At 33.1% G+C, this 72089-nt stretch overlaps 5 protein-coding genes and 1 pseudogene across 6 annotated transcripts in view; 4 read left to right on the top strand and 2 right to left on the bottom strand.

Annotated features, from left to right (window-relative positions):
* Positions 1-8594, top strand: part of LOC109804851 (helicase-like transcription factor CHR28) — a 9347-nt gene extending 753 nt beyond the window's left edge. The window contains exons 2-12 of one of the 2 annotated variants that reach the window (XM_020366733.3): positions 1028-1109; positions 1294-1725; positions 1823-2931; positions 3033-3104; positions 3846-3923; positions 4017-4896; positions 5610-5740; positions 5933-6154; positions 6555-7181; positions 7292-7501; positions 8154-8594. In XM_020366733.3, the coding sequence (XP_020222322.2) occupies positions 1028-1109; positions 1294-1725; positions 1823-2931; positions 3033-3104; positions 3846-3923; positions 4017-4896; positions 5610-5740; positions 5933-6154; positions 6555-7181; positions 7292-7501; positions 8154-8258 (3948 nt within the window). In that variant the 3' untranslated portion in view covers positions 8259-8594. The remainder of the gene's footprint in view (positions 1-1027; positions 1110-1293; positions 1726-1822; positions 2932-3032; positions 3105-3845; positions 3924-4016; positions 4897-5609; positions 5741-5932; positions 6155-6554; positions 7182-7291; positions 7502-8153) is intronic. The other variant, XM_020366734.3, reaches the window with a different exon arrangement.
* A 153-nt stretch (positions 8595-8747) lies between these two features.
* On the top strand, positions 8748-10644 carry LOC109804852 (alpha/beta-Hydrolases superfamily protein). The gene has a single exon (XM_020366735.3). The coding sequence runs from the start codon at positions 9397-9399 to the stop codon at positions 10363-10365; it is 969 nt and encodes a 322-aa protein (XP_020222324.2). The 5' UTR covers positions 8748-9396; the 3' UTR covers positions 10366-10644.
* A 33268-nt stretch (positions 10645-43912) lies between these two features.
* On the top strand, positions 43913-48129 carry SCPL31 (serine carboxypeptidase-like 31). The gene is made up of 10 exons (XM_020367375.3): positions 43913-44287; positions 44716-44823; positions 45151-45246; positions 45392-45484; positions 45575-45657; positions 45958-46245; positions 47187-47317; positions 47405-47500; positions 47619-47724; positions 47838-48129. The coding sequence occupies exons 1-10, from the start codon at positions 43984-43986 to the stop codon at positions 47982-47984; spliced, it is 1452 nt and encodes a 483-aa protein (XP_020222964.1). The 5' UTR covers positions 43913-43983; the 3' UTR covers positions 47985-48129.
* Positions 48130-51927: 3798 nt separating this feature from the next.
* LOC145955112 (serine/threonine-protein phosphatase 7 long form homolog) lies at positions 51928-53308 on the bottom strand. The gene is made up of 5 exons (XM_083069816.1): positions 53240-53308; positions 52682-53162; positions 52447-52627; positions 52271-52361; positions 51928-52191 (listed from the first exon to the last, which is right to left on the bottom strand). Exons 1-5 carry the CDS (start codon positions 53306-53308, stop codon positions 51928-51930), a joined length of 1086 nt encoding a protein of 361 aa, XP_082925942.1.
* A 388-nt stretch (positions 53309-53696) lies between these two features.
* On the top strand, positions 53697-57362 carry LOC145955111 (uncharacterized; annotated as a pseudogene).
* A 5248-nt stretch (positions 57363-62610) lies between these two features.
* Positions 62611-69566, bottom strand: LOC109805237 ((E,E)-geranyllinalool synthase). Its single transcript, XM_020367252.3, has 12 exons — positions 69189-69566; positions 68901-69093; positions 68568-68788; positions 68257-68380; positions 66770-66888; positions 65889-66112; positions 64719-64837; positions 64537-64635; positions 64222-64440; positions 63627-63759; positions 63283-63528; positions 62611-63188 (listed from the first exon to the last, which is right to left on the bottom strand). Exons 1-12 carry the CDS (start codon positions 69496-69498, stop codon positions 62874-62876), a joined length of 2322 nt encoding a protein of 773 aa, XP_020222841.1. The 5' UTR covers positions 69499-69566; the 3' UTR covers positions 62611-62873.
* Positions 69567-72089: the final 2523 nt, after the last annotated feature.

Raw genomic sequence — 72089 nt, 5'->3', positions numbered from 1 at the left:
TAATTATTTATTCTCTAGATTCTCAAATTAAGAAATTGTTCGCAAGGTTATTAAAAGGGTAAATTTGTAGTTGGACTCAAATGGAAGAAATAGGATCCAGACGTCTATTTCAGTGAAGCATGTGGTCGAGTCTGACCTTGGAAGAAATGAGAGAACCTCCCTTTTTTCTATTTTTTTTTGTACAAAAAAAAAGAAGGTCAATTCATGCAGGGAGTGTGTTTAGTGTTTACTATAGTAGGTAGCTTTGGAGTGATTTTTCAGTAAAAGTGTTAGCACAAGTTATTTGTTTGGTTTTTGAAGTTCATTGTTAATATAATTACTATTCTTCTGTAAGTCATGCTATTGCTCACTGGACAATGGGAAATGTTAGTGGGTGTCAATATTGTGTCACTAGATTCGACTAAAAGTGTGAAGGGTCCTGATTACGCCCCATCCCAAAAATCATTTTTGATGCTTTAAATATGAAAACCAAATCCAATTAATTACTGTTGTTACTGAAAATGTGTAACTTATCCTAGACTCGGGTCATGTATAAGCTATTCTGTTATGCTCACCATTTTGGATATCAGGATATATTTCTTCATTGTTGTGCTGTTAGGAAGAAAAAATATTGTAATCTTTTTACACCTTTCATTTTTTAAGTTGCTTACTGAAAGGATGAAGGATATTTGGTTTTACAATTGTTTTGGTCTGCTGTCAATTTTATATTTTTTCATATTGACTAGTGGGATTGTGTTTTTTAATACCGATAGGGGCTTGGTGTTCTGCTTGGAGTTTGGAAAGCTGTATCGTTGGTCACTTTATGTTATTCATACAAAAATAATTGGGTCTTTTTTTGTCTTTATAAATGTTGATTATGTTTATTTGAAAACAAAATTGAAAGGACCATTTATTTAAATGCAATCCTGTTTGCTCTTTTTAGCACTTTTACATTCAGTGTCATTTTCTGCTTTGATGTTACTCATTTTTTCAATTGCCCTGACTTTGTATTCTTGATATTATCCTTATTCTTATTTTCTTGTCATAGCAGAATAGTCATGAGGATTCTTCTTCAAAAAATGTTTCACCTAGTGAATTAGGCATTCATGACACTTTTCAGATAGAAAAAGGTATGTTAAGTTTGTGGTTTATTCCGGTAATATTACTTTTTATGCTTGTTAATTGCAATTGGTCTGTCAATGGCGAGAAATAAACATCTTGATTCTTGAGTTAATGCTGAGTCATCCATGTAATATGTAATTGCTGATATTAATGTCTTGCTTTGGATTGATTCCTTTGCTTATTATTCGTTAGGGTCTCAAGTGTTGGAAGAACCACATTTGTCTAGGTTGGACTTTGTGGATTCAGTCGCAAGCTGTTCTCCATTCTGCTCGGATGTGTCAGATTCTGTGGCCAGAGGTTCAGTTGGTTTATCTGATTCTGCAGCAAATTCTATGCTTGACTGTGAACCTGAAAGCCAGGGACCTCAATCTCAGGCTAACTCTTCCCCAAATGCTTTTCGCGGTAATTTGAGCGACTCATTCTCTCCAGGTGAAAGTGATGAGATTTTCCACAAAGAAAGGACTGGAGTTTCTGAACATGAGATTCCTGGTTATGTGGAAACAAGTTTTCCTGTGGCACAGTCAAACAATACATTAATTCGCGGAGATAATTTGAATCTGAGTATGTGGAAGGGTGAAAATGAGAGCCACTTCAAGCAAGTGGGAGAGGATATTGAATCTGAACGTATGTGAAATCTTCATTGGGTTATCATTGTGTATACTCATTTTTTCATTGTATATCTGAAACTTGGCAAAAATATGATTCTATTTTCTACTTGCAGATGCTTCACTCAGTTCTATTGTTGACAATGATGATGTGAATATTGAAGATCATGTTGAAGACATTATTAGAGGAGTTTATGGGCAACAGGAAAATGACTCTTGTACATCTTTTGAAGCATCATTCGTGGATGCTGATAGAGCTTTGCATGTCTCAACTTCAACTGATTCTACTATTGGTCAAGGTTCTCATGTTTCCAGTGATTTTATTGACTACCATGCATCTTCAAATTATTACCAGGGAACAGATGATGGACCCTTTGTTGCTGACTCATCTCTTGGTTTTTTGCCTAATGGTATTTGTTCTCAATTGTGGCCAAATGATGAAGAAATGACGAATAACATCAAGGTTGAAAATGTGGAATTAAATGCTGATGTTGCTTGTATGAGTAATGGCGTACCCTCAATTCCTACTGGGTTGATGTCCTTTCAAGATAGTCAAATTATGTTAGCTGATAGTGGTTATCCATCATTTCATTCTGGTAATGGTATTTTTGATGACATGTCATCATTGCCTCAGTTTGATTGTGATTCATACATGACATATGGAGATCATTACCAAAACAATTTTCACAACAAGGATGCTGAGTTCAATATAGGCCAAGAGGTGAAACAAAAACCTGGTATTTTTTCTCCTGTAAGGTATCAGGCTTACAAATGTTTTAAGAATGAGGATAATTATGCAGTTATAACATCTGAGTTATCCAATCAATATCAAGATAGCTCTGGTGGAATGGCTAGTTTTCAAGGAAACAAGGACAATTTGAATTTAAAAGCTGCAGATATATCTTGGCCGCATACCCAAGCACTAATGACCAATGAGAAGCAGTTTGGTTGTGTTCAGAGAGGAGGGGGGCAAACTTTTCAACAAAAACTTATTGATTCTCATCTTTCAAAAGGAAGAACTGGGAATTTCAATGTTGCAGAAGATCTTGATGTTTGCATTATTGAAGATATCAGTCATCCTGCTCCAATGAGTCAATCTGCAGACATTGGGAAATCCCTTAATATATATCAATCTTCTAGATATGTTGATTCCCAGTCTTACATAGATGGAAGCACAAGGCTAAAGGCATGTGATGAGCGAAATATATTACGAGTTGCGTTGCAGGTTGGCTTCTTTATTTTATGGTTTTTATCCTTGGTAGCTGTTGGCAGATGTAGGAATATTCCTCTCCCATTGTGCATAACTCTTTTTGTGGTTCATTGTAGGATCTATCTCAGCCAAAGTCAGAAATTAGCCCACCAGAAGGATTGTTGGCAATTCCTCTTTTAAGACATCAGGTTACTTGTCCAATGTTTTAATTTCTTTCATCTGGTATTTCCTATCAAAATACTATGGTTTTGGTCTCTAGTGTAGCAGCTTTCAAACTAAAACAAAGTTGGATGGGTCTTGATTGAGAAAAAACAAAAAACCAGAAAACTGGTATGATTTATTTGATGAATGAAAAAATTAATAATATGGTTTAGGTCTCTGGTGTAGCAGCTTCGAGACTGAAACAAAGTTGGATCAGGGTCTTGTTTAAGATAAAAAATAGAAAACTTGTATGATTTATTCAATGAAGGAATGAATCATATCAAATAATTATGCTGTCACACATTTGCACTTGAGCACACTCTCCTTGTGTTTAAAAATGTGAAATTTCAAAGGCGCCATTATCCTAAAGTTCATTTCATGTATTTTGATTCAATTCCTTGAAAATTGTCTCAATAATTATTTCCTCTGGCCATAAAGAAATTCAATTTTTCTCAGGGGTAAGATTGTTGAGAAAAGAAAATCATCATCATCATCATATAAATATATATATATATGTGTGTGTGTGTGTGTGTGTATTGTTTGGAAATTATGCCTGGTTGGATTATATGGGACCAGAACTATGGTGTACCCTTGAGGTGTCTAATTCTTACTGCTGACCGAATCCTTTGTAAATTCAACCCCATTTTTCCTGAGATGTTCTGATAACTTGCTTTCTCATTATATTTGGGATACCCAACTTTTCAACTAATTGTAGTTGTCCTGGTCAGAGAATTGCTTTGTCATGGATGGTTCAAAAGGAAACATCAAGTTTATATTGCTCAGGAGGAATTCTTGCTGATGATCAGGTTAGTTGTCTGCAGTGTTAATGTGAGATTATGACTAGTTGATAAGATGTGATTTTTTCATGCCTTAGTGAGTTAAAATCTATTCACTCATAGGGACTTGGAAAAACAGTTTCAACTATTGCATTAATATTAAAGGAAAGACCTCAATTACTTGATGGGTGCACCAATGCCCAGAGAAGTGAATTGGAAGCTCTGAATCTGGATGAGGATGATGTGCTTCCTCAGAATGGTAGAGTAAAGGAAGAATCTAATATGTGTGAGGATAACTCAAGTAGATCTCCAATCAAGAGCATGAATTTGTTGATGCAAGCAAAGGGAAGGCCATCTGCTGGGACCCTTATTGTTTGCCCCACTAGTGTCCTGCGTCAATGGGCTGAGGAGTTGCGTAGTAAGGTAACTAGTCAGGCAAATCTCTCTGTGCTAGTATACCATGGAAGCAATCGGACAAAAGACCCTTATGAGGTGGCTAAGTATGATGTTGTCCTAACAACTTATTCCATTGTCAGCATGGAGGTCCCTAAGCAGCCTCTAGCTGACAAAGATGATGAGGAAAAGGGAGTTTCTGAAGATCATGCTGTACCAAGTAGGAAAAGAAAAAGCCCTTCTAATTCTAGTGAAAGTGGCAAGAAGAGATCGGAAGGAACAACTCCTAAGGCTGTTGCTGGGCCTCTTGCACAGGTGGCATGGTTTAGGGTTGTCCTGGATGAGGCCCAGAGTATAAAAAATCACAAAACTCAAGTTGCAAGGGCCTGTTGGGGTCTTCGTGCTAAGCGAAGATGGTGTCTGTCAGGGACTCCCATCCAGAATGCAATTGATGATCTTTACAGTTACTTCAGATTTCTAAGATATGACCCTTATTCTGTCTATACATCATTCTGTTCTACAATTAAGACCCCAATTAGCAGAAATCCAGCAAAAGGGTATAGAAAGCTACAAGCTGTCTTGAAGACGATAATGTTACGCCGGACCAAAGGTTAGATTTGGTTGTATGAATTTCACATCGTCAAATTAGTATGCTATAATTATTAGCTATTTTCTTAGTTTTTCGTCAGTCATAGATTATAATTCATTTGACTTTCCAATATGGTTATCACTTGAATATTGTATTCCGTGCTTTATTACTTTGGTAGAATTTTAGGCATTGGATTGATAGATTTTTTTCATTTTTCTTTCTTATAAGCTATTGCATTGTTTGTGGGTTCATTCAGCTAAGCAATCATTAGTTGTATTAATTTGTCTTAGAATGTGGAGTTAGGCCTAATTCAACTCTACAAAATGGGTTTATAAGGTAAGGGTTGCCCCCCTCTTCCCACTTATATATCTTATGTTTGCCTTATTTTTAGATGATGTGCGATTTGGATTTTTTTTAATATACCTCTTCACGCTGAAAAATAGTGGATTGCCAGGGAGTTGGGTTTTTCCCAATGCATCCCCTCACACCCAACATTATTGGGATATGTGTATGAATGGTAAGTAACCCATTATAGTAGATTTAAGATAGTTTTAATGCCATATTAGAATGTAGGTTTAAATTTAACTCAACCTTATAAAACTAGTTTGTAAGATGAGGGTTGTCTTGCAGTTATTTACTCTTTGTTTGCCTTATCTCTAGACGATGTGAGACTTGAGTTTTTACCAATAATTAAAATTTTTTTTTTGTAACTATGTGATGATCATTTTTTGTAGGTACACTGCTTGATGGGGAGCCTATTATTTCCTTGCCGCCTAAATATATAGAACTGAAAAAGGTGGATTTCTCAATGGAGGAACGTGATTTCTATTCTAGACTAGAGGCTGATTCGCGTGCACAGTTTCAGGTATGGTCTGTCTCTAGAAAGGAATCTTATGTGACTTCTATAATATTCTCTTTGTAATGTGATTGTACCTATTTGTCCAACCAAAATCAAGTAGGAGCATTTGATAACGGTATTGTTCACGGAAGTATATTTTCTTGGTAAGTCATATTTGAAGTCCATTATTGACATGTGCATGATGTCATGTTATGTCAGGAATATGCTGATGCTGGAACTGTCAAGCAAAATTATGTCAACATTTTGCTGATGCTTCTGCGCCTTAGACAAGCTTGTGATCACCCTTTACTTGTCAAGCGTTACAATTCCAACTCTTTATGGAGTTCTTCTGTTCAGATGGCGAAGGAGCTTCCCCAGGAAAAACAAATCTTTCTTCTGAAATGTTTAGAGGCTTCCTTGGCCCTTTGTGGCATTTGTAATGTATGTATTGACCATCCTTTAGTGTTACTGTTTATAAATTTGGATTTGTGTGACCGCATGTGTGTGTTCATGGTTATTTGTTTGCTTGAACATAAATTGGTTAGTTGCAATTGTATAATTGTTCTTAGGGTCATACGTTGTGCTTGGATGGGGTTAGAGTAGCTGAAAAATTAAGAGTGGAGAAAAAATGAATGGAGATGGAAAATGTTTTGTTTACTCTGTTTCCCTTGCAGAAAATTGGAAAGGATGATTGAGAAATATTTTTATTCTCCTTACTTACTTGAGGGTAAAGGACTAGTATTATAAGCGCTGTTTTGTCCTTATTGACTATATTTATTGGCAAAGTATGTTGTCCCTGACACTTCTGCTCTACCTTTCCTATCATTTGTTTTCTGGACAGGATCCTCCTGAAGATGCTGTTGTTTCAGTTTGTGGCCATGTTTTCTGTAACCAATGCATCTGTGAACATCTTACTATTGATGACAAACAGTGCCCTGCTACAAATTGCAATAGTCGACTGAGCACATCTCGGGTATTCTCAAAAGCCACACTTAACAGTTGTCTTTCTGACCAGGGCTGTGATATTTCTCCCAGTTGCTCTGGTTCTGAAGTAGAAGAATGTGAGCCTTGGTCTCAAAGACAGCCATATGATTCTTCAAAAATAAAGGCCGCGCTTGAGGTTTTGAAGTCATTGTGTAAGCCGCAGAGCTGTGCATCAAAAAGTATTTCTGAGCATAATACTTTGAGGGAAGATAATGAGTGTCCTGGGAACCACTCCAATAATAACAATGGGAAATCCTTCAAAGATTCTCACGAGAGTCAAAGTTTTTCTGAGAATAGAAGCTCTAATGATTTAGTTACTGTTGTAGGGGGGGAGAAAGCCATAGTGTTTTCTCAGTGGACGAGAATGCTTGATCTGCTTGAAGCGTGTCTTAAGAATTCTTCGATTAAGTATAGAAGGCTTGATGGAACAATGTCAGTTGTTGCAAGAGATAAAGCTGTAAAAGATTTTAACACTCTTCCCGAGGTTTGTAAATTTACGAATCTCTTAATATCATGATTATATATTTGGTTTCCATGCCATAAAATTGGCAGCGAGATAGATTGAATGATAAAGCTCGACTTTTTGGCTTGTAGGTATCAGTTATTATTATGTCTTTGAAGGCTGCCAGTCTTGGACTAAACTTGGTGGTAGCTTGTCATGTTCTTATGCTAGATTTATGGTGGAATCCTACAACTGAAGACCAAGCAATAGATAGAGCACATCGAATTGGGCAAACTCGTCCTGTGACTGTTTTGCGGTTAACTGTGAGAGATACCGTTGAAGATCGTATACTAGCCCTTCAGGTAAATTTTGTGTGCCATATAAAGTTGGTTTTAATCATTTTAGATTGTTTTCTAGGATATGTGATTTATATTGTTCTAGTTAGCACCTAAGTACATAATGATGTCTAAAGCCAGTTTAGTACCTAATATTTGGAAGTGTATCTATGTGGTAGCTTTCTTAACCTAGAATGATTTGTTGGGGGCGAAGTTGGTGATTTCAATAATGTTCCTGGAAGGACATTAGAATGCTTCAGAACAGTCTGACATCTGCTCTTTTATATTTTTTTTTTTGGTAAATGAGTTTTACACTTTTATATGAATACTAGTGTATCATAATCAGTTCTCGCGTGAAGACTAGTTTTTTGTGTTGAAGAGCTTAAAATATATTATTTCTACGTAAAGAATTGTGAGCTGAATAATGTATGTGGTCTTTTGCATAACAACGATTCTTAGATGGAGCCACTCTATCAGGGCATAGCTTTCGAGTTATGTGAGGTGCTATCTGGCAACTGTTTTGCTCAAGTGTTTTGATTTACCAGCCTTAAGATGCTTTGTTCGCGAGCACACTCTTTCTGCTAAAAAAATCATTGCACGACTTATAGAAGAGTGTCAATCAAAAAGTGTAAAATGCAGTGGTTGCTTATGCGTGAAAATCTTTGCCTTGTTTTTGCAGCAAAAGAAAAGAATGATGGTTGCATCTGCATTTGGGGAGGATGGAACTGGTGATCGTCAGAGTCGCCTCACTGTGGATGACTTAAAATATCTGTTCATGATGTGATTAAGACGTACATATTTACAGCTATATTATACATTTTTTGGCTTGATGATTTTTTCCCTGGGGGCAGGAGTCATCTTTGGTTTCTTTCCGGTGACTGCTGAAGAAACAGAATAGGGGCATTTTCTAACAAAAGATTGGAAGTAGTAAACAAGGCTTTATCAAATGTTTATATGGTTAGAATGAGATGTTTCATTCTTTGACATGGAAATTTTAGTTTAATCTCACATCTTTTTATAGGATGTAGAGAGCATATATAGCAACATAGGAATATTTTATAGACTTTTATTTTTACTGTAAATAATATATAAATTTTTGCTATACCGTTTTTCTCTTTTATTGCTCCGTTTCGTGTCCATTTTTTCAATGCAATGTTACAGGTGAAAATCGATATATCGTTGTTACCGTTATGCGTGTATGGTTCGAGAGCGGGTTGTTCCAAGGTTCGGCCTGTTAAGTTGTAATATCCATGCTTGATTCAAATGTACTTGAATAATTGTTCAATTTTTTTTTAGTACAATACATCTCCTTGATCCATGTATAATAATGTAATTTTTTTTTATTTGCTTCATGTATTATCACCTTTAATTGCTTGTTTATCGTGAATGGGTTTTGAGTTATACCGAATAGTTTTGTCCATTTGTTTTTACTTGTTACAGAAGTTCTGGATAATATAATTAACGTACAGTGTATGCCACTTGCTTGCAACAATCTCTATCGACCAAACCTTGAAAAATATTTGCTTGCAACTTGATATTTTAAAAGGCAAAATGAAGGTTCAGTTTTTTCCTTTTGAAAAATACTAGCACATTTCTTTCACTCCATATTCTTTTATTCTCATATTTTAGGGCAAATAAAAATATGCCAAACTAGTAAGTTCCTTTTTTTAATATTTATTTCTTATGTAAATTATTTTAAAATTTGAAAATATTTTTTAAAGAAGCTAGTGAGAGAAGTAGTTGATGGATCCATGATGGGGCAGCTGAGGAATTAGAGTGGATCAAAAGCCGAGTCCAGTTGTTAAAAGCAAAAGTCAAAATAGGAAAGGGTGAGGCACATAAGATGAGTGGCTGAAAGCAACAAAGTTTAACCGCAGAAGGCAAAACCAGTATCCAGAAAGGGTTGGTTGAACATATGATAAATGGAAAAAGAAGAGGAAGAAAAGATTCTCCAATCGTACCCCCACTACTGGGGGTTCACACCGGAAGAAGCGTACTACAAGCAGCAAGGAATCACATCCAGTAGCTCCCCTTTCAGAACCCAGGGAGGCCTGACGCTCTTCACGCGCTCATGGGTCCCAGGCCCAGGCAGCCCTCGACGCGCCCTGCTCTTCATGCTCCACGGCTACGGCAACGACATCTCCTGGACCTTCCAGTCCAGCCCAATCTTCCTGGCCCAAAAGGGGTTCGCCTGCTTCGCCCTCGACCTCCAGGGCCACGGCCGCTCCACCGGCCTCAAGGCCTACGTCCCCAACGTGGACCTCGCCGCACGCGATTGCCTCTCCTTCTTCACCTCCGTCAAACAAAACCCCCTCTTCCACGCCCTCCCCTCCTTCCTCTGGGGCGAGTCCATGGGCGGCGCCATCGCCCTCCTCATCCACTTCCTCCAACCCCAAGCCTTCCACGGCGCCGTTTTGCTCGCCCCCATGTGCAAAATCTCCGACAACGTCAGGCCCAAGTGGCCCATCCCCCAGATCCTCACTTTCCTCGCCAGATTCTTCCCCACCCTCCCCATCGTCCCCACCCCCGATCTCCTCTACAAGTCCGTCAAAGTCGACTACAAGAAGGTTATCGCCGACATGAACCCCTTCCGCTACAGGGGCAGGCCCAGGTTGGGAACCGTCGTCGAGCTTCTCAGGGTCACTGATTTCCTCAATCGGAGCCTCCGCGATGTCACTCTTCCCTTTATTGTCTTACATGGCAGCGCCGATGTTGTCACCGATCCCAACGTCAGCAGGGAGCTCCACCGCGAGGCTAGGAGCCACGACAAGACCATCAAGGTGTACGATGGGATGATGCATTCCCTGCTCTTCGGAGAAACCGATCACAACGTTGACATCGTTAGGAACGATGTTCTGTCATGGCTCCTCGCTAGGTGCCCTCACTCGTGATATTCGAGGATTCTTATTGTGCGTGTGAATGTGATGATGCGTTTCGTTAATAACAGGGCTCCTATGCTATGTGACCTATCCTTTCTACTATGTATACGCTCAGTTTCTTTGTTATTCACAAAACATGAGGTCGTTTTTTATGTGCCCAGTTCGTGTCACCGCCACATGTTTTGACGCAAAGCATATGTTCTTCAATCACAGCCTTTACACAATCTCATGTTTCTCCCATTCTTGTAAACAAATTACTGTTGCTTAATGCATATGCCAGTTATTGGAGAAGTGCTGTTCATACAAATATTTTATTAGTTAAAAGTTATAGAAGTTTGTAAATTTTACTTTTAATTCAATAATTTTCACTCTTAGTTTTTAATAAATGAAAACATGTTACATGAGGAATATAATGATATGATATATAAAGAGAAAAATTAAAGATAACAATATAAAAGATTTTAGATTTTGTTTGTATCGTTTTTTTTTCTATAAGTGATTGATATTTATTTTATTAATTAAAAATTTATTTATATAATAAATATTAAAATATAATAATTAGTAGATATGAATTTGACGAAAGAATTAAAACTTTATATTTTTAAAATTAGAGACATTAAATGTCTTTATTTAAAATATAGGGACCAAAATTGCGAATTGATAAAGATGAAAAGATTAAAAGTGTAATTTATTCTATAATTTAAATAAATAAATTTGTTTGCAATAAAAAAGTTGACATTTGGAAGCTTTTAATTATGTAGCTTTTATTAATTATATAATTTTTTTATTATGTTAGTGATAACTTTTACTTTGTATGTGTGAGAATATTTTTTTATGTTCAAATTGAGTAATTGAAGTTATTTTCATCATTTTAAATATGTAATTTATGAAAATTAATTATATTTTATTATTTATTTTTGTTCCAATATAAAATCTAAGATAGTTTCATCTTGAGCATAAAAGTGAGATTATTAATAAAAATTTAATTTTCTTGACATTATATAGTAGTATGATTATATCATTTTTTCTTATTAGTTCAAATGTGTTCTTTATCTTTAATATATTTATCTTATTTTGTTCAAGATCACTTATCATGGTATGACTATTTGAAGATTCATGCAATGAATTTGAAGATGAAATATGTCAAGTTGTTTAAATTTAATGTATTGATATACAAAGTGTTGTTAGTTGAATAACTAGGGAGTGATGTTGTATTCTGTTGTTTATAATGAAAGGTTATTAATATGATCCTATAATGGTTAATCAAGGAAGAAACTGAAGATAATTTTTGGATTATTTTTAAAAATCTTAGAGTGTTAAGAAAAGAGGCTTAACCATTTAGTCAACTTGTAGAATATCTTTTCAACACCATGGTGCATGTAATATTCTTGAATTGATTTTGTGCTTTAGTCAACTTAATAGGATTTAATTTTGTCAGAAAAATAGAGACAAAAAATTGGTCGCTAAATTTTAGCTGAGCGACCAAATAGTAACTAGGAAAAAATTTCTCTCGGTTATTTTAGTTGCACAACCAACTTGCAATCGAGTGAGCTTAGCTCTCAATTTTTTCAGTTCATTCTTGTTGAGCAACCAGATTGCATTTGAACGAGAATTTCTCTTTGAGTCTATTTTAGCTAAGCGAGTATTTGACAGTTGAGCGAAAATGACAAACCTACAATTATAGTTTAGATTTGTTTTGCATGCCAAATCTTTTTTTTTGTGTGTGGGTATTTTAGTGAGTTGCAATGTGTCTAATACACTTCTTAAGTGGGTTAACTATAAATAAGTTTTGCCACTCATTTGTAAACACCTTTGGAAGTCATTAAATGAGATTTTTTTATCTTTGTAGAGAATTCTTCTCTTGGTTTTTATCAAAAATCTTGGTTTTTATCAAAAGGATAAACCTTTGGTGAATCTTTATTGACTTATTGATCCATTCGAATTGTGGCTTCCAACCATTTCTTTTCTATTCCACGTGCTTCAAATTTTGTGCGCAATACGAATTATCTAATTGTATAGAATGATGAATCAAATGTAAAAAATGATCGGTATTCTTCTTTTTGTCGATCGGATCATATCAATTATGTTGTAGAATACTTATATGAAGTTGAGATGGTTTGTGTTGAGAAGATGCATGATGCATGTTGTTAAGTTGAACTGCGTTGAGAATATGCATGTTGCATGTTGTATGATATTGGGTTGTGCTGTATAGCTATGTTATTGAGTTGTTTTGCATAACTATGTTGTTGAGCTGTGTTGTATAGCCATTGTGCTGTATAACTATATTGTTAAGTTGTGTTGTTGAGTTGTGTTGTATTGTGAACTTAAGTCTAGAGGAAATGTGTTATTTTAAAAGATGAGATATCCTATTGTATGAATATGTGTTGTGGTGTTCTAAGACCCCAAATGTTAAAGTGGTGTGTTGTGTCTCTTCTAAGTCCTTACTTGATATTGTATGGTGGACAGGTTGAACCATACTTGTTAAGAAGTGATCAAACTTAGTAAGGTATGAAATTGAATGGTAAAATCCTTAATTGATTGTTAGAAAGGTGCATAATATTTGGAGGGTATTTGATGGATTAATTTCATATAGGCTTAATTGATGCATACTAATGTCATGGTAGGTTCACATCCAAGTTGTTATACTCTTGACAATGGTATTGGACTTGCCTAATCTAAGTGGCAACATCCGAGAAATGAATAAAGTTGTTGAATAGGCTTTGATATGCCACCTGTTGTATTGACTTGGCATTGATATGCTAGACATTGCTGACTTGATCTTCTTTTAGGGATCAGACATTGTGATTCAATGAGATTAAACTACTTAAACTGTTCACCTATGTTGTAAGAGATCTCTTAGTTGAAATGTGCAATGACGCATCAAGATGTTGTGTTGATAAGATGTTGTGTTTTTAAGCTACTATGCTATATGTTTATAAGTTGTTTTAGTGTTAAGCTTCTATGTTGTCTTGATAAGTTGTTGTTCTGTAAAGTTATTGCGTTGTTAAGTTGTTATGCTATATGTTAATAAGTTGTTGTGACGCTAAGTTGTTATGTTGTGTTGATAAGTTGTTGTGTGGTTAAGTTGTTATGTTATGTGCTAATAAGATGTATAATGTGTTGTTCTGTTATCTATTATTAAAGTTGTTGAAGATTGTATGCATCGTTAGATACTGGAGAGTTGTATAGTAAAGTTGATTAGTTGTTAAGTTGCATATTGAGATACAAGTGATTGATATGAAATGATTGATTAGTTGTGTTGTCAAGTTAAGTTTTTGACTATGGTTGTATATAATTGAGATGAAGTTTTTTTTAGTTAACTTAATTGTTTCTATATTATGTTATTTTCTTTACATACAAATTTACTATTGCTTTTCCATGTTATTGGACTGCTTTGATCTAGGAGTGGAACAAGATTAAACTTGCAAGCAAAATGTTGTGCTATACTGGTGTTAGTGATGTTTGGTGTAGGCTGTTCTATACAACAACTATTGGTTGATTGACTACTTACAATTTTATATTTTGTAAATCCTAATATTTTGTGTATATATATATATATATATATATATATATATATATATATATAAGATTATGTTGTAATTCCACATAAGGATCTTTATATTTTTCAATTGTTTATTCCTATACATATATATTATTGCATGAATATTCAAGTATTGTTTGCATGATAAACATAAGTTAGTTTATATTTATGTTTTCCGCTACTTAGCCATTGAATTGTATTATGTATAGATTATCTAGTCAAGTAAAATTTTTAATATATTATCCAATCAAATAAATTATTTTTAATTTTTTTAATCAATACTCAATTTTATAATTAACATTATATATATATATTCAAATCTTAAATAACACTTTTATTAATTAAATTTATTTTAAAAAAATTATAAATTAAAAAGCTTTGAATGATTGCATATCTTCTCTCTCTATATATATTTATTTATTTTTTCTTTTCATTATCAACAAAATATAATTTTAAATACTTTTTCATGTTTATTTTTAGGGTTTATCTAAACATGAAAAAGTTTAAGGTTTATATACAAATAAAAAATTCTAATATGGCATATCTTCTATGGATGCCAAGCTGCAATGGACGTTTGGATATATTCAGGTTTGTGGCAAAAAATTCGCCAAACAGTGGAATGAGGAGAGGGTTTTATGTTAATCACTTTTGAACTCTTGGGCTACTTACTAGAACATGACATCATCTCTTTTGTCCTCATGTTATGGTGCATATGGAAACGCAAGAATGATAAAGTTTGCCATGATGAGTTAACGCACGAAAGAAATGCAATTCCATTTCAACGCCTCCTATCTCGTTCAATTGGGTGAAACCTCCAACAGGATCCTATACGTGTAATCTGGATGCTGCAATTTTCACGAATTCAGGCACCTTTGGTTTTGGATTGTGTATACGAGACTCCAATGGGTCTTTTATGGCAACAAAGACAGGTTGCCAATTAGGACTACCCCCACCACACTAAGTAGAAGCTGTTGCCCTCCTGGAAGTGCTTCAATGGTTGCTAACTCTCCCAAATGAATCGGTCTATGTTGAAACAGATTGCAAGCAGGTTGTTGACAACCTCAATCACTCCTTTATTCACCATTCGAAGTATGGTATCATTCTAGTACAATCTAGATATCTACTCACCTCACACGACAACCTCAAGGTTAGGTTTATTTGGAGACTGACCAATTGTGTCGCTTACTCCCTAGTCAGGGCGTTAAGATCTTTTGCTAGTCCCAACTCTTTTGATTTTATTCTTCCCTGTATTGATTCAATTATTATGAATGAAATGAGTTAAGTCCTTTCTCTTAAAAAAAAATCTAATATATATTATTAAAAATAATTTATTCATTTCGATAGTTAAAATGATTATTTATCAAATTAGAGAATTAGTAATTAGTAGTCATATAACTATTAAATAGCCACTAATTAAGTTTAATTAAACTAATTAAAGGCACTTAATTGCATTAAACTTAAATCATCCTGTTACTTTTAATTTGGACAAGTTGCTGATAAATTAGAATAGAAAATAATGTATTAAGGTATTTTTTAATTAAATATCCGGTCAAAAATCCTTTATTTTCTAAATTGTTTTGATTAATATTAAATATAAATTTTTTATTCAAATATTAATTAATTCTTTCGCCAATCAAAATTATTTTTACAAATTTATAAATTAAAAGTTTTGAATGCCAAAATATATAATATTCTCGTTATCAATAAACTAAAAATTTACGTGCTTTTTAAATATATGCTTTTCATATTTATATATATTTATAAATACTTGTAAATATATACATTTTTTTAAGTAATATATTATTAAATAAAGTGTATTCATTTTTATAATCAGAATAAATAAATTTTTTTACACCAATCAGAATAAATAATTAGTAACTTGCATATCTAACCCATAATTAATGGTTATTCAATTACTGATAAGAAGTTAATTATATTTAGTGTGCAATTTGCTCTGGGCTAGCTTTATCTTGCATTCATGAATTTCTATTTGATTATCTTGATAAATAGTTTTAATTTTCCGCAAACTACCGATTAGAATGCAAAAACATACCGGTTAACATTTCACGTGTTGAAAATTCTCAATTTGTTTCTTATACGTAAAAATTTATTGAATCAATCCCTACGCTTAATTATTAAATGTTAACAACTTAATTCTTGATATCTTTAATTTCATTCTCATTGTTAATTTAATCTTTATGCATATAACACATTTTCAATTTAGTCCTTACACATCTAATATACTTTTAGTTTAATCTTATTCATAGATTATCAAATTAATTGTGTTAATTATGTATAACCAAATTAAGAATGCATTATAACCACATTAGTAATATATGAAAGAGTTCATAATTTTAGAGACTAAATTAATAACGTTTACATGTGTAAAGACAAAGTTATATATCTAACTAAACATATATTAAAAATTCAAAATTTATTATTTAATTGAAGATCTTTTATTTGTTTAAAATAATTTAAATATCTTTTTAATCTTTATAATTTGAACCCCTATAAAGTTATTTCGATCATTATAATCTTTGAAACATTTCTTTATATGTTTTTTTTAGTGTTTGTCGATAAAGAAATTATGTTAAGTTAATATGTGACACATATTCACTGCAACCATTTTTTTTAATTATAGGGATAAAAATTCAAACTTTTAATGCAAAGGAATCAAAACTAAAATCAAATAAGTTATAGGACTAGAAATGTATTTAAACTCGTTATAAATTGCATAACAAGTACACTAGTGTGTAAATTAATTACTCGAGTAATTATTTAATTAATATATTATACGAAGATAGAAACTTTCATGGTGAGAAAAACTTTACGTGAAAATAAATGTTTACCTATTAATATTTAAATCCCATGACTAAATATATACATCACACAAACACAACGACGAATTATACAAAAACACATTATTTAAATCATAAAACTAATTACACATAAAATATAAATAAATAAATTATTATTTTAATAATTAATGTATTTTTTCATAAAATTATCAAGAAAATATATTTGTGTTCAACAAATTTACAATTTCTAAATTTATAAAATGATTCATTTTATCATTCACTATATTTTTATTTGTTTTTTTTTCTTTTTTACAAATTAGTATATATTGTTAGTATCAATTAGTTTTGTCTAATTTAGTCTATATTTAACAAAAGTCTAGTTTTTCTCGATTTGGATTGGGCTTAGTCATAAAGACATTTGAGTTTACATGTTCAGCCCATTTGTTTATTTTTTTAAAATAAAATAAACATTTATATATATTTTTTAATCCATAAAAATTTCAGTAATGACAATATGGTTTGAACTTAGGACTCTATACATCCTATACCAACTCACACCACTAACTTGACTCTAATATTTTTTTTTCCTTTTTCTTTTTATGCATTTATCTAAATTATTTTTCTTTTTTATTTTAAAGAAAGAAGTTTTTTTTTATAACTTTTTAAGAATTAAATCCTATCAACTTTTAAAAAATTATTTTCTAAATTAATATTTTAGAAATATTTATTTTATTTTATTTTAAATAAATTGTCATTCTCTCCTCACTCAATTTAATTATGAGAGTTGTTTGCATATCTTTTTATTTATAAATATCCCACCCTGTCTCTCTTTCTCTCTCTCTATCTATCTATTTATATATATATATATATATATATATATATATATATATTTATATTAAAATTAATTTTTAAAATCTTTTATTAGATACTTTCACAAGTTTAGGAATATAATTTAACATTCCAGAATTATTTTTGGTTGCGAGGGACACTCCAAAATTAGTTTTACATAAAAGGGAGAAGGATGTAAGTATAGTTTAAGAAAATATTTTTAAAAAAATGAAAAAAAAGAGAGATATGTATTCATAAAAGCACTACAAGTAACCTATACCAAAAATGAAAAGGACTACAAATATAGCAAAACTCCCTCCACTAACTATTGTTCATTTAATTTGGCCCATGTTTGCAAATATAAAAGGCCCAAAGTTTTTTCTGCTTTCAGTTTTGGGTTTTTAGTCTTCATCCATAATAAACAAGCAGGTGAATTCGTGAAAATAACCTAGCTAATAAAATTATGAGTTATGACATTCATGAAAAAGGGGGCGTATAGATGAAAAGAAGAGAGATAAAAAAGTTTTCAATGATACATCTAGTTAAGTTATTTGCTCCAACTAATTAAGATTTGGTATTAGCAATTGACTTTATCATTGCATGAGATAATGATAAATTAAAAAAAGAGAGAAAAAAAATGAGAAAACAAAATATATTACAAATTATGGGATAATTTTTTTTTTTTAATTATATTATTAATAAAAAAATACTTACTTACTTTATTAATGATTAATCTCTATTGAAAAATCTAATTAGCCATCCATAATAGAATCTCATTTCAATTTTTATTTTTTATTTTTATATATACATATGACTTAAATCCGAGATTTTATGTAAAGAAATCGAATCAAATCCTACTAGATTAAGGATTTGTGGATATATGGGATAATAATCAAAGAAACAGATAGAAAAATAAAATGAAAGTGAGATGTTTAACTTTCCTTTGTAGGCAGCAGCAGCACAAAGTTAGCTAGTTGGACTATCAAAAAGTAGCTAAGCCAATTAGACTGGCCTCAACCAATAACCTTTTAACGTAATGTAAATTAAACATTCAACGTAAAGCATAGTCCATTTAAATACTATTAGTAATTTCATTTTAACTTGTTTTCTTGTTTTCTGCTTTCCTATATTCCACTTCGCACGAATGGCATTTAAGACGGTTAATGCAGGGGAAAAGGTGATGGGTAAAAAGAGTTAAGGAACTGAAAAAAAAAAAGAGATTAATCATGAAGGTTGAAGAAAGAAAAAATATTTATAGGTAGTAGATATAATTGCACATCATGTGCAGACTCTAATTTCACAACCAAAAATGGCATTATAAAAGGAAAAGGAATGTTAAATTTATAAAGTATCACATCATAGAGCTTCTCACACTTGCTTAATTATCCATCTTCTCACAACAACATTGACTAATTAGGTTTATCCATTAAACCTATGAAAGCAATGATACCAGATAGTAAGCATGGATGACCCCATTCTGGTAAGGTTTTGAACTAATTTTGTTTTGTTTTGTTTTTTCAAACAACAATAGTATTAAAAAAAAAAAAAAAACCTTAAGCTGTATACTTATAACTCAACCCAATAACATCTTGAAGATTGTGCAAAACTTAAGGTCAAAATGATTAATGACTTTGTATCAATACCAAACCTGATGATGTTATTGGGTTGGAACCACGTCCCCCAATTTTGAATTTCTAGAATATGTCAATATATCAAATTTAGGTCAATATATAGCAGGATACTGCAGACTAATTGCAAAAATTTGAAGTGTCATGGAATAAGTACTCTTTCTTTTTAAGAGCATTTCCAATGAAAGTAATTTATTTGAGTTGCTTCATACATTAAAAAGTGTAAAAAGTAGTCTTTAGTATGTCACGTCAGTATTAAATAACTCATACATAAATTTACTCCAATGATAAATGTTCTCACCTGAAATTGATCTAGGGACGACTTCAGATGAGATTGGTCAGCTTCTTTTGCCTGGCACGTCGGTTGTTCTGAGATGGGGGTGGTACCTGCAAAAGAGACACTGATGCTTAAGTTAGTTTATGTAGGTGTATGGGTCTCATGTATATAGTGCATGTACCTTGGTGTGAATTAGAATTTTCCTCTCTTGGGCGAGGGTTAGGTCGTTTATGGCCCAATAAGTTGTGGGTTTGCTCGCCTGGTCGACTTTACTAGATGGTGATAAAACAAGTCTTTCAAGTGTTCTTCTCTGTTTGCAACTTTTATTCTCATTTGTAATCAATTGCATGTATATGGATAATTGGATCATATGCAGATGAGAGGTGTTATCTGATGTTCCAGTATCTGGTCAATGCAGATCCTAAGACACAGTTTGATCCTCATGTGCAAAATGTGTCTTTTCGTCTCTCAGATTGGTCTCACAAGTCACAACCACTAAGACATTAATATTACTTTTCAAATGACAAAGCATGTTGATTTTATATTTGCCTAAGGCACCACGCTATATGTTACTATGTTGCTTGGTACTTTGTTAGCTACTAGATACTTTTTTTCTTTGGCTGAGTCACACCTTGGTTTGGTTTGGAAAAGTCATTTATAATTAATCATGGTGGTGTCATGTACCAATACATATGTACTTGTCTCCCTTCTTGGTACCATTCCAATCAATGGAACATTTATCAAACACTCTATTTTTTATTTTATATTATAGATATGTTCTAATCATGTTATAAAAGTTGATAATTTAAAATTAATTTATATTCATAAAATTGATTTTTATCGATCAAATGTTTTTCTAACACTAATGCAAAATCAAATTTGATAAGAAGGATTTATTGTGCAAGCAAACACCTCTAACAAACCTAATATTTTTTTTTAAATAGAGTGTTCATCTTATTACAATTTTTGCTCTTTTCATGAAAAATATTTTTTTTCGTCCTTTTATTTTCTTTATGGATTATTACTATGCTCTCTTTCCTTCACAATATATTATACTGTATATGTTATCACTACATATTTATATTTTCTTTTCTTTATTAATAACAAACTTATATCTTATTATTTGATGATTTTATATTTTTTTTTGTAAAATTCAAACAAAATTTTCAAATAAAATTAGGTTAATTGTAATAATTATTTTCATTAGTCTTTTTAAAGTTTGATTTTGGCCTAAATTAAATGTTATGTGGACATTTGGGGGAGTCCACCTATATACATAGCCACATAGGCCACACTTTTAAATGTATTTTAATAAATAAATTATAAATTGGACATTTGAGTGTACTCCCTTGTTCTGGTCTACTATGAACCAGGACCACAAGCATCAACACATTCTAACACGTAAACCACTAACTTAGCTAGAAAGAGTAATAAACAATTTTGTCCTAAGATTATTTTTTATTTTTTATTTTTTTTTTATTTGGAACAATTGTGACATATGAGTAGAACAGAACTAAGGAGCCTGTCATATTTTTAAATATTTTATTTTTATAATACGCTAAGTATTAAAAAAATGTTTTTATCAAAAGAAAAATGTTATGTGCTGTGTCGTTTTTTAATATATCCTACGGACGATTAAGGTCCTCTAAGTACCTCCAAGCTTTTGGAGCCATTGATCTTGTGAGATACAAATTAGTTGTTGATATCGGGTTATGATTTCCCTAAAAGTCATGATGAAGAATTTGATTTTTTTTTTTCAGATTAAAGATGCTTTTAAACCCTTATTTTTATGGTGATTTTTTTAGTTTTTTTTATTATGGTTATTTGGACTTTTTTAACATCTTAAATATTTGTTGACGATTATAATTTTTGAATATTTTTTCGTCCATATAATCATGTGACATGCTTTTAATTTTTGGTTCAGTAAAGTTTGTTAAGTGATGAGGCGGCAATGTGTATATTGACATGTCAATCATATTTTCTTTTTTGATGAATACATATCAATCATGTGAGGTGATAAAATGTTATTTATGTCATTTTAAAAACACATTTTATAATTCTTAGAAATCTCTCGATTTTTAATTTTAGTTTTCTATAAATTTGAACTTAATTTTTTATCCTTAATTAATTTCTCAATTCTTTTAGATTTTTTTGAATCAATAGTTTCTTCTTTGTCTATTTTCATCTTTCTATATCATGATAACAAAATACCATAAATTATTATATTAATAATTAGGCTTACATATGATTTTAGTACCTCAAATTTAAGATAAATTTATTTTTATCCTTCAAATTTAAAATTGTTATTTTTAGTCCTTATAATTTTTAAAAATTTTGTTTTAATTTCTCAGTTCACCAATAACATATCTAAAAGTGATAAATTAAGATGGTTACACAATATTAATTAAATTTAATGTGATATTTTCATCCAATATGTAAATTTTATGTAATAATATTTGATAAATTTCTTTAAAAAATTTGAATATAAGAATTAAAATAAGATTTTTCAAAATTATAAAGACTAAAAATAATAATTTTAAATTTAAGGGATAAAAAACATTTATTCTAAATTTAAAGGACTAGAAACATATTTAAGCCTAGTCATTATGAGCAAGGATGTGAGTGAAATTTTGTGTGCTTGATTTAAATCCAAATTGAACGACAGAATATCCGATACAGGTTCAGTAACATCCTTAAGTAGTTAATTTATAAACTTTCAACATTTGGAGCTATATAATTCAACAAGTTTTTACTAATATGGGGGCTAATTTCTTAGACTCTTATAGTGTGTTTGGATGGGGAATTTAAATGGAGTAATTCATTTATTTGAAGAATTTCAAATTCTTTGAGGTGAAATACCTTGTTTGGATGGAGAATTTATAAAGAATTTGAAATTCAAGCATTTGTGAAATTCCTTGAAATAGTAGAATTTCAAATTCTCCCAAAAAAGTAAGAATTTGAAATTCCTCATATTTTTTTTCTTCATATTTCACTTATATATTTTATCTTATCTCATATCTCTTCATATTTTTAATTATTGAATATTTAAAAATATTTTTAAAATTATTAAATATTATCTAATATTAATTTTTAAAATTATTAAATATTTAAAAATTAGTTAATATTTAATTTTATAAAATTTAATTTAAGAATCTCAACATATAAATATATTTTTAAAATCAAATTTATCATGGTAGAATCAAATTATCATATTTAACCTATAAATTTAAAATTTGAGAAATTTAAATTGACTTATCCAAATAAAATATTTTAAGAATGATGGAAATTGAAATCAAAGTAATTCAAATACGAAGAATTTAAAATTCCTTAAATTTGTAAAATTCTTCATCCAAACACACCATTATGCTATGTTTGAATGAGGAATTTAAATGGAGTAATTCATTTATTTGAAGAATTTCAAATTCTTTGAGATGAAATACCTTATTTGGATGAGGAATTTATAAGGAATTTCAAATTCAAACATTTGTGAAATTCCTTGAAATAGTAGAATTTCAAATTCTCCAAAAAGAGTAAGAATTTAAAATTCCTCATATTTTTTTTCTTCTTATTTCACTTATATATTTTATCTTATCTCTTATCTCTTCATGTTTTTAATTATTGAATATTCAAAAATATTTTTAAAATTATTAAATATTATCTAATATTAATTTTTAAAATTATTAAATATTTATAAATTAGTTAATATTTATTTTTATAAAATTTAATTTAAAAATCTCAACATATAAATATATTTTTAAAATTAATTTTATCATGGTATCAAATTATCATATCTAACCTAATAATTTAAAATTTGAGAAATTTAAATTAACTTATCCCAACTAAATATTTTAAAAATAATAAAAATTAAAATCAAAATAATTCAAATACCAAAAATTTAAAATTCCTTTTGAATTTCTAAAATTCCTTATCAAATACATCATTAGGTTACTTTGACGTTGATGTAATTCAAGCATGATATTCTTTTTTTCCACTCACAATGTTCATTACACTGGTATAGTAAAATCTTTCTATAAAGGTTATTTTGGGTATTTTATGTCAGTTGTAAAATTGATGTTGTTCAGCCGATCGATGATAATAGGGGAAAGTTTCTATATAAGTTATTATATTTTTTTTTTAACGTTTAGAAAGTGAGTTTTATTTTATTTAATTTTAATTTTAAATTTGGTTTTTTGTTTTACAATCCAAAACCTGTAAACAATAAAAATAATTAATGATAGATGGTTTATCGTCAATGGCTGAAAACGAAAGTTAAACAAGACTTGAAGAATGAAAATGAAAGTTTAAATGATATGAAACGAAAACGAAAAATGAAACCAACAATGGTAAAATGATGTACCTGCTAGTGGCCAGGGTAAAACTTGGAGAACAAAGGATGGAGATCAGGGGCAATACAAAGCAAGCTTGATGAAATGATGAATAATAAAATGGGGAACGAAAATGAAGTAGAAATGAAATTGAAAATGAAAAGAAAAAATGACATGATTAGTGCATGTCATTGAAGGTCGTGGACATCATCTGAGGTTGTGAACGATGACACAAAACCATAAGAAAAACTTATCAGAGATGCCTGAAGCATTGTTGATGTTGCTAGATAAGGTTCGCAATAGGTTTGGACAAGGAGAAATGAGAGTATGGGAGAACCAAAATGGGGTTCTAAGAACGGTTTACAAAACCTTTCATACTAGTTATATATTAGATTGATGTGAAATGTACTCTTTTACATTGGTTAAATCTATAATTAATGTAAAAATTACGACATTTTACATTGGTTTTTTTTTTTTTTGATAATCACAATATATGTGTATATTTTCTAGCAATATTAAGTAATAACAAAACATGTCTTATGCTTCTATGTTTTGTTTTTACCTAAAATGAACAATAAAATTAAAATAAGTTATTTTATAAGTATTATGTTCTTTATTAGATATTTTTAATATTTTTTAGTATTTTTAGATACTAGAAGAACATGAGAAGAGAAAGCTTGATGAAAGAGGGAAAATTTAGAAGATGATAAGCGAAGCTTAAAAAAACACCCAAAGAACCTAATGTAGATTCATTTAAACAAGGTTATCTACTCGCTTAAGCGAGCATAATCAAAGGCTCCAAGGAAATTTTATGTAAACCTCACAATGAGCCATACTCTCCTTTAAGTAAGAGCAACCAAAGGTCATTAGAGGAAATCTTGAAGGCTTGCTTAACAAAGTCACCTTAGTCTCATAAACAAGTAAAACTTGATGACAAACCTATATTTGATGGGATATAAAAGGTCCAAAAACAAAAGTGTATCATAACTTAATGAGGAGAAATGTGGAGAAAAAGAAAATAATAGAAGAAGGGTTGAACAATGTATCAAAAATCCAATACTCTTTTATAGTAGTGAAGTAGTAACGCAAGCTTAAAAGAATGCAAACAAAGTAAATCAAAGTAGATAAGGTATTTTATACTAGTTCGTCTTAATTACTAAGACTATGTTTAGTTCTTGACTAACTTGATCAAGTTTCACTATCTTTCACAAAGATACAAACATTCTTTCAAAAAGTCACTTTTGACTCAATCTAAGTATTTTTTTATTTGTCTCTTCAAGTAAATTATCCAGGTATTATTTGAATAATAAAGTCTCTCCAAGCTTTAAGTTAAAACACATAGTTTTAAGTTGGGTAAAAATAATAGAAGTTTCATCATACTTATAAGACGTGATACAAATTTTTAAGTATATATATAAGAGATTTTACAAAGAATGAATAGAAATGGTTGTTGATTCTCTATGTTCTCTAAGACTAAAGCTTCTTTATATAAGTGATCTAGAAGATGATCGACACAAATCCTTGAGTAACACTCATTGATTTGCTCCATCCTACTTCTTCTTGCATGCATTAAGTACATTTTACTAAATGGTCACTTCGTATCTAATCAAGAGGCTATTAATTATCTTTATATTATTGAAAGGAAAGACACTCTTATGTGTTAGTTAAGAAGGTCTTTTGCAAACTTCGAGATATCTACTTGTTCTTGTTTTGATGCAAAGCAACTTTTTGTTTCTTTAAGTGTTGTGAGTGCCTAATAAGCTTGTATTTTTTTTTATTTGTTAAGGAATATCATGAAAACAAATGATAGAAACACCATATATATTAAATGTAACATTTAATGGATTCATTTTAGACAAATGAAATATTCAATCTATGAACTTGTCATGCAAATAGAGTATTAGATAATCTATGACTAAAACTAAGACAATTGTCTTTCGCACATGATCTTAAGACTTATTTTTGAAAACTTATTAGTCTGTCAACATTAAAACTTAATTTTGAAGGTTCTAAGATTGTCTTTTGACTTAATAAGGAAAAAATAGGTCTATCTCGAAGAAATCGGAGTGACAAAAAAGCCTTCAAGACAAAACCCTTAAGGACCTTTTTCATATCTTTTTAATTGTTAGATAAGCCATGAGCGACTAATTCAACTGTATTGGGATTGATATAGTTGATTCTTTTCCATGTAAACTTCCAAATTATTCAACAAAATATCTTATTTAAATTATTAGGTTATTATTTTTGTTAAAAAATATTTTATTAGGTGGGATTAGTTAGAAATATAGAGATCTAAGTTCGATTCTCTTGATAATCATATTTGTAACATTTTCTATCTTTATCAAAAACAAATATTTATATATATTTAAATCATATTATCGATTTCAAAATGGATTCAAAAAATAAAAAATTATTAAAAGAAAATCTTCAATCTAATTTGAATATATCATGAAACTCATTTAATTTACTAATAATTAACCATGAAAATTGAAAGAATTTAAGAGATTAATTATACTTAGTTAATTATTTAATTAATTGGAAATATGATTTTTATTTAATTATTTTAAATAACATTAATTATACACAAATTAATTTCAAATTTTATATAAGGAAGGAAGACCATATACATATTCCTCAATGTTCTTGTATTAGGATACACACTTTACTTTGTCCTTGTTGTAGCGGGTCTGGTCTTGGGTCTAGGTCTTCTCGTTCCTTTCCGAGTAGTCCGAAGTGAGGGGGTGAGTGCCTGCAAAGACACTCCAATGCTCAAGTAAGTGCTCGGCGTATTAAATGCGGTAGTTGAAAGTTAGTTACGTACCTCGTAGGGGGTCTATTTATAGTGTTTCTTGTTAGGCCGTGATTAAGGACCGGGCCCCGGGAAATTAGGGGACTAAACCAGCACATTACGTAAATTAATATCTACTTAATTGTCCTGACATAAATATCTAACTTGGCCGAGCACACCGACATGTTCAGCTCAGGTAGTGAGTGGTCGGTGTCCTCGGCGTTGTTGATCTAGTCGGTCGGGTCAGGTATTCAGGTACTCGGTCTGGTCGATTACCATCCGGTATACTCAATATATAGGTCAATGGTATATATTATCCCGTAATATTGTACATCTATCAATAATTAAAAAAATGTGATATAGTTTTTACTTCCTATACATCCTTTCATTTTTAATTTGTAAGTTATCATCATTCAATTTCTACTTAATTTGTAAGTGAGGGAATAACGAGATAATTGCTAGGGAAGTATTGCGAGGGAATAGCGAGATAATTGCTAGGGAAATATTGCGAGGGAATAACGAGAGAATTGTTAGGGAAATATTGCGAGGGAATAGCGAGAAAATTGCTAGGGAAATATTGCGAGGGAATAGCGAGACAATTGCTAGGTAAATATTGCGAGGGAATAGCGAGACAATTGCTAGGAAAATATTGCGAGGAAATAACGAGACAATTGCTAGGGAAATATTGCTAGGGAATAGAGAAGGGTCTGCGAGGGATATTCAGCGAGGGAATTGCAAGGCCTTAGCTAAGAAATGTAGCAAGGGAATAGAGAGGGGTTTGTGAGGGAACATTAGCGAGGGATTAGCTACAAATTAGAGAGGGATATTTTGCGACCCCTTAGCGAGGGAATAGCGGGGAAGCTTGACCGCAAATTAGCGAGAAAATAGTAAGCATCCTTAATATAATTAGCGAGGACCTTAGCGAGGGATTGGCGATGGATTTTGCGAGGGATTGGAGACGAATTAAATCCCTCGCTAATTAGCTACCTGTATTTAGCGAGGGAATGGTCTCTCGCAATTTCATCACTATTCCGTCGCAAATCTGATTAGCGAGAGATTAGAGAGGAAATAGCAAGGGAATAGTCCCTCGCTAATATGTAATTTTCTTGTAGTGTGTGGGGTCCAAGCATTTGAGTAGTGGAGTGGAGAAGCCACGTCTGTACAACTGATCAGCAATGACGACATATCTACTAGCTTGTGTTCTCATTCGCTTCACCTCTGTCGGGTCGTCCGACATGACCCCCTTGATTATGAATTCTTTGATTTTAAATCGCCAGTCTTGGGAGTCGGCATGGTTGGTGACGATGCTTCCCACCATCTCTGTTTCGACACTAGGGTGGTCGAGTTCTTGCTGAATGATAGTTCTCAATTGGCTTGGTTTCTTGGTTGCGGCCAACCTGGCCAACTGATCGGCTCGGATGTTATCCTCGCGAGGGATGTGCTCGACTAATACCTCCTGAAAGTTTGCCTTCATCTTCTAGTAGGCGTGGTAGTACTTCATCATGTTGTGGTCTTTCACTTGGAAATTACCACCCACTTGTTTGGCCACCACCTTGGAGTCGGTTAGGCACTTGATTCTCGATGCACCCATGTCCTCGACTAGCCTTAATCCGGCCAACAGGGCCTCGTATTCGGCTTGGTTGTTCGAAGCCTTGAACCGGAACCGCAAAGATTGTTCCAAAGTTATCCCCTTGGGTCCTTCTAGAATTACTCCTGCTCCGCTCCCTTGGAAATTTGAGGAGCCGTCCACATGGAGGGTTCACCAATGCTCTTCGAATTGGCAGCGTGGGTGGAGTTCATTCACGAAGTCAGCTAGGCATTGGGCTTTGATCGGTCCCCTTGGCTTGAAAACGTTGTCGAACTGAGATAGCTCAACTGACCAAGCCATCATTCTCCCGGCTAATTCGAGCTTGCCCAAGACCTTGGAAACTGGGCAGTCGGTGTGTACAACTACTCGGTGGCTTTGGACATAATGCCGAAGGCGTTGAGATGTATGTACTAAACCGAGTGCCACCTTTTCAATCAACTGGTTTCGGGTTTTAGAGTCCTGTAGTAGTCGGTTGACAAAATATATAGGGACATGGTTGCCTTGTCTTTCTTGTACCAGGACCGAACTGATCGCTTCTTCTGACACGACCAAGTAATATTCAAGCGGGCTCGAGGGTTTAGGCCTCGTCAGGATCGGTGGTGATGCCAAAGTTTCTTTTAGCGCTGTAAAGGCTTCTTCGCACGACCCGTTCCACGAAAAGGCCGAAGCCTTCCGTAAGAGCTTCGTCATCGGGCTAATTTTGTCGGCCAACCGAGGGAGGAATCGGGATAAGGCGACCAACCTTCCGGATAGTTGTTGCAACTCTTTGAGGTTGCTCGGACTCCGCATGTCTAAGACAGCCTTGCATTTGTCTTAGTTTGCCTTTATTCCCCTGGTTGATAGCATGAACCCTAGAAATTTTCCTCCCTTGACCCCGAAGGTGCACTTCTCAGGGTTGAGTCTCATGTTATGCTTGCGTAGTTCACCGAAGATTTCGGCTAGGTCTACTATGTGGTCGGCCATGGAATTGGACTTGACCACCATGTCATCCACGTAAATTTCAATGTTCCGCCCGATTTGTCCCTGAAACACCTTATCCATTAGCCTCTGGTAGGTCGCTCTGGCATTCTTCAGTCCGAAAGGCATGACTTTGTAACAAAAGTTGGCATTCTCGGTGATGAACGCCGTCTTTTCCTCATCGGCCGGGTTCATCTTTATCTGGTTGTAACCAGAGTAGGCATCAAGGAAGCTGAAGACGGAGTGCCCGGACGCACCGTTGACAAGTCGATCGATGCAGGGGAGTGGATAGGCGTCCTTGGGGCAGACTTTGTTGAGGTCGGTGTAGTCGGTGCACATTCTCCACTTTCCATTCGCCTTTTTGACCAAAACCACGTTGGCTAGCCAGGTTGTGTAGGTGACCTCTCTTATGAATTTGACTTGTAACAGTTTTTTCACCTCGGCATTCGCAACCTTTCTCTTCTCATCTCCCATTTTTCTCTTCTTTTGGGCAACCAGTCGGGCGTCTCGGCATACGACAAGCCGGTGGCAAATGAACTTTGGATCTATTCCTGGCATCTCTAATGCCGCCCATGCGAATAAGTCTTTGTTATCTTGAACCACTCGCTTCACCTGGTTTGAATCGGCTTCACTCAGTTGGGATCCCATGTGCGTGACCTGTTCGGGTGCTCGGCCAAGTTGAAAAGGAATGAGGTCCTCAGCTGGCTTAATTCGTTCTTCTTCGCCTAACCGAGGGTCGAGGTCAATGCCCTTCGTCATCTCTTGCCTGACCACATTCACACGTTTCGCCGTTGGGGGATCGGAAATGGGCCGTACTTTGAGGCTAGAAAGGTAGCACTCTCTTGTCGTCTTCTGGTCGGCGTGAACGATTATCACCTGTCCATCTTTCGACGGGAACTTCATGCATAGGTGGGGGGTTGAGACAATGGCCCCCAGTGCATTGATAGAAGGTCGGCCTAGCAGGATGTGGTACGACGTGTTCGCAGGCACCACAATGTATCGGATTTTGATCTCACGGGAAGACTTTTGGTCGAAGCCGAAGCGAGTGTATAGATCAATGCACCTTCTCGTCATCACTCTTTCACCTAAAAATCCTACTAGTGGTTCGTGATATGGTTCTAGGCTTTCCTCGGGGATCCCAAGTTGTACAAAGGTGTTCCAATACAAGATGTCGGCAGAGCTCCCCTGGTCGACCAAGGTTTTCTTCACAATGCAATTGTGCATTTCAACCGAAATCACCATGGGGTCGTCCTGAACGGGATCGACGCCTCAGAAATCTCGGTCGGAGAAAGTGATTGGTGGCATCTTCGGTGTCTTTGGCTGATTCACGCTATTTACAACTATGGTGTTTATCACTTTTCTTGGTCGGTCGTGGTCTTCCCTGGGATGTCGGGAGTGATCCCTCCTCTCGGCCGAACGGGATCGGTGGCATCGGTCTCTCGGCTATGGGGCCTCGCGAGAGTTATGGTCTCTCCCTCTTGCCTGGTGGTCCTGGAGGGTGATAAAACTCCTGAGGTGACCTTGCTTGATGAGGTACTTGAGTTTATCTTTCAGTGCCGAGCATTCTTCAGTCGAGTGCCCCCTGTTTCGGTGGAATCGGCACGTTTTGGCTTTGTCTGCTCTAGGGGGAGTGTTCGCCCTTTTCGGCACTATAAGGATCTCTAAAGCGAGGGCCTGCTCCATTACATTGGCTCTACTCACGTTGAGGGGGGTATACGCTGTGTAGCATGGTCCTCTCGGAGGACGAGTATTTGAGGGCTTGGCATTCGTCTTCCATGTCGGCTCTCGGCTAGATTCTTTTCAACTGTAACCCTCTTCGGCCCTAGCCTGATTTCTGGTCTCTGCCAGCTCCTCCATTTGCATGTATTTCTCGGCTCGGCGTCGGAGGTCATTCATATCACCAGGTGGCTTCTTGCACAAGCTATTCACAAAAGTCCCCGGCCTTAGGCCGGTGCTCAGTCGGTCTATCGCCACAGCCGGGTTGAGGTCACCGATTTCCATGGCGATCTTGTTGAATCGGTCCATGAAACTTCTCAAACTTTCTTTCTTCTCTTGACGAATCCCCGCTAAGGCTAACGAGGTCGTCTTGTACGGTTTGCTCGTCGCGAACTACAAAGTGAATTGGGACGAAAACTTGTTGAACGAGTCGATGGAAGAGCTCGGCAATCTCGTGAACCAGCTTAGAGCCCTTCCTTTCAGCGACGTGGGGAATATTCGGCACAAGGCAGAGTCGTCTTGAGTCGAGAGGGTTACTTGTGTCAGGAAAACATTCAAGTGCTCCTCGGGGTCGGTAGACCCATCATACTTCTCAATTGGCATGCTTTTCCAGTGGTCCATCAGGGTCGCCTCCATTATTCTTCGGGAGAAGGGATGTCTTAACGAGTGGGTGGTGGTGTCGGCCCTACCGCCGATCAAAGAGGTAACTGGTGTTCGGCTAACCTGATCTGTTGGAGCGTGATAAGCTGACTCTTTTAAGAGTGTGGGAGTGGACGACACGTACATCTGGTTCAAACTTTGGAGCTCGACATTTTGCCGACGTAATTCGGCCATTTCCTTGGCATCGGCTTCCCTTTGTCTACAAATAGCTGCCATTTCCTCGCGCAATGCTCGCAAGTCATCTTGGAGGTTGGGCTGGGCTGATCGGCGTTCGGCCAGACCTCTTGTAACACAGGCTCTGGTTGTGTTTGAGGCATTCCGTACGGGTATCGTTCTTGGCCGGTCATGACGGGATTGTTCTCGGGATTAGGGATCAGTTGAGTCGATGTTGATGGTCCTTTACGCGTTACTACCATGTCTTGGTCTTAGTCGTAGAGTTCTAAGGGGCTGAAAACGTCTCTTCTGCCCCACGGTGGGTGCCAAATGTTCCTGTATTAGGATACACACTTTACTTTGTCCTTGTTGTAGCGGGTCTGGTCTTGGGTCTAAGTCTTCTCGTTCCTTTCCGAGTAGTCCGAAGTGAGGGGGTGGGTTCCTACAAAGACACTCCAACGCTCAAGTAAGTGCTCGACGTATTAAATGCGGTAGTTGAAAGTTAGTTACGTACCTCGTAAGGGGTCTATTTATAGTGTTTCTTGTTGGGCCGTGATTAAGGACTGGGCCCCGGGAAAATTAGGAGACTAAACCGGCACATTACGTAAATTAATATCTCCTTAATTGTCCTGACATAAATATCTAACTTAGCTGAGCACACCGACATATTCGGCTCAGGTAGTGAGTGGTTGGTGTCCTCGGCGTTGTTAATCTAGTCGGTCGGGTTGGGTATTCGGGTACTTAGTTTGGTCGGTTACTATCCGGTATACTCAATATATAGGTCAATGGTATATATTATCCCGTAATATTGTACATCTATCAACAATTAAAAAAATGTGATATAGTTTTTACTTCCTATACATCCTTTCATTTTTAATTTGTAAGTTATCATCATTCAATTTCTACTTTATTTTTAGCTAAATGTAACTTATTTTTGTTAGACCTACTAAACTAATAGTTTCAGTCAATTTTTATCAGGACTATTAAGCAAAGTTGATATTTATATTAAGGTGAAATTATTTTTATTTAGCATGTAGATTACTTAACACATTTATTTTTAAAATATATGTAAATTTTTTTTATGTGTGAATAATTTTATCTGTATATATTATTATGTAGGATATAATACATTCAAAATTCTCATATGCAACAATGAAGGGCATTTATATATCTACAACTTCAAATGGAGTTTATAGAACGGTCTTTAAGAATTTATCATAAGCATTTGTTATATATTTATTTATTTGAAAAAAAAAATTCAGGCTTTAATTATATCATTCTCATCTCATCCTCTATTGTTATTTTTTCTATATGTAGACTTATCATTTTGATCGATGATGACAAATTAACTATTTCTCTTTTGATGCTATCTGAATGATGCTATTGAAAATGAATTTTCATATCCTAAAAGTCTTTTGTATATTCAAAATAAATAGTTTTGTGCCAATTTGTTTAATTACACTTTTCCATATTTGACTTCGAGTATTATTTATTAAAATGAATTTATGTTACTGGTTATAATAAAGATAAAACAAATGATTTTATTGATTCAAATTGGAGTATTTCACTTTGTCAACTTATGTAATTTATATACTCTTTTCAAAATTAATTAACAAATACCTCCTCGTGGTATTCAAATGGGTTGTGCAACTTACGTAGACTTGCTGACGGCTCTCGGAACGCCACCGGATACAAGGCGGATCACGGTCCGATACCTCCTCGTGGAAGCCAACACTTCCTACAACATCATCATTGGGAGGCCAACCTTGAATCAACTCGGGGCAGTAGTGTCAACGCCACACCTCACCATGAAGTTCCCGGGCAAGGACGGTAAAATCATCTCCGTCAAAGCTAATCAGAAAACAGCTCGGCAATGCTACGCCGAGAGCCTGAAGATCTCCTCGTCTAGCAAGCAAAGCGGCGAGAATCCCCCCACCATAGCTCCCTAAGTTTCATTTCTTCTTTTTCTTTCAGTATGAACAAAGTTGTGCACTCTTTTCCCGCCTCATCCTTTGACTGAGAGGGTTTTTAACGAGGCACACAGACACCATAAATAAAATTACTCCTTTCGTTCATCTCACATTCTTATTTTCCTGTTTATCGAAAGGACGAAAACGAACTCTAAACGCGCAAATGCCTAAACCCGAGGTCGAATACGAACCTCGACGCCCTCGTTAAAGGTCGAGTTCGAACCTTAATTAAATAACCTATCTCAAATTTGAGGTCGAGTCTGAACCTCGACATTCCGAGGTCGAATACGAACCTCGACCCCCTCGCTAAAGGTCGAGTGCGAACCTTAATTAAATAACCTATCTCAAATTTGAGGTCGAGTCCGAACCTTGACATTCCGAGGTCAAATACGAACCTCGACGCCCTCGCTAAAGGTCGAGTTCGAACCTTAATAACCTATCTCAAATTTGAGGTCGAGTCCGAACCTCGACATTTCGAGGTCGAATACGAACCTCGACGCCCTCGTTAAAGGTCGAGTGCGAACCTTAATTAAATAACCTATCTCAAATTTGAGGTCGAGTCCGAACCTCGACATTCCGAGGTCGAATACGAACCTCGACGCTCTTGTTAAAGGTCGAGTTCGAACCTTAATTAAAATAACCTGTTCTGAGGTCGAGTCCGAACCTCGACATTCCGAGGTCGAATATGAACCTCGACGCCCTCGCTAAAGGTCGAGTTCGAACCTTAATAACCTATCTCAAATTTGAGGTCGAGTCCCAACCTCGACATTCCGAGGTCGAATACGAACCTCGACGCCCTCGTTAAGGGTCGAGTTTGAACCTTAATTAAATAACCTATCTCAAATTTGAGGTCGAGTCCGAACCTCGATATTCCGAGGTCGAATACGAACCTCGACGCTCTTGTTAAAGGTCGAGTTCGAACCTTAATTAAAATAAACTATTCTAAGGTCGAGTCCGAACCTCGACTTTCCGAGAAGGAATACGAACCTCGACACTTCCGTTAAAAGCCAAGTACGAGCCGCATACTAGAGGTCGAATTCGAACCTTGGCGAAATACACATGACCCTAAACTTAAGGTCGAATACGAACCACTTATCCAAGGTCGAGTTCGAACAGTCACAACATAACAAGAATATAAGGTCAAATTCGAACCTTAGCATAATTTATTCTACGTCGATTTAAGGTCAAATCCGAACCTCGGCACTGTTAACTTAACAGGTCGAATTCGAACCTCGGCGCTAGTAAATAAAGGCCGAATTCAAAAAATTCACCTAACGAAAAATCGAGGTCGACATCTTACCTCAACATGGCCAACTCAAAGCAAAGTATCGCCACATATGAAAGCGTAGAACAAACACCAAACGTGTCCAAAAACGCGCAAAACAGCAAAAATCAAACGCGAAGCACATAGGGGCAACAAAAAATATATACATATACGGGCAAAGTTCCCAAAGTTCAACGCTTGAGTTCAAATCAGAAAATTAAACCAAGGGGAAAGTTAAACTAGGCTATTACAAAATTGGCCTACGCAGAGGCATTCTCGCTGGAGTTGTCCTCGACGTCGTCCTCCTTGACAAGCTTCCCAAAATGGATGACTTTCTCCACCTGCATGGAAGAAAAGTCGAACCCGGGAGCGAGGAGCCGTGCCTGGCGAGCAGCCTTCTGGAAACCCCTTTTGTGCTCCACCACCACGGAGCGCTCGACCTCCGCGAGCCTCCCCTCCACGGCGTCAGTTCCGCCAGCTCCGCCCTCAAGGAGGCAATCTCGTCTTCTCGGCCACCAAGAACGACCTCGTTGCGAAAGCGCTCCTCAGTCGCTGCCGCCAACTCCCCTCTGAGAGAGGTCACAACATCCTCCAGAGCCCGCACTTGGCCACGGGAAGACGTTACCTCATCTGCCAAGGAGCGAGCGCGGCCTCGAGAGAAGGCGACGAGCTCCTGCAGCTCCCCCACGTGAGAGGCATAAGTCTCGTTAGACCGCAAGGCGATCTCGAGAGACTTCTGCGCCCTCACAAGGTCGCCCCGTGCAGATCGGAGCTCGGCCTCCCGCCGCTTCGCCTCATCAAGGGCAGTGCTGAGAGCCTTGTTCTCCTCCCTCATAATTTTATTCGCATCCTTCCAAGGTTGAAGCCGGCCCCTCAGCTTGGCCAGCTCCTCTTGCTGCTTGGCCAGGTCCTCTCGCTGCTTGGCCAAGTCCTCCTGCTGCTTGGCCCACCTCGATTTCCAGTGGCCTAGGATGCCCATAGTCCTCTGCAGCAGGACTTGAGCAGCATCGAAACTATCCTCAGGGCCGACCTCCTCTATCAGCCCCTGGTCCTCGGAGCTCAATGAACCCTGAGGGAAGAACTTCTCAGCGGTCTCCCCTGAGCTCCACAGGGAGTCCATGTCAGGTGAGGCACTCACGTGGTTCAGCCGCACCTTCGAAAGGCCCTTCCCAAAGCGATGGGCCAAGGATCAGCTCTGGGAAGCCCCCTGTGACGAGCCAGAAGGCGGCGCCGAGGCTGCAGCAGTGGACGGGGGAGCCTCACGACTCGGGCCCCCTCCGCGAGCCTCAACGGAGGCGGAAACCGGCGTCCCCTGCTCGGCATCCAGGGAGTCCACAATGGGAACCTCCGACCTCGCCTGCAAAAACCAACCCCACGTCAGAAAATAAACAAGGTGACATACGGGGAGCCCCAAAAACAAGTAAACACTACTTACCCCAGCAGCATGGGGGGCCCGCTCGGTGGCTGGGGCCACTTCTTCGGCGACGGGAGCGACTGGCCCAGCGCAGGAGGTCGCCATCGCGACAACATTTCTTGCCTGCGAAAAACGACCCCAGATCAAAAGACAAGAAAGCATAATAAAAGGCAACAAAAAGCCGAAGAAACAATACTCACCACCTCGGCAACTCGAGCAACTTGCTTAGCCGCCCGTACTCCTACCTCAGTGACGGCCACCCCGGCCTACAAGAAAACCCACATCACCACAATAAACCAAGCAAAGTCTAACACTGAAGAAACGTATAAGGAAGTACGACACTCACATCGGCGGCCTGCGCGGTAGGCTCGGCAGCCTGGACCGCCTCCCTAGTACCCACTGGGGGAGCCTCTTTAGACGGTGGACTCTCAGTGAGATCCACCGCATCAGCATCAGCGGCCTTGGAGGTCACCTCCTCGGCACCTGGAGGGACGGAGGTTCCCCCGACGTCTTTTCCCCCCTTCTTTCTCTTCCGGCTAACCTTCAGGGGGACAGCATCCTCCTTTGGAGGCTCGGGAACCTCGAGCTCAGTAACGTTGTAGCGGTGCTTAAGCTCGCGCCACAAGTTTTTCCCCATAATGCATGCAGATAAAAACGGAAACACATCAACAAAAGGAAATTACACGAGCCCTAGCAAACCACCAAAACATGAAATACTCACTCTCTAGGCCCCTCTCCCTGTAGGGCGAATTTGCAAGCGACAGAACGAGCTTGCAATCCAACGGGCGAGGGAGCGCAACAAGGTTTTCAATGGCGGCCGCCTCCGAGGCCGTCACCTTCAAGTTACCCAAACCGTGAAACCTAGACGGTTTGGGACACCAGTAAAAAGGAAATTTAGGCAAGCCGCCGAAGTGGAACACCTCGTCCTCCAGGGGGTCAATACCCACAAAGGCGACCCGGAAGAACTCCTGTTTGAAGTTTTTATATGATTGGGAGTAGAGAGTAAACAAACCCATCCCTACTCCCATTCAAAGACAAAATACCATAAGGCAGAACGCCTAGCTTCAGTTGATAAAAATGAAGAAAGACGCGAAGGGACACCACTATCCCCAGAACTGCACACAAGACCTGAAAAGCCCTCAAAAAACCCCAACTATTGGGGTGCAACTGGCAAGAAGCCGAGTTGATAAAATTCAAAAAATCACACTCGAACTGAGTAAAGGGAAGACAGACACCCAAATCCCTAAAAAAGCATTGGTACATATAGAAATGGGGAGGGTCAGTAGGCTCCCCCATATACACGCCCTCATCGGCCTGACAAGGCTCAAGCCGAATCATATGGGAGATCGAAGGGTCGCAAACCCTACAAGACCTGGAGATCCTATTGACCTCTAGAAAGGTCCGAAAGACGCTTTGGGCCCCCGCCATCTCACTCTTGACCCAGTCATAGCCAGGAATGCCTAGCTCCGGGCCCCGGGGCGGATCCCTCTTTTCGGTGGTGGCCTTCCCGGTAACCACCGCCTTACCACGCGCCTTGCCCCGAGAAGGCGCAGAAGGACCGGCACCACTTCCCCCAGCCATGGAAAAGACAAGAAAAACCGGGAAGAAAAGAAAAGAAGACAGTAAAAAGGAGGTACCTGGTACTCCTCTTCAGAAAATAACCCTAACACCGAAGGGGTTACCGGAAACGGTGACTGAAACGGAGAAAACGGAGACGGAGGATGGACGAAAATGAGAGAAGTGGCGTACGCAAGAAGTTGAAAGAAGAGTAAAGTGAAGAAGGCAAAGAGGCGCGAGTGAGAGAAAAGAAAGTCTTCTACCAACAATTCAAAACGGCCGCGCCACGTGTCAACTCAAGGGCATGCCTGACAACACAATTAATTGCAAATTCATCATTGCATAACCGTCATTTCCCATGGCACGTCACTTGCACGTCCCTGGGAAATGAACGGTCGCGACACATGTGAAAAGCCACTTTCCCCAACGAGCTCGGCATTAACTCCTCGACCAACGGTCTTCGGAGCTCGGGGGGCTAGTGTACTGTCCGTACTGCGAAACCGAGCTCCAAGCTCAGCACCACAACGCAAGCCGACCTCGGACGCGCGCCGCGTGACATCAACTCAGTATGTAGGTGAATCATAACTGATTATCGAGGATCTCGCCCCAGACGAGATCCGTTATCTGATCATATTACACCTCACCTCAGGCCCAAGGCCCAAAAGCAACCCTAAATCACACCAAGGTACGTGCATTACATATACGAGACTATTACTCATACAGACCCTAACTTTAGCATCAGAGTCTCTTTGGCAGGTACCACCCCCATCTTGGAGCAACAAGCGTACCCGTGAAGGAGGCTCACCGATCTTACTTGGAAGATCGTCCACACAACAAATTCCGGTAAGAACAATTTATATATTCTAATTTTTATTATGATTCAAAAAATATCTCATAATGACAATTTAAGGAAAAACTTAGGGTTTTATATATCCTAATTTTTTACATGTCAAATAAAAAATTCATCTCATAAGAATAATTATAGTTTTTCAGGCTAGACTAGGCTAAACTTATATGATTAATATTGTATAACTTTCTTATTCTGTTCAATAAATTATATTATCGGTAGTCTTTATTTATTAGGAACTAAAATAATACTTTTTTTAAATTATATAAATTAAAAAAATTAATTTTAAAATTGAGATATAATTTTTTTTAAATCTAAAGGGAATAAAAATACATTTGTTTCATATATATCAATTATTGCCAATTATATCTTGTATACTTTTTGTTTATTATCATTCAATCTGAGAGACTTAGAGCATCTCCAATGGGGGTTGCTTATAAGCAACCCCCTATGCCACATCACTGCCACATCAGCTCTGACCCATTTTATGGGTTGTTTAAATTTTAGCAAAGTTGCTTATAGAAGCAACTTTAAGCAACTTTGCTAAAATTTAAGCAACTCATAAAGTGGGTTAGAGCTAATGTGGCAATGATATGGCACATGAGTTGCTTATAAGTAACCCTAATTGGAGATGCTCTTGTATCACACTTGACACTACACCGTTCGTTCTCTTGGATCGTTCATTTTGATCCCCACTTCTTTCTTCCTCAGCATGCATCCCTCTTCTGCTTGGCCGTTAACTAATAAGAAATTTTAATTGATTTGACTCCACTTCCTCTGTGGAATTCATCTCAATCCGATATCTCGTTAGAAAGTGCACCTGATCACGATCGATCATTGCGATGGAGATGTTAAATAAAATGGTGAAACAATTTGAAAAATTATGAAGGGGATAAAGAGGCCGAAACCTATACCATTAAAGTAATAAATGTATCTGACTCTTGACTCATGTGTTTAGTGTCTAGTTGGCATATGAATACGTGTCACTTTTCGGATCAAGTTAAATGGGCAGATAGCAATTTCGAATGTTGCATTTTTCTCGAAATATTAAAAAGTCCATTGAGCTCAACACTGATTGAGTTTTTATGCAATGATCATATATAGTCCCCCTTAGTGGTGCTGAATCGATCGAGATATAAAATATTACTAAAAAAATGAATTTACTGTTGGAATAGGTGGGTATCTATTGGCCAACAAATGCTTAAGTTGAAGTTATGTGTGGCAAATGCTTTGTTGCCCTTTTATGGTAGGTTTGGCTAATGTTGATATATATACCTCATTTCATTGCTATACCTAAAAGTCATAACTTGCCCACTTACCTAAGGATGGAGGTAAGAATCAATGCCTTCACGTAAGATTGTTCTAAATGTCTCGGATCAGATAAACTTACCAAACTAGCTTTGCTTTCACATCTGTCTTTTCGTCGTTATTTTATGACAATCGAATTCAAGAACTATGCTTAAATTCAAAAAGCCAATTAGAAAGGGCAAAAGAAAGAAATTAATTAATTAGAAAAGAACATATGAAAGATGATAATATGCATCCTATTATTCAAATTAATAAAGTTGGAATCCAAGTCATTCTTCAACAACCAAGGTGATATTATTTCTTCCATTCCTCTCATCAGCACTTAGGTTTTTCCCCAAGTTCAAGAGTCATAACGCACAAGGTTCGCCACAAAAACCCTGCACCTTTCTACTTTGTGATGATGAGATTCTCGAAGGCACGCAGGCTAGCTTTTTGTTACATATTTTTAGAGGGAAACGACCATTTTGGAATATATACCATAATGTATTTTCCCTCCGTGATATGATCACAAACCAGCAAGAATATAGTCGTTGGTCAATATATAGAAAAGATATTGCATGCACTGTGTGATCTTGTGTAGTCTTTTCAATATGACTCTTCACAGAATGACAGAATAAAAACTTCCTAACGTTACTTATTCATTAAAATTAACACAGTTCTAGCTTTTTGGCAGTAATGGATAGAGTTGATGTTATTCACTTTCCTAGGATAGAGATTAGAGAGTATCATAAAACCAATTGAGGAAAAAGGATTTTGAACGCAGATATTCAATACATTAAATATTAAATATGTTTTTAGTTAGTTACATTTAAAATTTATGTTTTCATTTTTAAAATATAAAAATTATTATTCTAATTTCTCTATTCAGATGTCATTAATAAATCTATCAAACAGAATTAATTTATTACTAAATCTATCGCATATAATTTTCTTATTAATAACCTTATTAGAAAACATATCACTTTAAATTAATTAATATATAATTGTCTCTATCTATCATTATCTTATTATAAGTTATTATTATCTTTGAGAGACTAAAACAACATCTTTTAAAATTACAAAAAGATTAAAAAGAAAATTTTAAATTTAAAAGATCAAAATAATAACTTTTGATATTTTAAAAATTATAAAAATAAATTTCAAATTTTTTTAAAGAAATATATACCTCAAAATTAAAAACATAATTAAGTCAAACCCAGTCCATATTTCCTTGTAACTTTCATACGGGCTAATTAGAAATAGAAATTAATTAAAGTACCTTGCGTGATGACAGAACACGACTGGTTTAAGACTTTTAATTTCATCTAACACAATTGGTTTGCGATTTATAAAGGCTGTGACTGTGGTAATGTTTTGAAGGTTAATAATTTATTTTCTAATTAATATGTAAGGTTTATATTGTTTATACTGGTAGAAGAAGAAAAATACTGTGTTTCAATGAAAAATTAAAATAAAAATAAAATAAGTGGCCAGTTAATATTGGAGTGAAAATTTAACCCGTTCTGTACACAATTTTTTTTTCCTATCAATTTTTCCGATCCTTAAAAGATATATCGGTATAAAATTAAATATATAAAAATATGATAGAAGGATTTAAATATTTTACAAAAAGTGACAGAAAAAATACTTTTTTTTTTAATTTTTACATATGATTCTATATTTAATTAATTAAACCAATCACATCTTTTTTCAAAATATTATATTTAATGTAACATTTTTTATTTCATAAATAGATATAATTTTTTTATTAAATTGATTTTATAAAGATAAAATGATACTTTGATTTTATATTCATGTCAAAGATCAAACTTTGATTTGTAGAATATGTACTTTTTAATTTTTTTTAGTTAATTAATATATTTAGATTGTTTATGAGTATGAAACAAACATCTTCTCACTCTCTCTCTCCATTTAACTTATTTGTTTCAAATATATATGGGCTATATAACCTATAAGCCTATAAGGACGTGGAAAGGAAAAAAGGTCACTTCAAATAAGCCATATCCGCAACATTAATATTAAATATTGCGAGTGTTATCATGTGAGCAATTGCCTCATTGACTTCTAGGTAAAGGACTGTATATATGGGGAAAAAAAAAAGCCTTTTGCTACATATGCTAGCAACCCCCATCTAATGTGTATGGGAATACGTATGCACGCGTAAAGAAAAGGTGATTTTTTTTTTTGGTTTTTTAATAAGCAAAGAGAATTTATAATATTTATTAATCGCAATCTAAGCATAGCACAAGATGTGTTAGGATTTTGCATCTGGGAAAAGTACATATATAGTTCTCAACTTCTCTTTGTAGAAAGAAAAAAAAAAAATACAAGCAAAGAGATTTTTTTAACCAAGAAAAAAAGGTGAAATTAACAATTACATGAGAAATGTGTTTAATAGTGTATTCAAACCACTAGTGTCAGCTATCTCAGTCAGTTGAAAAGTTAAAAAAATTATTAACTTACCTACGTGATAGGATAAAAACCATTTACTATTTATTACTCAACATTTTAAACAAACCAAAAAAAATTAAACATTAAAATATAAATGTAATATATATTACTATTATTATGTTATTTTTATCCAAGTGTATATTTAATTATAAATTGGCTAAAAGACTTAAAATTTGACTTCTTTAATTAGTTGAATTTTTTTTTTTATAAAAAAATTGAACTAGTAAATAAACCTAACATGACTTAAACCTAATATGAATTAAATGATAAGTTTTCGACAAATCACCTTACTTATTTTCATGCCATTTCCTATATGTATAAGGAAGGACTAGTACTGATTGTGGTCAAAATTCCAACCAATTATCAATAGATTCTCGTTCGCTCATGTCGATCATGCATGTCCATTCTTATTTGCTATTCTTACATCATGGACTCATTTTGGCAAGCAATAAAAGAAAATAATTTTTTGAGACCATTTGATGGATTGATGCATTGCAGAATAAAAATAAGAATAAAACAAAGAAGGAAAGATTGATTATGCTATCAGACAACACAATGCTATAATATAATTGATGAGGTATAGTTTTGAAATTTTCTCCAATACCCTTTTTGCCTTTTATTCTCTTACAAGTTTCGTGGCAAGATTTTCTTCAAATATGTTGATATATGTTTCCAATAAATAAATAAATAAAACTTTATATATGTTATAATAGAAGTATATATCGATCCATTGGTTCTTTTGTTTCTATGCTGAAACTACAGGTGGGACTGTGTGGTTAGTTCTAATATATTTGTAGCCAAGAAAAAGTGAAACCTATTAATTCCAATACATGACATACGTATCGAATCTATTTGGATGGATAAGAACAAACAATCATATCAATTTTTTTACGATCAATCATATCATTTAATATACATGAAATATTGTTTCTAAACTTTATAATAAGACAGAAGTGACAATTTATATTAATAATAGATGAAATTTTTTAAGGAAATACTAAATTTTTTAAAATAATACAATAATATTCTGCTATTATACGTTTTTGAAGTTTAAATGCCAATACATATCACACATGACAAATTTCACTTTTACATTTATTTTTATTTGAAACAGGAATTCAATCTAAAGTGCAAACTACAATATCCATCAAACCCAAAGAAGTATAATATTTCTTAAATTCAAGCTACAAATTTATTCATGTGAATACATGAGATTCATGTTCAACCACCCATATTATCACAATTGGTTGTTCCACTCACTCTTGTTCCATGCATGAATATGATCTAGAAGCTACCTAAAATCCATGACAGACGTCACATAGCATCTTCAGCCAACAAGAGGCAAAAAGGAGAAGTGAGATAAAGATGTTGCCAGGTAGGGTGCTCTCATCCAATCTACTTTTCCAAAATTTCTACCCTTGTTGAGGCATAGTGGAAGCAAGTACCCCTCCTTCATATCTCTCATTATAAATAGACATGTAACTCTCTTTGTCCTCCAACCAATTTCCAATCAAAAGTGGAAAATCTCTCACTCTTTTATACTGAGCTAGCTTCCATATTATGGATAACATTGTATCAAAGCTGACTAGTTTACACACCTTGGTTCTCTTACTTTTTCTATCTCATATGCCTGCTCTTTCATTTTCTTCTAGACATAGGCAATATTGGGGTGGAAGTAGGATATTGAGCTCTGGTGATAATGGTGATCTTGTGATTAACTTGCCTGGCCAGCCTCGTGTAGATTTCCAGCACTATGCTGGATATGTCACAGTCAATGAAACCAATGGACGAGCTCTCTTTTATTGGTTCTATGAGGCTATGAACAAGCCAGAAGAGAAACCATTGGTTCTTTGGCTTAATGGAGGTAAAACCAGATACTAACCAATGTCTTTATTTTAATTTGGTTTGAGAAGCACTCGGACTTTGGAATTGGGCATAATTGTCAAAAACAAATTAAATTTGAGTGGGTATATTGGGTGCATGGTAACAGATTTATGATCAAACATGTCATAAGATCATAGTATCATACTATGAAACTGTCACATCTTTTGTTGGGGTGGCTAGTTGTCACATTTTTAAGGTGAAAGCCATGCCCTTATCAACAATAAAGATGATAAGTATTAAGTAATAACCTCTAGATTTTCATTTTCTTTTAATTGTTATTAGGTGGAGTGGGAGAATATTAGGTGGCAGCTAATCAGAGAGCTTTTACAACACTTGTGATTTCATTTGCTGTTTGTTGCTTATGATATATGTTCTCTGCTAAGGTGACAACATGATTTTATGTTACAGGTCCTGGGTGCTCTTCTGTGGGATATGGAGCAACACAAGAGATTGGTCCATTTTTAGTGGACACTGATGGCCATGGCCTCAAATTGAATAACTTCTCATGGAACAGAGGTATCATGATGACCACAACTATTATACACATACTTTCTGCCACAAGCTCACTTTCTTTCCATCCCATAATGTATAAAATTCTGATGGTGAACCACAACTAGTGCTCCATTATTGGTCCCCACAAAATAATTATTAATTGAGATGTGTTATACGTACAATAATTTATACAACAATATTTTCTATTCTTATCTCTCTCTGTCACACCATTTATTTCATTTTATACTTTTTTGTTTTTCTCTCTTATATATGTTGTATAGTTTATTGTACAAATAACATTTTGCTTTTACTAGTTGGTGCTAAGAAATCCTGATATCTGTGATGTTGCAGAAGCCAACATGTTATTCCTGGAATCTCCTGTTGGAGTTGGCTTTTCCTACTCAAATACAACAAGTGACTATGACCAATTGGGAGATGACTTAACAGGTCATTACTTAATCTTAATGTTGCTGCATAATGAGAAGCAACAACCACTATGCCATTTTCTTTAACGTGTCTCGCATTTTCTATTGTTTGAAGCTTATGGCAGATCTCTGACAAATTCGATTGTGCTCCTTCTATTATTTGACAGCTAATGATGCTTACTCTTTTATCCACAATTGGTTCCTAAAGTTTCCATCATATAAAACGAAGACATTTTACATAGCAGGGGAGAGCTATGCAGGTATTGAAATTGAAATACCTTTTTTGTGCCAAGTCATTTTTGGTCAACTATTCTAATTAAATTAATCATGAATACAACTTATATATTCAGGAAAGTATGTACCAGAGCTGGCTGAACTCATCCATGATAGAAACAAGGACCCCTCCCTCTATATTGATCTCAAGGGTATTCTGGTACGGTCCTACATAATTTAAAAATCAAGACAAATGCTAAATAAAAATCATGGCATAACGAATCTTTCTTTACTAAGAATATTTCCCATCTAGTCTAGCATTGGTATATTTTAGTTCAACATTAAGATTAGAAAATAGACCTCTTACCCACATCATGTTCCACTATCAATAGCTGAGATATTTGTAAAGCAAATTCTTTACTTGTTATCACGATAAATTAAAGTTTTCATTGTACTAGATTATAGTTTGCAAATAACATAAATAAGAAGGATAAAACTATTATTTATTTTTTTTTTGCAGTTGGGTAACCCTGAAACATCTGATGCTGAGGACTGGATGGGTCTGGTTGATTATGCTTGGAGCCATGCTGTGATATCTGATGAAACTCATAAAACAATAAAAACAAGTTGTGACTTTAACAGCAGTGATCCATGGCGCAATGAAGATTGTAGTGAAGCTGTGGATGAAGTACTCAAACAATACAACGAAATTGATATCTATAGTCTCTACACCTCAGTCTGTTTTGCCAGTACTGCACGTTCAAACGATCAAACTATGCTAACTTCGATGAAGCTTTCATCTAAAATGGTGCGTAAAAAAAGTATATATTATATGATACTCTCTCTTTTCATTTAAAAAAAAAAAAAAAATCCTGATTTCAACTAAAGTTGTTATGCGCATATATGCACCGTTGGATAAGTAGATTAAAAAAAGTATTTGTTCGATATGATCTAATTAATAATAATACGAACTTATTTTGGTAAGTTTTATTATGAAATTCATTGAAATAAATTGAAAAGTTTATAAAAGAGTAAGTTACTTTAATATATAATAAATACCTATAAATTTAAATTAATTTTGTAAAAGCTTTTTTAAATACTCCCTCGGCACTTTTCATGTTTGTTTAAATATATTTTAATGTAAAAGTTGGTATTGAAATTAATATTAATATTAATAAATGTTTTAATTATGTTAAATATTAAAATTTGGTATTGAAAATAATACTTGATCAACAAAAATAAGTGTAGATTAGTCTTTATTATCAATTTTAAGACATTGTAAAATGTTTATGGAGAAAAAAAAATATTAATATATAATAATTAAATATGCACTTATAAAAAATTGATTTAAACATGATGACAAATTGATTTATATGTATTGTGTAGGGGTGTGAAAAAAAAATTCAAACCAATTTGAACTGATTCATAATAAAAATTTCGATTCATTTTCAAAAAAAATTTAAATTAATCAACTTTTGTGAAATCCAATTGATTATTTGATTTATTTTTATAAATTAAATTAGGTTGGTTCAGTTCAATTCAATTTTTTTAAAAAAAAAATTTGATTCATATATAGATATAAAATGGATAATCGTATTACACATTAATACAATTTTTAAAAAATCGATCTATATTTTTAAAAAACTGATCTGATTTGAATTTTTTAAAAATTCGATTCATATACATCCTTAATACAGTGTTTATATATAACTGTTCTGACACGTCCCTTTATTTATTTTGGTTGACTAGATGCCTAGGATGTTGGGTGGATATGATCCATGCCTGGATGACTATGCTAAAGCATTTTATAATAAACCAGATGTTCAGAAGGCTCTTCACGCCAGCGATGGTCACAACCTAAAGAATTGGACTATTTGCAAGTAACATTTCATATATTTTCTGTTTTTATTTTCTATTACATTAATTATATGTGATTATCTTTTGCTAAATAATATTTAATAATGTAGCAACAAGATATTCAATGACTGGGCCGATTCAAAGCCATCTGTTATCCCAATTTACAAGAAGCTTATCTCAGCAGGACTTAGGATTTGGGTTTACAGGTAAATTAATACTATTGAATGTAAATAATCAAATATCAGCTTCATATTCATGGACTTGTGCCAGATGCTGTATTTTGTGGTAGCTTATTTTCATCATATTATGGTGTTGATGTTTCAGTGGAGACACAGATGGTAGAGTGCCAGTGCTGTCCACAAGGTACAGCTTAAGCTCTCTTGCGCTGCCTGTCACTAAATCATGGAGGCCTTGGTACCATGATAATGAGGTAATGCAATTAAATTCGATCACTTAATCATATGTATCCCTAGTTAACCATGGTATATATATTAAGCTTTTCTTCATATATTACTTTTTAATGGTTTATTCTCATTGTAACAGGTTAGTGGGTGGTTTGAAGAATATGAGGGGCTTACATTTGCAACGTTTAGAGGAGCTGGCCATGCAGTTCCCTGTTTTAAACCAAGCAACTCACTTGCGTTCTTCTCCTCCTTTCTCAAAGGAGAGTCACCACCTTCTACAAAATAATCAAGAATAATCATATTGGGTAGTGCTCTTTGTGGGACCCCATATGAAGATTTTGCTCTCACATTACCAATACCTAATACTCCATCGATCTTGTCAACCCTATGCAATTGTAATGAATAAAAGAGTTTTGCTCCCTATACAAAAATGCCAAGATATATAGTTTCGCCACAAAATATATTGCTTCACGTACATAAACCAAAAATCGACCACAAAACGTTTAGGTACGAATGCTGCACATTCACAAGGGTGATTTCTTATTGGTTGCAAAGTAAATTAAATAAATACAAAAATTAAGTAATGGAGCAAAAGAACAGCCACATTTTTTATGTATCAAGTTCAGGAAAACTATTCGCGGTATCAATTAATTTTGTTAAATATTTTCTGCTGAATTATATTATATACACGTAGTAACTATATATAAATTAAAAAACTTATTTCATTTTTCTTTCATTTCATTTCTAAAAATATTTTAGAAAAATTTTCCCAAATAGACCTTTAATAAAAGTTGGTATATATGTGTAATTATTGCATATAATATCAAAATATCTAATAATTAAATTATTAAAATTTAATATATACATAAAATTATTAAGTGAAATAATTGTACTAAAAGTTATTTTTAGAAACATGATTGATAGATAACTTTATCTCTTAAATATGTGGTAAAGGGTTTGATCCTTAGTCAATGTACATGAAAATATATTTTCGAGAGAAATCAATCTCTTAATAAGATCTTAGTATATATCTTAAATGAATAATCCTTATCTTATGACTAAATGATACTTTAGTTTAATAAAAAATAAAAAATTACTCTTAAAGTATATAAGTTAAGTCTATAATTAAGCTTAATTTTTTTTTCATAAGTTTTGAAATATTTTTAAGTTTCGAATATATTAAAAGTTTTAATTTCACTCAAATTGTTGGTGATTTTTTTTTTTATTGTGCATAAGCCACCTTTTTGAAACAACGGTTATTTTTCTTATTTACTTATTTATTTTATTTATAAGCATTTTGTTCAAATTAGATATTACACCCATTTTTAATACTTTCAAGTGAAGAATTTAAGTATATGTGTTTTTTTTTATATTATAGAATTTCAAAATTTCTCAATAAAGTAAGAATATTAAAATTTTTTTACCTCCCTCTTTTCACTTTTAAAGGCATATAAAAAAATATCAATAATTTTTTAATTATTAAATATTTAAAATTATTTTAAATATTAAATATTATCCAATATTGTTTTTTAAAAAAATTATTAAATATTTTTAAAAATGGCTAATATTTATTTTGATAAAATTAAATCTTAAATTTTAGTATATTTGTTTAAAATCAATTTTATTCATGGTGAAAATTAAATTACCTATCTGAATTAAAAATAAAAAATTTTAAAAATTTAAATTGATTTATCAAAATAAAATATTTAAATAAAAATAATTTAAGTATTTAAAAAAATTTAAATTATTGAAAGTATTTAAATTTTTCATCCAAATGCACCATTAAATTTAAAAAGTATATCTATGTATAAACATTTAATAAATGAATGCTATTGTTGATATACTAAATGATATTAGGTCAAGCTCCTACATACATCACTAATCTCATATAATATACAGCAATAAAAGGCAGGTAATATTTAGTCAACATATCGCAGAGGAAATACTAACAAGGCCTAACAAAATTTTGTCCATCTCATACACACTAAATCAGTCACAAGGCCCATCAACTATGTACAGCCCAAAGGCGGATTTCAGGCTGATCATATATACATCACTCTACATTAATAATATATTTTTATTATATTTTTCTCTTCAAAATATCTTTAATGTTTTTGCATTTTTTAATTTCTCGACCCTTGTCTTTAAGGTTTAATTTTATTTTTCAAACACTTCTTCTCCCTTTTTACACGTATTTCCTTCTTTTTTACTTGTTTTCAACGTTCAATTTTTTTTCAAGCACTCATTCCTTTTACATACACCTCTTTTATCAAATGAACTAAAATTTTAGAATGGTAACTTTTCTTTTAAAAAATAGAATTCTAAGACTCTCACACACCCTTCCTTTCACACGCATCTAGTTTCTATAATATTAATTTTATTATTTTGAAAAAAAATTTAGAAGAATATTTTCATAATTACGAAAAGTATTTTCAGAACACTAAAAAAGAAGAAGAATGAGGAAGATGAATGAAAAATATATATATATATCATAAGTCAATTATTTACTTGCAAAATTAATATTTAAACTTGAATGTTTAGAGTCTTAAAAAAAATGGAGAAAGGAGGTGTCTATGAAGGGTGAGTATTTAGAAAGAAAATTGAATATTGAAGACAAGGAGTAAGAAGGGATACATGTTAAAGGGAGGGGAGTACTTAAAAAAATGTTAATTTAAAAAAAGAGAATTCGTAAAATACAAAATTATAATAAAAATGTAATATTAATACAGAAAAGTGTATATATCATATGAGTTCGAATTTAATTAACGTTTTTGATCCACAACAATCGAGCCCAATAGTACGTGAGGCCCAGCACCAGATACTTGCCTAATACGGCCATTATTTTATGCCTTTTTTTTTTCTTCATCGCGATCCTTGTCATCATAGTACTCAATACTCATTCAATACTTATTCAAAATTATATTTATACTCAGGCGAGCATCTACAATGAGAGTTATTTAGAAGTAACTCCTAACTACTTTAAACGAGTCTCATTGTATCATATCACTCATAAGCAATTCATACTATAATTTTACAATTTTTGTTCTAATAAAAATTGTTTATAAGCACCTCTACTTTTTTACAGAGTTTTTTTTTTTAATATACTGTTTTTTTTTATTTATTTAAATGACCTAAAGTGAAACATATTTACGTAAATATACCATTTGATTTTTTAGGTGAGAAATCGGTTACTGGGTAACCGATTTCTCAAAGGGATTTTTCCAAAATTTTGAAAAATCCCTTTGAGAAATCGGTTACCCAGTAACCGATTTCTCAAAGGCCCTTTTTTTTTTTTTTTTTCGTTTTCTATTTTTTTTTTCTGATTTTTAAGTTTTTTTTTTCAGATTTATAATTTTTTTTTAGTTTATCAGTTTAAAATATATAGAATTTTAAAAAAAAATTATAATGAAATTTAAAATAATTAATTTAGTTATTATTTTGAATTTAGATTATAAGAATGTATTTAAAATTAAATTTAAAGAATAAAATTAAATTTAATTAGAAAATTTAAAAAAGAAAATATTATGATAAATGACAACTTTAGATAAAAACAACATTAATTGAGATGAAGAAGTTGAAATAAAACCAAAATACAACAATAATATAGGAGTTCTAATAAAAAAGAACAACAACAGAATAACAATGCAGCAAATTAGAATCCAACTTTAATGATGTTTATGGCCACCCGTTCCACACCTCGGAGGTTGCCGGTTCCTTGTTGGGTTTCGACGACCAATGCGTGGTTGTTGTGGTTCAACCTGGTCCTCGTCATGTTGTATATTAACAGTATCAGTGGCTGGATTTGACGAACCACTTCCATGGACCTCAGAGTGATAAGACGAAAATGAAGGGAAATTCATGCTTTGCATGTAATTATATGCACTTTGTGGCGTGTGTATGTCGACGCCAAAAAGATTGCTCATGAAGTCCCCTGTTGGAGTTGTTGTTGATGGTGGTGTGTACATGAATTGTTCATGGTGTGTATGAAATGATGGATAAGACTGAGGATGTTGTTCCACAGTATAAGGTGGGTGATTATCTCCAGCCATTGCGAATGTTGTTGTAGTTGTTGTTGGGAGTTGCGTACTAGAAGTGGATGCATGAGATGAAGAATACTGGCTACAAAGAAATAATTTAGAATTAGCATGAAACCATTGTAAATACTCTGGAGTGTGTAGGAGAGGCCCTTGAAGTGGTTCCCCAAAAATAACATGTTTGCGTCTGTCTTTCTAAATGGAAATCCAGTCAGCATGTTGTTGAGCCCAGTTGGTGTCGCTATGTCCTCTCATGTCTATGTCGTGCAATTTATCAAGATTATGAGCTTCGTTGGGAATTGGTTGGCATAAGCCAAATTGCAATTGGACTCTATCAGTTTGATGCCAGACTACAACTGCAAATGAAGTTAAAGCAGTACAAGCAGTCCATATTCTAGAATCTTGATAAGCACGTGGTGGCAATGAGGACTGAAATTCCCTATATGGCAACCATAGAAACTGTAAAAGAAAAAGGTTAATTATTGTACTTGTTTGATGTAAAAGAGAGTATGTTTGAGAGAAGTTTACATTGTATTACCTCGTTATGGTTCATGTTGTCATATCTTAATCTGTAGCCTAGTAAGTCTCCATGGGGCGTCCCAGTAAATCTTAGCCCTCTTCCTGACCACCTAAAACATTTGTACAATTATAAAATTTTAGATTAAATATTTTACTTGTTTGATGTATTAAAGTGGTATAAAAATTAATCCATACCTCGATGCTAGCAGAAATGTAATATCCCGTTGGACTGTTGGTTGGATGGAGGGCATTCTATACCAAGCCCAAGACTGTAGAAGTAAAGAACATCCACCCATTTTCTTTGAGGATGGATAGATTGCCCTACACAATTCTCTATACAAATGTGCCAAACAAGCAGAACCCCAACTATATCGTCCTGCACGTTCCAAGTCAGCCAATAATGGTAAATACATTAAGTGAATTCTATTACCTGACTTGTCTGGCATAATGACACCACCGATCAACCCTAAGATATATGCTCGACAATGTTGAAGCAATTGTTGTTGAGTGGGTTCATCTGGTAGTGCAATTGCATGGTCTCTTATCCATTTGAGTTTTATGGTTGAGCCAACTAGAGCTTCCCCTTTTGGAGGTACGAAGCCTAATAACTCGTAACATAATTCATCCCAGTCAAACAAAGTTGGTCCTGTTACTGGTTTGCCGTCAATCCTTAAACCCAATTGTAGTGCCACATCTTCCAAAGTCACCGTGCACTCACCAACCGGGAAGTGAAAAGTATGTGTCTCAGGTCTCCACCTCTCCACCAAAGACGTTATCAAACAATCATCGATTTTAAAATGTCTTATTTTTGCAACCTCGGCAAAGCCAACAACCTCCAACAAATTCTCAATTCTTGGGTCAGGTGCAGGCATGGAATGATAGTAAGATTGAATGATTTGATCACTTGTTGTCTGCGAAAATGGTAGAATTAAAATGTTTGTAAAAGATAATATTAGTTGTCAACATTATGCAATGTATAATAACTTACCATAAGATGAGTATCATTTGACCTATGAAGGTGTTGTTTCCACAACATAGTTGAAGATGAAGAAGACATTATTGAAGAACAATAGCAACGAAATTGAATACTGCAATAGCTGAAGAGAAATGATCTTTGGTTGTGTGTTTAATGTTGGATTGTATGTAGTGTATATATAGTGGAAAAAATTAATGGTTGATGCAGAGTAATGAATGCTTGGTACCAGAGCGTCAGAAAAGTTATTGCTATGTGCAGGGTGTCATTGATGCAGGGTGTCATTGATGCAGGGTGTCAGTGATGCAGGGTGTCATTGATGCAGTGTCCCAGAGCGTTAGAAAAGTTATTGCTTTGTGCAGAGTAATCAATGCTGTGTCCCAGAGCGTCAGAAAAGTTATTGCTTTGTGCAGGGTGTCATTGATGCAGTGTGTCATTGATGCAGGGTGTCAGTGATGCAGTGTCCCAGAGCGTCAGAAAAGTTATTGCTTTGTGCAGAGTAATCAATGCTGTGTCCCAGAGCGTCAGAAAAGTTATTGCTTTGTGCAGGGTGTCATTGATGCAGTGTGTCATTGATGCAGGGTGTCATTGATGCAGTGTCCCAGAGCGTCAGAAAAGTTATTGCTTTGTGCAGGGTGTCATTGATGCAGTGTGTCATTGATGCAGGGTGTCATTGATGCAGTGTGTCATTGATGCAGGGTGTCAGTGATGCAGTGTCCCAGAGCGTCAGAAAAGTTATTGCTTTGTGCAGGGTGTCATTGATGCAGTGTGTCATTGATGGAGGGTGTCAGTGATGCAGGGTGTCATTGATGCAGTGTCCCAGAGCGTCAGAAAAGTTATTGCTTTGTGCAGAGTAATGAATGCTTGGTCCCAGAGCGTCAGAAAAGTTATTACGGTTGTTGAATGTAATTGATTGACTCCTAACTCCACCTTCTATTTAAATGATACGAATGTTGGGTTCAAATGCAAAGTCCAATTGAGCTAAGCTTTGTTGTTTCTGTGTGTTAGTCCTTGTCTACAACAATGTCTTCCTCTTCTTTGAATGTGTTAGTCTTTTTCAATGGTGAAATCACTCAAACAACTCAAGGAGATACTTTTGTATCCTCTGACACAATATTTTTATCAATTAGATCACGTATCACACTTGATGCGTTGAAAGCTAAGATCCAAAGAAGAATTTCGTTACCACAACCACATTCAGTTGATCAACTTTACTTTCGGTATCCACAAGTGGTAGGCGAAGGAATGCTTCATTTCCGGGCTGTCAAGCTTACCGACGATGAAGATGTTCATGGTATGATTCAAATGATTCGTTCCCTTAAACATCTAACTTCTGCTGAACTATATGCAGATCTCACACCAATTATTTCTGAAGAACAAAACCAACCTTCTACCTATGAAAACCAGCCTTCTACCTATGAAAACCAGCCTTCTTCCTATCAAAACCAACCTTCTTCCTATCACAACCAACCTTCTTCGTATGAAAACCAACCTTGTTTTTATGAAACCCAACCTTCTTCATATCACAACCAACCTTTTTATCATCAAAACCAACCATCATTAGACGATTTTCATACACATGGATCATTTACCAACCTCCTTACATCTGGAGTCCAACAAGAAGAACAACAGCAAGGAGTCCCTGAAGTTGGAGTTCCTGAAGAAGAAGTTGGTCCTTTCAGTGAGGGGGAAGATGATGCAAGACTCCAACAAGACGATGAACAAGATGAGGAAGATCGTGTTGTACAACAATCTCAGCACGTAAGCACATTCAGTTTTCCTTCACACATGCATAATGTTGATTTGCAAACAGATTTCACCGACCCAGAGTATAGACATGCACTTGACCATGTTGATGTCGAGTACTCTCTTGACAGCCTATTTCAAGGCATGACTTTCAACACAAAGGAGGAAGTCCAACATGTTCTAAATGCATACCATATAAAGAAAGGTTTGTATTACAGGGTGGAGAAATCGTCACCAACGTTAATTGTTGCACGCTGTGTTAACAGTACATGTGATTGGAGGTGGAGAGCGGCTTTTATTACTAAAAGCCAAAAATGGGAGCTTCGTAAGGTATCAGGTGAACATTCTTGTTCATCACCTATTATTACACAAGATCATGTTAACCTTGGCTATGTATATATTAGCAAAAGTATTCTTCCTTTGGTGGAGAGTGATCCATCCATTTCTATTCCAACAATAATAGCACACATCAAAAGTGCTGAAGGGTACACGATCTCATACCGCAAAGCTTGGATGGCAAAGCAAAAGGCAATTGAAGACTTACATGGTAACTGGGAACAATCTTACCATGATTTACCCAAGTTGCTTAGTGCCCTGAGTGGATTTCTTAATGGATTTGTTGTTGAGAAGCAAACAAGGCCACTATACAACCAACAAGGTGAGATGGTTCATCATTATGTTCAATTCCATAGAGTATTTTGGACATTTAAACCTTGTATCGATGGGTTCAAATACTGCAAACCCATTGTTCAAGTTGATGGCACATTCTTGTATGGCAAATACAAAGGAACTCTCCTTGTGGCCGTGGCTCAAGACGGTAACAACAAAATCTTTCCAATTGCCTTTGCAATTGTTGAGGGTGAAACAGCAGAGGCATGGTTTTTCTTTCTACATTATCTCAAAAGACATGTTTGCCCTCAAGATGGCCTTTGCTTAATTTCGGACAGGCACGAATCTATCAAAAATGCCTACGCTAGACAAGGCAGTGGTTGGACACCCAAGAATTCAGTGCATGTATTTTGTATTCGCCATATAGCTCAAAACTTCATGAGGCATTTCAAGAATACGGAACGAAAAAAATTAATCATCAACATGGGTAGGTACTTAGCATCATTAATTACTTCAATTTGTTTCACCATATTTCAACATTACTAAATTATTCATTTTTTCCTGATCTGATTTCACAGCTTATGGGATGACTGAGCCAAGATTCAATTACTACTACAATACGCTAAGGAGCGAACCAGAAACCGAAGGTGTAATTGAATGGCTCAACACCATACCAAAAGAACAATGGACTCTTGCATGAGATGGTGGCCGACGATGGGGACACATGACTACCAACTTGGCTGAGGCAATTAACTCCATTCTTAAAAAAACAAGAAATTTGCCAATTTCTGCAATCATCATGTCGACTTATAAGAGATGTAATGCCTTATTCATCCAAAAGGGGAAGGAAGTCGATGCTAAACTTAGGGCTGGCCAAGTTTATACGGATATAATGAATAGGGCCATGAGAGATGCAGAATCAAAGGCTAATAGTCATCATGTCCTCGAATTTGATCGTCACAGTACACGTTTTTTGGTGCAAGAGACCATTAACCCAACTGGAACTTTCACGGTTAGACTACATGACAACTGGTGTGACTGTGGAAAATTCCAAAAGCTACACATGCCATGCTCCCATGTTGTTGCTGCATGTAAGCATGTTCACCATGATTATAAATCTTACATACATCCGGTATACACATTACAATATGTTTCAAATGTGTATAACGAATTATTTGGTGAACTGCCTAATGAATCTTATTGGCCGGATTGTGAAGAACCGCAAATCATACCAAATCCAGAACACATTAGAAATAAAAAAGGTCGTCCAAAGTCATCCAGAATACGCACTGAAATGGATATGGTTGAACCAGGCCAACCAAGAAGGTGTTCTCTCTGCAGGAATGTCGGTCACTCAAAGAAGAAATGTCCTTATCGTCAAGGGAGTTCAAGTCACCAAGCTTAAAATGTCATCAAACTTTCCAAATATTGTATTTTCTTTACTATCATTTTAAATAAAAATTGTCTTTTTTTAATTAATTTAAATTCATATTTATTTCATTATTTATTTATTTAATAATTATTTTATTATTTATTCTTATTCTAAAAACTTAACTAAATTATTTTATTTACAATTAATACAAAATTTAAAAATAACTTAAAATTTAACAGTGATACAACATAGGTGGAACCAGAAGTAGAAGCTATGATGTTCAAATGAATAAAGTTGTAACAGTGATACGTCATTTTCTGGGATCAGTAACACATGTTAATTTAAAGGTACTGACATCCTAATAAATGTGGTTGTCCATCTGATTCATTACCCAAATTGAATTCTTCAACAACCCACCAAATTGGTCATAAACATCATTAAAGTTGGATTCTAATTTGCTGTATTATAATTTTGTTATTGCTCTTTTTTATTCGAACTCCTATTTTATTGTTGTATTTTGATTTTTTTTCAACTTCTTTATCTCAATTAATGTTGTTTTTATCTAAAGTTGTCATTTATCATAATATTTTCTTTTTTTAAAATTTTCTAATTAAATTTAATTTGATTCAATTTTATTCTTTAAATTTAATTTTAAATACATTCTTATAATCTGAATTCAAAATAATAACTAAATTAATTATTTTAAATTTCATTATAATTTTTTTTAAATTCTATATATTTTAAACTGAAAAACTAAAAAAGAATTTATAAATCTAGAATAAAAAATTTAAATTAAAAAAAACAAAAAAGAAAACAGAAAAAACGAAAAAAAAAGGGCCTTTGAGAAATCGGTTACTGGGTAACCGATTTCTCAAAGGGATTTTTCAAAATTTTGGAAAAATCCCTTTGAGAAATCGGTTACCCAGTAACCGATTTCTCACCTACAAAACTAGGTGGTATATTTAGGTAAATATATTTCACTCTGGGTTATTTAAATAAATAAATAAAAAAAACAGTATATTAAAAAAAAAAAGTCCTTTTTTACAACTCATACTACACTTTTTGACACTTTACACTACATTTTATGATAAATTTTTATAAAATTAATTATTATGAATAATATATAAATATGAATATAAAAAATGAAATTACATAATAAAAAAAATTTAATAAAAAAAATTAGATATTACAAAGAATTACCATAAATTACACAAAATTAAATTTTCAAAAAAAAAATGAATTTTTGAAAATGAAGTTTAGTTGTTATAGCTTAACTTAAATATAATTGTCTTCATATGTAAAATATTTAATTAGATTCTAAAAAAAATAAAATTTTGAAAATGAAGAGGTGTGAATTTTCGAATGTGTTAACATTTTTAAAATTTAATTTCTATAATATTATTTAATACGTTTTGAAAACTAAATTCAGAAAATTTATCTATTATCAAAAATAAAATTGTGATACTTGGTTTGGAGAAAGAGTTTTGGAGGAAAATTAGAAAAAGCTTGGAGGGAAATTACAAAAAAAGCAGAAGGGGAAATTACTCTCTTCTCTCACTTTCTCTTCCCCTCTCTCTCACCCTAGCCATCACCACCGCCCTCACCAGGTCCGCGCGCGCGTTAGGACAGAACGCTCAGGACGGGCTCCGCGCACGCCAGGTGCGGCCGCTCAGGACGGAGGTACGCCCAGCTGACGGAGGGAGAAGCGGAGGTATTTTTTTTCTTCTGATTCTGTAGTTTCCACCTTGGATCCGATGAAAACTCTACATTTTACATTTCGTGCTAAACACCATTTCTTCTTCAAGCACACGGATCACTCTAATGAAAATTTCTTATAAACTCTTTACTTATTTTTAAGACACAGTATAAACATCCCGCAGCAAGTGCTCTTATAATAAGGAAAATGTGCATTTAGTGTTTCTTAATATTTTAAAAATTAAAAATAAAATAAAAGTGGTAATGAAATAGATGATTATTTGAAAGGAACATAAGAAGTTATTTATTTTTCTTCCTTAACATTTTATGGATATAATAGTCTATTACTAATAGAAAAAGATATTATACACTTTGTATTCATAAGTATATATCTAAAGAGGACATCAGAATTTTTTTTCTTAACATTTGAAGAATATAATTATCTATTAAAAAATAAAAACAAAATATAATTACACAATTTATACAATGCATGTGACATTATAATAAGTATAGATGTTTAGGTAGTTATATATATTTTTTTTATCATTGAGAAAAATTTAAATTATATATTTGTACTGACTTGTACCTTTTTTGAAACGTAGAATTGTGAAAAAAAAACAACTAAAGTTTTAGGTAAAATTTACATTTTATATTTAATTTAATATAATTTATCAAATTTTATTTATTTTAATAACTAAAAATTGTTAATCAAAACTTTATAATTAAATATTTCTAACATTTCACTATCGGTGTATTGAAAAAAATTCATTCAAATTATCCTTTAACATTGGTAATATCTAATTACGTTCAATAATAGTAGTAATTATAAGCATTATCAATACTATTTTAGAATCAATGTAAAATTTATATCATCCTTTTATATAATTTTTTTTTTAATATAGTATTAATATATATATAATAAAAATGAATATTAATTAAACACTTTTTTTCTACTTTTTGTAATATCTTTATTTTTAAAAATAAGTTAAGATCTTTAATACCATGATAGTCGTTATAAATCATATTTTAAGTGAGACTTAAAGTATAATTTAATTTAAATTATTAAATACTAATTATTAATTATATTATTTACTTAATGTCATGTCATAGTTAACATTATAATTATAATGATCAATAAATAGATGTTGATAAGATCCAAATTGTGAATTTTATAAGATTTGAAAAATTAAAATCTCGAATTGAATATTATAAGAGATCAAAAGTTTAATATAATCATTTTTCTAATTTTTTTTTAAACTTATACTTGCAACTAATTCAATCTTTCTTCTTGTATTTAGTCTATATTTTAAGGACAGGTGGTTATAGACACTATAACAAAAGAAAAAAAAAACTTTTGATAATATTTAAAAAATATTATCTAATTATGTATAAATATTGTTAATTTATTTTTATAACATATTATTAAATGTTGTATATATAATCTATATTACTAACGGCTTTTAATAATATTTTTACATAATTAGGTAACATTTTTTTAAATATTATCAAAGTGATATTTTATAATATTTAATAATGTTGTTAAGTTTTAGTTAACTTTATAAAACAATAATTAGTTTTAATATAGATGTTGCTATCAATTATACTTTATAACTCCTAACCTCCTACTAGTTCTTTAAGATTAAAAACATTTTTATTTAGTCATCATAAAATCTATTTCAAATATCAAAATTTATTTATCTTAAGGATAACTCTATAATTATATATACTCTTTATGTGTCATTCATTTACTTGATATAAGACTTTGATTTTGAAACAATTAGATATTGGAGAAGTGTATTCTTTATGTGACATTTTTCTACTTAATATGATACTTTAGTTTTGAAAATAATTAGAAAAATAATATTGAGATAAAAAAAAATGTTACTTTATTTATAGTAACATTTTTTTAAAAAAATTGCAAAATAACATATTTATTCAATTTATAGTAACATTTTAATAAATATAAATAAATAAATGTTGCTAAAGAAGTAAAATGTTATAGTGAAAGTACAAAAACATTCACTACTATTTTTTTTTTTGTTAAAGATAAGAAAAATTACAAAGATGGTCGCAATGAAGATTGAATTTAAGTCCTCATGTTTCTAACTATCTCCAACCCCTCCTCACCTAACCACTAAGCTAACCCTAGTGGTCATTAAACACTCACTACTATAGTGTTGTACCAACACCACCCTATCTCTTGTGTTAAACTGTTCTAATGTTGCATAATAATCTGCTATTTATTGTTATTTTGTCTTAATTTAATGTTAAGTTTTTGACAATATTTTATTTATTTTATTAAGTGTGCAACAAATAGAAATACAAAAATGAAACCAAGGGAATTAAGGGATAAGATAGAGAAAATCTAAAGGATGAACACATGCACGATAGCACTTGTGTGATGTATGATGGTGCTTCAAGAGAAGCACACCCAACATGCACGACCATGCTTTCTTTATAGCATCCCTAAATAACAAAGCATGTTCACACCACTGATGAAGCACGACTGTATTTGCCCACAAGCATGTCCATGTTTCCTGTTTTAATGAAACACACCCAAGTTATTGAGCATGACTATGCTTAATGAGATGCACTATCGTGCTTAAAAGTTCATCCTAAATTTTGAATATAGATAGGATGTCTTAAACACATTAAAATCATTCAATTTTTAGTTTTAGTTTTATATTTTCTCTTTTTCTCCTATTCTAAGATTATAATGTAATTATTTCTCGTGAATGGTGATGAATTTAATGAATTTTTTTTGTCAATTGTCATATTATTTTAGTGTTTTTAATTTTTATTGTAGTTAATTGAAAGTGCATGAACAAACTCTTTTGATTAATAGAACTTTAAAATAATTGAATTATGGAAACTTGCATGATGAAGTTGTTTTCTTAATTCCCAATTGAATTAATTTATTTATTTGTTTATGTGTTTTTATGCTTAATTTGTTTTACGAATAATCTTACAATCAATTTAGGAATCCTAAAATAAAGACTATTGGCTTCTTAGGACCAATGGGTTGTCAATAATTTCATAAATAAATTGGCGACAATATTTTATTATTCTATCGAGATTAGTAAGTCACAATCAAGGGTTTAATCTTTGAATCTTGTTCCTTCTATTTTTTGTTTTAATTGTTATTTTCTATCTTTTGAATCTTGTTCCTTCTATTTTTTTTTTGTTTTAATTGTTATTTTCTATCTTCTCTCAAAACAAATTTATATCCCTTCAAATTGTTGAAAATTATGATTATATTGGTAATTACTTGAACCTAGTCCTTTGAGTTTGATATCTAGCTTTTTCTCATTAGTACTACAATAAATTACATTTGTCTCTAAGTACATTATAAACACAACACCTTACTATCGCTATCCAATACCACTATGCCTACCATTATTATAGTTGACTAGTATTATTACTGCAACCTACCACCATTGTTGTTGTCATTTACCATCACCAATGTTATTATCATCGTCACAATTCTCCCCACCATCGTTTTCATTAAGATAACAATAAGTTATTATGATAATTAAGATTAAAAATAATATTATAATAAATTTAATATTATTTTATTTGTATTGTTCATTATTCACCAAATATTGTACATAATTAAAAGATGTTTAATACCTTGAACATTTGTGGTGCAATGTTTTTCTTATTCTTAACCTTAATGTGTATCAAACAAATCCAATAAATTAGAAGGAATATCCTAAAATACAATATTATTATGGATAACGTGCCAAATATAAAATGCCATCCAAAACACATTTACTAATAAGGATATAAAGGAGAACATTTACTAATAAGGGTATGTCACCGGTGTTAAATGTTGGCGACTGTATTTTTTAAAGATCAAACAAAACAGACGAGATATTTCTCTTGAGACAATACTACTTATTGAAAACCTATCTAGGATAATCTTCCAAGATAATGAAAAATGGAAAATGGAAAAGAAAGCGAATTCCTTAATAACATTTTATTTTATTATTTTAGTCGGATAAAATAGTTGAACAGGAAGATACCCCTAATAATACTATGAATAAAAAAAAATACCCCTAATACTAGGGGAAAAAGCACCAATGACATAGTAGTGTCAAGTGTGATTTTATTACAATAGCTAATTAACATGTTATGTATACATCGAGCTTTGAGATTTAGATAAAGCCCGAGTACTTACTGCATTCTTGCATCGTTCTTGTTGATATTAAATGCATAGATAGAATCTTAGAGGGACTTAATGTTTCTTCCACTTAGAGGAAGATAAAATGCTTTATTAATATCCTCCAGCAGTTGGGTATTAGAGTCAAACGCATTACAAGAGTGGTAGAGCATCTGAAAAATTTTCAAGCATGTCAGATGCAGCAACTTGCATGGCTTGGCTAAATCACTTTCACCTTCAACTATAACATGTTGAAGGAACTCTTTCGTCTTTTTCTCAATTATCTCTCTCCCCAAACCAATTGAATCCTCTATCCCAAAATTTGGGTTCTTCCTCAAGTTGAGCTCAAGAAAATTCCACTTTCCCTCTTCAATTTCCCTCTGTTATACAACACGAAATCAAACTCATGAGAGGATTTTTATTTTTAATAGCAACTAATTAACTAGTTTTTTTTTATATTAATTATTTAACTACCTTGTAACCCTGTATATCATTTAATAGACGACATATAAGCATTAGTAGTTTAGTGATGGTTTCATATTGAGGTGGCCTGAGATTCTCGTATGACAAGTCAGGATCTAGAAACCATGAAGCTGGAAGAATAATGGTGTGTGCTGCAATGGAGATCTCTCCATTCTTCAAGTACTCATCCAATGATGGTACCTTTCCTTCTTTGCTCCACATTGCTTCCTTTAGCCACGAAAGGATAGTTTCATACCACTTCACAAAAGCAACACTCCCATGTTAATTATTATTTATTAATTAATGATTGGTTAAGTATATATACCAATTAAACCACTTGAATTTAGAAAGCTTACTATATCTTGTAGACTATTCTTTATATCATGAATCCCCCCTTGTTCGAGATATTTTTCAGCAGCTTCGTCCACGAGATTATCAAGAGCATCAAATATGACTTTTCCGTGGCTACTTAAGCCTTCAGAATCCCATCTGTCATACATAGAGCGAAAGGAGCTATATTAGGTTAAAAAAATACATGTCGTAAAATAATTTTATATAATTTTTACCAGCAAAAAGAATATTATATAAGGAAAAGGATAAAGAATATAAGGGTTACCTTATAAGTTTAAGTGTAATATTATTGTTAATAATTGTTAGTTTATTAGAATAATTGGTCAGTTGTTATTAGTTTGTTTGAGTTAATTGTTAGTTTTAGTTAGCTCCATATATGGAACATTTACACACTATTTATTGTATTTTTTATCAATAAATTATAAAATAATTTTCTGATACTCTTCTATTTCTATTTTGAGTTTTATGATTGTATGACCACAATTTGTTATGTTAGTGTTAGTTATATTTTCCTTGAACCCTCTTCATCTCATATTTCTATTTATGGTTGAGATGAAGTACAAGTTAAAAAAGAGGGGCAAATGGTAATAATATTTACACCTTCTAATTGCATTGGTGAAATCTTTTAACTCACTGAGAGACCCTTTTGTGTCAAAGAAATCATCCGCAACTATGACCATTGTAGCACTCTTTGCCACAAGCGTTCGTATGTAACTGTCTTGAGGAAAAGAGGTAGTGGCAGCAGCTATAGCATAGTAACAATATGTTGTCTTCTCTCTTCCAAATCCCATATTCCTTAGACCATAACTTTGGGCCCACCTGTTGCAATATCAAAAATCAGATACACACGAGTCAGAGATATATTAATCCAAAATAAAATGTATTTGTTCACCAAAAATTTCGAATAAATCAAACCTCAACATTTCTTCTAATTCTCTTCTGAAAATTGATTGCTTAAACTCGTAATTTTGCATGGCAAGTTCTAAGAGATCAACGATGTAAAAGTGTGAAATCCTACACCAGAGATTTGTCAATCAACGTTGGTGTTCAAGACAAGGCAACTTAATTTCCAAAACAAAAATGTTATGAAAATATACCTAATATGTGAGGTCTTTCCTTTCCATAGGAAATTATTGGCTTCATTTTCTTCTATCCACATCCTCTGGTCCAAATGATCCATTTGGGCCAGCAATGGAATATTCAATTCACGTTGAACCTATGACAAGTTGAAGGATAAACGTTTTAATTAGTTGGAACTATTTTCGCATAAAGATTAATTAATGTTTTATATGGAACTCCAATGATGTGAAATTGTTTTCATGCACGTTGGTTAGTGAAAGTGTTAAGAAGTAAAAAAAAAAAACTTTTCACACTCTATTACTTTTCAATGACAAGTGCCAGCTAGTTTTATACCCTTATTACTATTATTATTATTATTATTATTTATGTGATTTTAAATAATGAAATAAAATTTCCGAATTAATGAAGTTGTAAAATCAATAATAATTTTTTAAAAAGACTTCATTCCAAAATCTAAAGTGTCAAAATCGACAATTTAATATCTGAATGATATTAAAATTTATATATAAGAATAAATTAATATTGAGAACTTCATTTTGAATTATTATTCATTAATTTGCATTCAAATCGACTTGAATATATATATAATAAATTTTATTCTATTAGAGAAAATAGTGTAATTTTAAAAATAAATTAAATTTGATTGATATAAAGATTTCCTAGAGAATGTAATTCACCTCTAAAAATTATATGCACGCTAAATAATTTAATTAAAAAATTCATTTCCAGTTAATACAGCAGTACCACACACAAACATTAATTTTATACGTAAGAAAATTTTTGCCACCAAAACAAAAAAAATTCTAATGCTAATGAAAAGAAAATCCTTTGTAATCATTTCTGTGTACTTTCTAATAAAAAAAATCACTTATAATTAAACTGAAAATACTAAAGTTATTAGCATAAATAGTTCCATGTATTCTTTAATTAACTATTAAAATTTGATATTTAACTTGGATATAAATTGTAACTGAAAATATATATCGTTTTACTTTTAAAAAAGTTGACTTGGTACAAAAAATTACACCTTAATATCGTTTTTTGATCTCTACTTTCAGTGGACTACTATACTTTTAAGAAAAGAAAATCTCTTTTAAATAATTATTCACAATCACTCTTAAATTAATTAAAAGGCATGAAATGTCTCTTTTATAAAAGACTGAAAAGTATAGGAAGGTCCACCATACCATTTGTTGGAATTGGGAGAATCTCCCCTTACGGTTTTTTTTAGTTAGCAAGCTTTTCTGAAGCAGATCCCTCGCGAAAGATTTGACATCCTCAAGTTCATTTTCCCCACAGAAAATCAGGTTTGAGGCTCTGTACATTAAAAGCATTGTAGTTGAAAAATGTTCTGGCTCCTTTTCAACATGTGTTCTAATTTCTTCATCTTCTAGAAACCAACGAAAGCTCACTGCATATTGCATTTGAACTTTAATGAGTATATTTTTTTTAGTAAAATATTGGGCTCAACTTAGCAACGAACAAGTTCTTCTCAGGTAGTTTTCTTCATGATTAAATTTTCTTTTTTTACTGATTAGGAAATATAATGATGTCAACAGTTATCCGTTCAAGCACACCTTACAAATATTAAGGAAAAAAATGTTAGTTTTTTTTCTTTGAAGAGAATAACAAAAATGTTAATATTAATGATTATCAAATTTTCAGAAAAAAATGTGAATTAATAACTAAAATTGTTTCCTTTAAAAATAATTAATATATAAAAAAATAGTGTAATACTTGTCTAACAATAATTAATCTATTTGTTATTTTAATAAAAAAATATAATATTATTTTTAAAGTTCTTAAACTCCATTCCAATCTGATAAAACATAATGTCGATATATGTGTAGTAGCCATATGTGTGTGTGAGAGGATAAGTACGTGCATAAAGTTAATGTTATATTTATTGTGAAGAGAAATTTTGGGGAATCATGTTCATTAAGAAGATCCTTTCTTGTAACAGAGTAAACAAATTTCAATAGGCATGCTTATTTGTAAAAAATAACTAGCTTAATTCTATAAGTTATGTGTGTGTGTAAAATTTAGTTAATTTGAAAGGAGGTCATACATGATGGTGATACATTATTTCCATGCATCCTTAGGAGCTGAAATGCCAAAGAGTCTTTGTGAAGTTGAGCTGCAAACATATTGGTGGATTTCACCCATGATTCTTGCTCCACATAGTTCCTGTATATATGTCGGGTGAAACTCAAGATATATAGCAGATTGGCTTAATTACTGTAGATTATTCAACAATAATGAGCAATTAAAATGTATATGATCACTTCTATTCATTTAGGATATTTATATCTATTTATAGAGATAGATATAGATAAATTTCTAATTGATTCCAATAACATTCTTAAAAATTATTTATTTAATATTTAGTAAATAAATATTATATATTATATTTTAATGAATTTTTTAATCTCGACAATAGATTAAAAGAAGGATTTTGGAAGGTTTTATCTTATTTGATTCTTTTTTTTAGTTGTATTCATAAATGACTAGCAATTTATTTTATTTTTTGTTTATTGTATTTTTATTAATATATATATATATAAAATAAAAAAATATAATAAAAATGAAAATTCTAATATTTTTTTATTTTCTTAAAGAACAAAATGTTTGTTATACTTAATCATCTTTAAAACAGTATATCTTAATTATATTAAATTTACGTCAGTCTTTTATTTTTCTCACCTAATTCCAATGAGAGTTGCTTGTCTTATGAAACAACTCAAATCCCGATTTCTTGCCATTGGAGAACTCTGATGTGACAACATAAGTTGCTTGAAGAAGAGAGAGAGTTGTTTCTTCAAGCAGATCTTATTTAACATATTTGGGAACGTTTCGAAAATAATAATGATGAAAATTAATTTCGTATAATGTTTATGTATTTACTATTGTTTTATTTTATTTTTAATATCTACTTATTGTGTATTTTTTTCTCGTAATTTATTTTCTTTCATTGTAGTGCAATTATCCTTTTTAATAAAAATTTAAATTTGATTCATAAATTATTAGAAAAAAAAATCTAAAAGTTGAATTTCTTAAAGTTTTTTATTAATGGAGTAAATTTGTATTTGAGTTGCTAAATGCTGACATGACACACTAGGAACTATTTTTTTCATTTTTCAATACATAAAACAATTCAAATGAGTTGCTTCCATTGAAGATGCCCTAAAACCCTTTCATAATGATTGATACATTAAAATTTTTAACAAAAATTAAAGCATACATTAATCAATTATAACCAAATATAAATTCAAATCATTTAGGTGTAAACATTATGAATTTATAATAAATATACCGTGTACGGATAAAACTATTAGTTTGGACAATTTTAAAAATATTTATTTATCTCCTGAATGCATAAATTTAGTGTTATTGTGTATTGTAGTAATGATATATTGTATCAATTTTATAAATTAATCATATAACAATGGTATGTAAATGTTTTTCTTTTTCCCAACATTTACAATCTCTAGAAATTGTGTTGTTTTCTTTTGCCAATACATATAGACCACGTTGTCTCCTAAATACGGCCTTTACCTGTAGACTGTGGCCAAAATTTCTTCAATCTCTTCATCAAAGTGCTCAGCCAACCCTAGCCTTTGTAAATGGTTTACAATGCAAAGCTTTATAAGGTCCTCATCCATGGGATATGTTTGTGGAACTGTAGCAATGTCAAAAGATTTTTCAAACGAAAAACAAACAAAGGAAGCAAAATAATAAGTAATTAATTAAAGACAACAAATTAAGTGTTTAGATCTGTTTATAAGGTATCTGAACTTAATCATAACAGTTTGTAATTAATTTGTTTAATTTGGTTCTTAAGAGAGAAATTAAAACTAGGTCCAAACCTCCGTTAGGGCATCTTTGAATCAGAGACTGTAAATAGGTCAGACACTCAATCTTCCCAGTAGCCATGAATGCTTTTGCAGTAGCAGATGGTGATTGGAACAGTGAACCATCACTACTCAGATTGCTACATATATCTTCTTCACTTACTCTATATGAAGCTGGCAAAGATTCAAGATATGATAACAGTGGTGGGAAGCAATTCTTCCCCACAAGTTCCTCACTATTCATTCAAATTCAGCAAAAAAATATCTTAGTCATGAAGCCAAGAATAATAGTCAAAGAAAAACTAATGAACAAATTAAAATATTTTGAAGGGAAGATTCGATGAGTACTTGTGGAGAAGATTTTGTTGATGGCTAAAGATACTTGACACTGTCCTGGTCAGTGCATCAGAAAACACAATTTCTAAACCAGCACTCTGTGAAAGCTGAACTATGGCAGGAAAAACAATACTAAACCAACGTGGGTAATAGTTATCGATATCATTTAGCAGCTTCTCAATATTTGTTTTAATGAAGACCAAACCTAAGATAAATATATATATATATGTAAAAAAAGATTAATGAGTTACTAATTAATAATATGAAACAATATGAAAAGCATGTAAGTATATATAGAACCTCTGTCGATCATTAATGCACCGGTGTTCCACTTTCTGAGTGCTACTATTGAAACCAGAGTTGCTGGAAGCGTTTCTAATGTAGGTTTGCCAAAGGCATCACACTCACCCCAAAACCCTTCTTGATTTTGGTTGTTAAGAAGCCATTCCAAGCAATTTTTGAACATGGGTTGGGTATTGTGGGAATCAGGTATCATTGCTAACCATGCAGTATCATAAGCTGAAGGACATATAAAAGTGTAAGGATCAACATTTGAGGAGAATAACTTCCCCTTAATCTTTTCGATAAGGGAGGATGAAGGAGACTCCATTAATTTAGGAATAAAAAAATGGACAGATTTGGAATACGATTTATCAACTTCGTTTATGAGTGAGATCAACTCCGGGCAAGCATGCTTTATTTATAGAGAAATTTCTCTACTGTACCCTTACATATTTAAAGGGCTTTGAAATTGTTTTTGTTTCTTTTTAAATATTTCAACATTTGATTTAGAATTCTTTATATTGTTAACACGTTTATATTTTTTATTTTAATATATATTTTTTAAAATTCTATATATATATATATATATATATGAAATATTTGAATTTAATAAGAATATTTTTAATATATTATGAGCTATGATAAACTAAAAGTTTTTATACTTGCGTATAAATTATAAGGAGTATATTAAATAAAAAATTTACAAAATTTCTCTCAATTTTAGCAAATAAAATCTTGTTGTATTTTTCTTAAAATTATTTTTATTTCTACAAAATAATTAGAAACATTTAGACCAAATATTTTATGAAAAAAATAATAAATTAATTACTTAGATTATTTGTTTGTTAAAAATATATCACTTAGTATGAAAGAAAAAAATGAAAGAGAAAAGAAAAAAAAAACTTACATTTTACAACATTTTTATTAATTTAAAAAATTCTCTGTACCAAGCATCCTAATTTATAAAGGTAATGTAATAATTCCCTTATTTATAATCTGTTTCAGGAGTTTCAAACATGCATGGAACTTGGCCTCTTTGTGTTGGTGTCAATACATTATTCAACAGTGTCGTTCAGTGGGGTATTCAATCAATAAATATTCACGACAAAATGTCCTTTACTAGTGTTTAATTAAAAAAATTAATCGATAAAAATATTGAAAATTATGTTTCATAAAGTATTATAAATTTGGGTGAAAATGAATTAGGAACACATTTATCCGATTTGCAGGTAATGTGCTTAATGTAACATCCCGTAATTTGCAATATGTATACACTTAATAATTGAAATTTGACGTTCTAACACATGGTTAGACAACCCTATGAATAAATATCAGAAAGTTGCATCAAGTCAGAATATTCAATTGCGTAGAAGATATCAATTTAAATTAACAACTAACTAAATAATTTTGTAATTTTGTATGATGTTTGGATATTTACGTATTTGACCTTAATTGCTAAAAATATTTTAATTGAGTTTATTTAGTTTAGTTTATCTGGAATTTAATCTAAAACAAAGATAATTATTATTTTTAATTGGTTCGGATTATTTTAATTTAAAGATGAAAAAGTTATTTAGTGTCTTGGGCATTGGGATAAGATATAGAGTGGGAGGGGGATTTGCGGCTTGGATTTGTTGGTAATAAGGACATGCATTTCACCTTGCGGTGGTTGAAATCATCCATCTTTCGTCCACGAGTTGCATTCATAAAGATATAGCTACTAGTTAGCTATAGTGGAAAAGTATGTAAGTGGTGTTGGGTTGAATTTTGTTTTTTCTTCTTCTTTCTATTAATAGTAGCGCATGGTACATAATAATTGAATTGATAATTGATTGACATTGTTGGTCCTTTGCTCTTTGTAATGATCTGTCATAGTCGTTACATTGTGTGAAATCATTATTATTAGTAACTGAAACTAAGTTATTAGAACATACAAGATTAATATAAAAAATATACCATACAAACATACATACATCTATATATATATATATATATATATATAACATGAGTATATAAATAAAACAACAAAACTAATATAAACAGGATATATATATGTGTGTGTATACAATCATCCCAAAATAATCCTACGTCCTAGTATCGGTCAAGCACAATACAAGACACATTAGTAGTATCGCCATCAAAAGGTCACAACACTTGCTTGCATCAACTCTTCAAGCCTAATCCTGATCTGCTCACATACAACGTATGATCATTGCAGTCCAAACCACCATGGAAATAGAAAGGGTAAGCTAGAGTTAAAAAATATGTACATATAGAAAACAAGTCTATAATATACAACAACACACCAGATATCATACATGAATGCTAATCACATCCCAAGCAAGCATGTACCTCACCCACTCATGTTCCAAAAGACATCAAAATGCCCATGAGCACACCTCAACATACATCATATACAAACACATCAATCAATGCGTTGTCATGCATTTAGCTACGGAAATCTCCTAACAATATGAGTAGTCTAAGTGATTTCCACCCTATCGAATCAATCCAATCATTTTCACGCTCGAAACGTCGGCTTGATCATAACAAAATGGGATACCAATACCTTCTTTGGTTTCTCAGGTCTCATCACTTACACTAGAAAAGTTTGGTTCCACTGTCAAAAGTAATACAACTGGGTATAAGTTTACCACGACCTTGGCATGCATTACCAAGTCACATATGAAATTCGTCCACTAATTATCCTCAAGGAACCACACAACTTTTCCAGGTACTTGGTTAAGGGTTGTAACCCTCGACCTCCTACTTTACTCAACCACTAACTAAGGATTTGGAGGAGAATCAACACATCTCAAAACCTACTCCAAGAGACGCATACCAATGCTTATTATCATCATTCTATAACAAAATATGCAATAAACACAAGCATTCTATTCATGTTCACCAAATTTACAT

The sequence above is a fragment of the Cajanus cajan genome, chromosome 2, assembly GCF_000230855.2.
Source record: "Cajanus cajan strain Asha chromosome 2, NIPB_CcT2T_4, whole genome shotgun sequence".
Lineage (NCBI taxonomy): Eukaryota > Viridiplantae > Streptophyta > Magnoliopsida > Fabales > Fabaceae > Cajanus > Cajanus cajan.
This window is presented reverse-complemented; position numbering and strand designations above follow the sequence as displayed.

Coding starts and splice junctions, on each gene's coding strand:
- LOC109804852 (XM_020366735.3), top strand. CDS start 9,397: ATGGAAAAAGAAGAGGAAGAAAAGATTCTCCAATCGTACCCCCACTAC.
- SCPL31 (XM_020367375.3), top strand. CDS start 43,984: ATGGATAACATTGTATCAAAGCTGACTAGTTTACACACCTTGGTTCTC. Junction 45,247..45,391: donor ATTGGGAGATGACTTAACAG/GTCATTACTTAA, acceptor ATTATTTGACAG/CTAATGATGCTTACTCTTTT. Junction 45,485..45,574: donor AGCAGGGGAGAGCTATGCAG/GTATTGAAATTG, acceptor TTATATATTCAG/GAAAGTATGTACCAGAGCTG.
- LOC145955112 (XM_083069816.1), bottom strand. CDS start 53,308: ATGTCTTCTTCATCTTCAACTATGTTGTGGAAACAACACCTTCATAGG. Junction 53,163..53,239: donor CAAATGATACTCATCTTATG/GTAAGTTATTAT, acceptor CCATTTTCGCAG/ACAACAAGTGATCAAATCAT. Junction 52,192..52,270: donor ACAACATGAACCATAACGAG/GTAATACAATGT, acceptor TTTCTTTTACAG/TTTCTATGGTTGCCATATAG.
- LOC109805237 (XM_020367252.3), bottom strand. CDS start 69,498: ATGGAGTCTCCTTCATCCTCCCTTATCGAAAAGATTAAGGGGAAGTTA. Junction 64,838..65,888: donor TCTCCCAATTCCAACAAATG/GTATGGTGGACC, acceptor AACTTGTCATAG/GTTCAACGTGAATTGAATAT. Junction 64,441..64,536: donor GAATTAGAAGAAATGTTGAG/GTTTGATTTATT, acceptor ATATTGCAACAG/GTGGGCCCAAAGTTATGGTC.